Source organism: Sebastes fasciatus, chromosome 5, assembly GCF_043250625.1.
Source record: "Sebastes fasciatus isolate fSebFas1 chromosome 5, fSebFas1.pri, whole genome shotgun sequence".
Taxonomy (NCBI): domain Eukaryota; kingdom Metazoa; phylum Chordata; class Actinopteri; order Perciformes; family Sebastidae; genus Sebastes; species Sebastes fasciatus.
The window spans coordinates 31,879,654-31,944,982 of record NC_133799.1 but is presented as its reverse complement, the minus strand read 5'-3'; the positions used below and the strand labels follow the sequence as shown (position 1 = coordinate 31,944,982).

Sequence of the window (65,329 nt, the reverse complement as noted above, 5' to 3'; positions counted from 1 at the left end):
CACTTACGCAGTTTTCACCAAGATTCTGGCATTCATTTTTCTTAGTTAAGAACAGAATCTCTGCACTCTCAAGAGCACACTGAAGCACATTTGAGTGCTGACACGTCCATGCAAAATAACTGGTTATTGTGTGTTCTTCAGTTTTACAGTTGGATTCAAATTAAATCAATATCTTTATCATTTTCAATAATTATTTTCATTATTTTACAAAGCATTATGGTCTTTTAAAATAAATAAACACTAAACTAACACTTCAACACTGAACAAGTAATAGCATCTTTTTTTTGGTGTTATTTTATATCCACTACTGACACTATTAAATATGACCGCTCATTTGGTGTCACTTCCTGCAGAAGAACCTCCACTTCAGAACCATTGTAGTAGTAGTAGTAATTTATTTCGGTCCTTATTGACAATTTTCCAAAACTAATACACATAATAATAAATGAATAACAATAAGGCATAAATTAAAGGGGAAATAAAAACTGTCTGAAAGGTGTAGGCTGAAGCTCATTATATGTCCCAAACAGGCCTTAAACTTTTCACTATGAGGTTTACAGAAACAAAAACAAAGTTCCAAACATCTCATACAAAATAATAATTATACCTCAGTTTTATATTTGTTTATCACCTCATCTTTTTTTTTTTTTTTAAATATTTACAAAGTGAACTACAGATTTTTTTCCTTGATTTAAACATACATATTCCCCTAAATTCATACTGGCTGTCTCTTTTAAGATCGACTAGATCACAAACTTTTAAAGCATGTAAGTTAATAGTTGGTTGGTTCGTAATAACCCGATCGATTTACAATCCTTATACTGTAGCTCTCTTCTGTAGAATGAAAATGTGATTAGTGTTGGTTTTGTATGTGTTTTACCATACCTCCACACAGTAGGTAATGTATGGAACTATGAGAGAACAATACATTCATTTTCATACACTCTTTCTATTTCAACTTTGGTCTGGTGCTCCACCCTCTTTAGACTTTTGTTTGGCCGTTCTCGACTTAATTCTTAATTAGTTTACCTGCTAATTATGATCAACTGGCACACGCCACCAATTTACGAGGAAATGGGATTCATCATTATAAGAACACAGGTGCAAACAATTCTGCGGTTTAAGATGTCGTGAATCTGACATAGACTTTTCTTAGGACCTTTCTTAAGAACACATTTAAGAAAAAACTTAGGAGGAAGATATTGGTGACTGAGGCCCATTGTTTGGGATGTGGGATGAATTATAGTTTTCAGCTGCTTACCAGACAATAATTTTATCCAGGAAAGTTTTAGTTTTAAAACTAGAGTGAAGATACTGGCATCATGTGAAACTAGTAAACCTAAGGAATCCATTATTACCAACCATGTCATACTAGCTTGTCGTGAAGGAGGTTAAATAACGCTCCAAACTAAATTTTGGTGAGGGGTCCCTTGACCTCTGACCTCAAGATATGTGAATGAAAATGGGTTCTATGGGTACCCACGAGTCTCCCCTTTACAGGCATGCCCACTTTATGATAAAGTGCAGTTTGGGGCAAGTCATAGTCAAGTCAGCACACTGACACACTGACAGCTGTTGTTGCCTGTTGGGCTGCAGTTTGCCATGTTATGATTTGAGCATATTTATTATGCTAAATGCAGTACCTGTGAGGGTTTCTGGACAATATTTATCATTGTTTTGTGTTGTTAATTGATTTCCAATAATAAATATATATATACATTTACATAAAGCAAACATATTTGTCCACTCCCATGTTGATAAGAGGATTAAATACTTGACAAATCTCCCTTTAAGGTACAATTTGAACATTTAAAAAAATGTGTGATTCATTTGTGATTAACTATTTTAATAGATTGACAGCCCTAGTATTAACCTTTTTAATACAGTGTTATAATGTTATCAGTGATTCTGATTTGTGCATGTATCTCACCACTAGTGGGCAGACTATTATTTTAGCCTAGCATGCTTTCAGCCTATATGTTCTGCCTGACATACACACATGCTTTCTGAGGTACATACAGGCCGTACATCACCAAACCAGACCTGATTGGGACGATTGTGCCATTTGGCTCCCCGGCTCTGGTCTGGGAGGAATAAACACACGTCGTGATAACTCTGGATGTGCAAGCAGAGAGAGGACGCGTGACTTTAAGCCGGCCTGACACCATGGGGTTGTTAGAGGAGTCTGCCATCAGGTGGATGAAGAAAACACACCGCCTCCAGTCCAGCCTTCATTACTTCCTTGGAATCAGGCGATGGCCTTAGCACTCGTCACAAACACTTAGCGTGCACTCTCCCCCTTACAGGCCTGCACTGACGGCCATATTTGTACGAAGTGGTCATCATGGAACCGATGGCCGTCGGCCCGTACTGCAACCTGGGGGACAGAGCTAACATGATGTCAATTTAAAAGGTTGACTGGCTCCTCAATCTGTGGCGTCTCTTGTGTTACGGTTTGACACATCAGCCGGGGAGACAAGTTATTGCTTTAACGACCTGCTGTGCATTCTGGTTTGATGAGCGCCGCCTGGTTCGTCCTTGGCAGACAACATATTTCCAACAAATGCGGGTGTTTATCGAGGATAATAAGCAGCTCATAAGTGCCGATTTAACGGCGAGAGAGATTCATTTGAGTTTGAATCTGTTGTGGCCAATTTATTTTCTTCCTGGTATTTCTGGTAATGAGACATAAGCATTTATTTGGCGCGACCGCGGCTGTGCGGTGAATTTTTTGGATCCGTGGCCCGCTACTCCGCCGACGCCCCGAGGAGAGCGGCAGATCTTCAGCGACAGCACTTTGCGAGCACTTGCACAGCTGATGAGCTGTAATTATGTTTTAATTATTTCTGTAGGGCATCATTCTCTCCCGACATGAACCACCCCTCCCCTCTTTTGCAAATTAAGACGTCGAGTATTTTGAAAACATTTGGTGATGAAACTCTCTTCAGTCCACTAATTACTGCACAGCCTCGTGTCAGCGCCCGTAGACGGCATGTCTTTGATGTCTACTGGCCAGGATGATAATCAAGGGCACAGATCGCATGTGATAGGCTGTAATTGGGACAAGTTGTTTAAAAAAAAAAAGAAAAAAGGGCACCGCATGACTTTGACGGCTGCTTTGCAACAGCCACCGCTCCGAGACACTCCACCCCACCCTCCCCCATCCCGTGCCCACGGGTGAGGAAGCCTTGTCACTTATTAAGGAGGCTGTTGCCATGAAGTGACAGATGTCCTGATGTGATCTGTCTGCATCTTTGGCCTCCATCTGTCTTGTTAGTACAAATAGTTAAGGATGGTGTGAGGAGAGAGAGAGAGAGCTGTTGTTCTTTCGTATATGTTAAATGTATTGGAAGCTCTCGTTTCTGGGAAACTAGCTCCCCTGGCAATCCCTCCACAACAATCTCCCGGCTCTTCTTTTCCAACCTCTTGTTTTCCAGGGTTTTCCTCTGCCTCTCCTCCACCGCTTTCTGCAGGCCCTGATGTTTAGGGTTCAGTGCCACTGAACCATCCCCGAATCTCCATTTTTTTTTTTTTTTTGCTCTGCTTTGCTCCCTGCTTGGCAGAGAAAGATTAGGGGCTCGGGTCCTGGGGTGCAGCATCCCACCCTCTCTCCGGTCCTCACACCCTCCCTCTCTTCACCCATCCTCGGAGATTCAAATCCTTTTAGCTTCTTCCTCAGGTAAAATTGCCAAGGACCTTGTGAGCCCTGGGTTCCCCTGGAGGTAAAATCTATAATGGAGTTTTGATTTGAGCAAGAACAGCCTTGAAAATGGACTTCTTTAACCAGGTAGCTGCCTCGCAGAAGGTCAACAGTACTCCAGGTGGACACAACATGCCACAACTGTGTTAGGAAAAGGCAGAACAAAGGAACAGTTTTACTCCAAAGAAAGTGACCTGTGTCGACACGGTTGTAAATAAAAAATCAAAGTGATGCATTGCTTTTGTAAATTTTTTTACGAAAACTGAATTATTCAGCATCACTTACAATATCAGCATCAGGTTATACATAAATCTCTGATGGCAGAATAATCTCTTATCTGCTCTCATGTCCGGCATAGATTTATGGCTAGATGTCATATAAAAATGACTCTGAATGAATGAAATTACCAAGATCAGTTTGCATTTAATCAATAATGTTTTTTCTTGCAACCTTGACTCAAAGATAGAGGGCACCAACGCCTCAGTTTTGGAAAGACGGCTGTTCAAATCATCATCAGCACAGAGGATCTGAAGTGCTTTGTGTATTTAGTGTTTAGTGTATTTTGAAATTATATACTAACCATAACCCTGAGCCAGAGAGGGTTAGGGTTAAATAATATTATATTTTGGATGAAATACCTCTATGACAAAACAAAAAAGAAAAACAACAGGTAATAATAATAATAAAAAATAAATAAATAAAATACTACTAATAATACTAACACTACTACTACTACTAATAAATAATAATACAAATAAAATAATAATAATCTGTCATGAAATATTCTATTTTGGATGAAATATCTCTATGACAAAAAAACAGGTAATAATACAATAAAAATAAATAAAATACTAATACTAATACTACTACTACTACTAATAAATAAAAATAAAATAATAATAATCCTGAAATGTCATGTCATGAAATATTCTAATTTAGATGAAATAGCTCTATGACAAAAAACAGGTAATAATAATATATATAATAATAATAATAATAATAATAATAATAATAAATATAAATAAAATATAAATAATTTTCTGTCATGATTTGCTGTAGCAGCAGTTGCAGTAGTAGTATTAAAGGTGCTGTTATTATTCCGTTTATTTTTTTTTGTTTTGAATTATTATTTGAATTTTGTTTTGAAAAGGTGCCATTTAATAGGAATCAAATTAACATACAGTAAGCCTCATCACACCACCAGATGCTATAGATTGCTCGAAGAGTGACAGAGTTTGAGAATTAGAAATTTCACACAAATATGCTTCATTACCACTTTATTGATGTACCCTCTGCTGACGTTCAATTATTCATCAGCCACTCCAAAAAAGAAAAAAAAAAAAATGTTTGCTCTGCCTCAATTTATGCTCTGTATCAAAACAGAAATCGCATCCCTGCTGCAGCTATAATCTTAGTTAATCAGCATCATTTAATGCACTTAGCAGCGGTGTTTCGAATTCAAATGAAACACTCGTGCAGAAGCAATCGCCGCCTGCCCTAGTTCTCATCGATGGTGGGTTTGTCAAAATGATGCAATTGGTCATTACCTCACATCAGACGCCTCGGAGACATAATTCTGCCTGACAGTTGGATTCCAGCTTTGACAGCCTCAAACTTGTTGAGTTTTCTCTAAATACTTGCCATTGCAATGAGTTAAACATCCCCCGGAGGCACCGCAGAGTTTTCCTTTTGAACAAACACCCGAGGGACGCCAAGCTGGGACTGCACGAGGAACTGGAGGTCTTACGGAGAGGGCTGTTTGGGTTTATCTAATGGTACAATGGGTAATTTCTTCTGCCACTGCAGAGGGAGGGGAAGAAAAGAGGGATGAAAAGAGAGAAGGGAGTATGTTTAAGAGAGAATCTTTATCTGGGCTTAATATCCCATGCTCAAGCAGAGTGGAGGATTTTTTTGTTGTACAGATCTCTTTTGTCAGATCCTACCTACCCATGGAAGACCCAGGGGCACTCTAAGAACATACGCATCACCTAGATTTGCCTTCCAGCCCACTTCTCTCCAGCGATTGCACCCTCTCCCCGCTGGCTTCTTTGTGTAGAAGAGACGAGCGAGCATTTTGGAAATCAAATCTCAGTTTGTCGGAGTAAAACTGGAGCAGACTTCAATTTGAATAGATTTACTTCTACATAATTGTTCTGAACACATACATGTGAAGGAAAAAGCCTCTTCTTCTGTGCTTTGTGATGAAAAAATAAGGCTGAATGGGGAAAAATACTGTGTCTCCATTGAGAATCCCATCAGAATGTAATCGTCCACTAGACTAGAAAGTATATATATGATCAAAACAATAATAATCTGATTATTTCCTCCTATATGTTCGTGTCTCCAAACACCCTGTGGAGGCCCGAGACCTCGAACGGACGGAGCGTCGCTGGTCTCCGAAGGCCGAGCCACTTTGCAAGGGAGAATTCAGGTAGTCATCATTGTCAAAAAGGAGTGCACAACACTGCTGGGACAAAGGAAGGTGCTGGTGAAAACATGAGGTGAGTGGAACAGGCTGAGGTGGAGATAGGAGGGGGGGTGGGTAGGAGGGGGCAGGGGGTTGAAGAGAGTCCCAAAGCTCCCTGCCAGTGATGACCAGAGTGTCCATCAGCGAGGTCTCACGGGTGCCCGCTGAAACAGCAGCGCTGGCAGAACTAAAAAACACCCACCCTGGGAAAGTGCTTTTTCTCCCGCCAGACGCAGAGTGATGGATTGGGCCGGCCAGTGCACACAATGCATTTGTGAGGAGAGACAGAGGGGTGGTGGAGGGGGGGCGGTTGGTGGGGGCAAGGTCTGTCAGAAAAACACTTCCACTTTACTCCTAGAATGCACTAAAATATTTAAGAGTTCGATATTTATTTCATTATTCCACACATCAGATGTGAGAATGGACATGCACACAAATGGAAGCATACAACAAAATGATTGAAGTCACATATACTGTACGGCGCCGTACACTGAAGGGGTTGAAGTAAAGACAAAGAAATGCCCGGATGAATATTTAATACACTTTTTATGGCGAAAAATCGGAAATTAACTACGATTAAACACTTCGACAACCGAGGGCCTTGGAAAGTTGGGAGTGGATTTCCAGTTTGGCCGCGTCGAAGCTTTCTTCCTGAATGATGGAAATGCTTCTACTGAGAGGTGCGCGCCAACCACACCTGCCAACCTCGGGAGTCAACAGTATTGATTAAACCGCCGCATCCTCTCAAATCCATCCCCATTTCCTTTGAAGGCGAAGATCATCCTTGATATCTGCCAACAGCTTACTTAGGGATTTCTTCCTCTCCATCTAGGTTGTGTTAATTAATGCATGCTTTTCTTAAATTAGCCCTCTGAGGAGCTATAACTCAAATTCCTGTATTTATGAAAGTAATAGGTTGGAGAAAAAAAAAAAATGCTAAACTGAAATAATTATGCAGTCCGACGCTTTGCTTTGAGAATAAAACTGCGAGAAACCTGATGAAATATGAATGTGCATTGGGTGCAAAGATAGTTAAATATTTACAATCCTGTGTTAGTCCACAACCCCAGTAAAGATGCTCGTCAACTGCAATAATTGCTTCACTGCAAAACTTTGCACTTGATTCGAGGATTCACAGGGTGTTATAAGTTCAGAACGCTTTTCTTTTTTCAACTGTACACCTACACAAATATATATATATGTATACTGTATGCATACACACGTATACACACATATATACATATATACACACATATATACAGTACATATACGGTATATACATACATATATACACACATGTATATACACATATACACACATATACGCACATATGTACAGACATATATATATATATATATACATATATATATATATCAGGACTGTCAATTGATTAAAATATTGAATCGTGATAAATCGCATGATTGTTCATGGCCGTGGGTACCCATAGAACTAATTTTCATTCACATATCTTGAGGTCCGAGGTCAAGGGACTCCTTTGAAAATGGCCATGCCAGTTTTTCCCTGCCAAAATTTTGCGTAACTTCGTAGGCAAAATTTATAGTGTAACTTCGTGATGAACTTCGTGGCGTAACTTCGTGGCTTAACTTCGTGGCTTAACTTCGTGGCGTAACTTCGTGGCATAACTTTGTGGCATAACTTCGTAGCGTAACTTCTTAGCCTAACGTCGTAGCGTAACTTCTTAGCTTAACGTTGTAGCGTAACTTCGTAGCGTAACTTCGTGGCGTAACTTCGTGGCGTAACTTCGTGGCGTAACTTCGTGGCGTAACTTCGTGGCGTAACTTCGTGGCTTAACTTCGTGGCGTAACTTCGTGGCGTAACTTCGTAGCGTAACTTCATAGCGTAACTTCATAGCATAACTTCATAGCATTATTTAGCCCCCTTAGCAACAAGCTAGACATGGTTGTATGGTGGTTGTACCAATGTACCAAGGTTTTCTAGTTTCATATGATACCAGTAGCTTTACAACCAAGTCTGCTACAACCTAAAAATCGCAAATTGCGTTAATGTGTTAAAGAAATTAGTGACGTTTAAATTAATTTGTGTTAGAGCGTTATTATTGTGTTAACTTTGACAGCCCTGATATATATACATATATACACACACTATATATATACTGTATATACACACATGCACATACATACATACATACTACTGTGGTACACCTTATACAACCCTGTTCCATATTTCTACTTGAAGGCAGGTTAAGCAGCAGCCCATACTGCAGTTAAGAAAGGCCACACTGCAGTAAGATGTTGAGGGAGCCCCTGAGGGACTGATCTTATATCAGGAGACTGTATATTTCTACGCTAAAGAGGCTATTCAAACCCACCAACGCTTGAATTATTAAAGACACTGTATGTTTTTCAAAGCCTTGATTTAGCTTTTTTAAGGGGCGGGATGTGTGCGGTGTTGGTAGTGGTGTGGCCAGAGGTTTGGGATAGTAGGGAGGGAAGGGGAGTTGTGGGCTATCAGAGGTTGGATTGTTTCTGTTTTCACCCCCTCCCAACATCAGCCTCGTCTGCTAAAATGGCCTTTTACTCTCTAAGCATGCTTTTACTGCCTTTGAAGAGTTATTTTTGTTGATGAAAAGGATACGCGAACCCCGGCTATTCACAAGGTTGTTTAATACTTTCCCCTCCGTTTGGCTTATAAATTTATCATCAGTAAAGTATACCAGTGGTCTCATGCCGTAGTACAGGCTTTGAGCTAAGTGGCTGAGGTTGAGTGAGTGAAGCGAAGGACAGAGACGGAAAAACACAGAGGAAGAAAACGGTTTAACGGCGGTTGATCCCGTTCTGGAGTGGAGGAGTGTGTACTCAAGGTTTTAAGACGTTAAAAGTCTCAAATTGGCTTTATCGATGACTCTCTTGATTCCTAGATACAGTACAGAGGCCTCACTTGTTAACAACTTGTATGTTAATGACTTGTATTAGAAGTGATCAATCTACTTTGGATGCAAGCGTTTCCCATCGCTTTGAAGTGAACGCATTGATTGGTGGGAATATAACAGAATGAAACAATCGGTCCTCCTAAGTGCTGAGTGGAGCTGTTGGCCATAAGCCTGCTTTGCTTTCTATTAATAGATTTCAAAACAACACGGCTAGTAGAACACAGATTACAATGTTAACATTGTACCGTAATACACACTGTGTGGCAGGAGGTGTTTGGACAATTAAACATTATATGTGAGTCCAGAACCATGGGCATTCATTTGCTGCTATAACAGCTCAACTCTTTTTGGAGCCAGGCTGCAGGGATTTGCTACCTTTAAAATCAAGGTGAGGCAACTAAAACACTTGGTTATGGTTAAAGGTCCCATATTGTATATTTTCATGTCTTTTATATTATAAAGCAGGTTTAAGTTATATATAAATACTGTGAAAGTATCAAAACACTCAATCCATGGAGAAACACACACAGTCCGTATTCAGAAACTGTGCGTTTGAAACAAGCTGTTAGGATTTCTGTCCCTTTGTGACGTCACAAATCTACAATATTTAGACCATTTCACAGTTTTAAACGTAAACATACTAAATGTGTCCCAGTTTATTTCCTGTTTCAGTGTATGTGAATGACATCAACTGACAGGAAGTAAACATGGACCCAAGCTGTTTCCTAGCAACGCAATTCCATTGCCATTGCATTGAAATGCGCTAAAACGGAGCGTTTCAGACAGAGTATGAATACAGGGATATTCAGACAGACAGTATGAGAAAAATAATGTGTTTTTTGAACATTAAAGCATGTAAACATGTTCTAGTAGAAACATGAAATACAAACATGAACCTGAAAATGAGCATGATATGTCCCCTTTAAGGGAGGATTGTGGTTATGTAAAAAAAAAGAAGAGAGGAATATTAATTTTAGTCAAAAGCGCTACATGCTCAACCTTCCTTACTCCACTGGTACTGATGTGGTGGTGAAGGTGTGGAATCGTCCAATACAAATGTAGTTCCTATGGATTCTGGTTCCTCCACAGAGGTGGACGAAGTACTGCTCAAAACGTTACTTAAGTAAAAGTACAGAAGTATTATCAGCAAAATGTACTTAAAGTACCAAACGTAAAAGTAGCCCACTCATTATGCATAAAGGCTCCCTTCAAATGTGTTTTTATTATTATAGAATATTATATTATTCTGTTTTTATCAGTAACAAATACATGTAAGAGTATTTTAATGTTGTAGTTTGTGGACCAAATTTGATGTATTTGTATACTAGTGCATTATATCATGTGTTTATTTATAAGTGACAAATAAATATTTTCTTTTATGTCAAATGTTAATCTAATAAAAGCAACTAATGACTACAGCTGTCAGATAAATAGTGGAGTAAAAAGTACAATATTTACCTTTGAGATGTAGTGGAGTAGAAGTAGAAAGTAGCAGAAAATGTATATACTCAAGTAAAGTACAAGTACCTCAAAATTGTACTTGAGTACAGTAAATGTACTCAGTTACTTTCCACCACTGTTCCTACATACCAAACTATTTATGGACTTAGCTTAGAGCACACAGAGGGGCATTGTCAAGTTGAAACAGGAAATGACCTTCCCCAAACTTTACTGTTTTAGTTCACTCTCACTGTCATCAACCTTGTTTCCAGACACAGCAGGCAGATGTTTCCAGACAAAAAGAGCTCAGATAAACCCACTGTACACTACCCGCCCAGCACCAACCAGAAGACATACACAGTTAGCAACCAGCTGGTGACCATAGTGGAGCATTTAGCAACTAAAGAGACAGATATTTCACTCAGGAGTTGTGGAAACCAAAAAAAAGCTCAAAGGAGATATATTGGACTTAGATTTCTCAGGTTATTTGAAACCCAACTACATGCTACAATTGAAACATTTTGGTCGCCTAAAAATGTCTTATTCAGCGTTTGGTTGTACTTAGCTCCATCCTCTCGTGTCACTTCTGATTGCAAAAAAACAAGATGGTGACTGCAAAAAACCTAGATGGAGACGGCCAAAAACCAAGATGGTGAATGCCAAAAACCAAGAGGCCGACTGCCAATAAAAGCAAGATGGCGATGGCCAAAATGCCAAACTCAAGGCTTTAAAACGGCGGTACACAATCCAATGAGTGATGTCACTGTGACTACGTCCACCTCTTATATACAGTCTATGGGTGACAACATGTCAATGTTGTGTTTACAACTTGTTCCTGCTGCCCCCATGTGGTCAAACATCAGTTAATGTGGGTTTATGATTTCCATGAACTGGAACCAAGTGGCCAAGCCCAAACCATTACAAAAAGACCCATACTCAAAGTATAGAGGTGTCCACATATTATTGGCTACACAGTCTATTATAATACGTTCATGTCATACCTGACCTCACCTAACAAGACCTCCCATTGCTTTCATATACAGATGTTCAAGATCTTAGTTGTTATTTAGAACCTGGGATAAGTGGTGCTAAAACTACCACATCTTTTACATAGAACCTCCACAACCACCACCACCACCACCACCACCTCTGCTCTCTGATCGCTGTACTTTAGCACTGGGTGAAAAAGAAGGGATGCTGTTTATGGATGCCATTCCAGGTGGAGTATTGCTGATGCATTGCCCACCCAACAGATGTCTCTCCTGAATTAGTTACCTCAGGATCCTCCCTGCATACCAAATCAGGGGAAACATACAAGTTGTGCACAATTCTGATTTATTCATCCACTCTATGCCTCATGCTTCCACAATAGCATGCAAATCAGTGGTATTTATCACCATTTCATGGTATGTAGTATACAGTGGTGCATAGCAGTTTGATGCTTTATTGATTTGTCTCCCACAAGGATATCACAGATAAATAAATGATACAGCCTTGAATTAAAGGTAGAGCTGCTGTATCTGACACCATCACGCTGTTGAGATTGATACGGCCGCTCTCTCTGAACTCACAAACAAAACGCAGGTTGCAGTCGGATTGCAGTGGGATGGCGAGGTGGTCTAGACTCCGTTCAATCACGGTTACATCATTTCCTCTCTTAAAGTGGGAGGGCATGGAAACAAGTGGAACTCATGATATCATCACCCCCACTCTTCCTCCTCCTCCTCCTCCTCCTCCTCCTCCTCCTCCTCCTCCTCCTCCTGTAGCCGACCACAAGGCCCAGCCTTTCTTTATTGATAGTGGAACGCTTGACAAAGCAGGGTAATTAAAGCAATAGTGCCGGTTGGGTTTCATTGATAAAGATTGGAGCCGATGCACCTCTCTGTGGTGTGTCAGCAGCAGAGAGCTCCCGTCCCCTGGATCCCTCGTTCGCCTTTCATCTCCCCCACTCAGCCATGAAAAATTCATCCAAGACCTCCAGAAATATTTATTGTAAAATCTTAGGGAGAAGTGGTAGCACTGAAAAATTCATGGCCTTATTCGCCTCCAACAGCTGTGGACCCCTTAATTAATTTGATTGCTCACATTACACAATAAATTCATTTATACAATATTTATCTGTCCTTTTCCTCAACTTGGTCTAATCAAACAGACAACTACACAAAGCTAGTGTGTTTTTATTCTTTTTCTTCACATACAGCACAGTGTATATTTCTGTTTTAATTTGGTTATCCTGCCCAATATTTTTTTCTTTCACACAATACCACTGTGTGGAAGACTGGTAGGCCTAGCGTAGATTTGATATATACAGTATGTATGTTGAAGAGCTTCAGCTATTTCATCAAGATCATATTAAGATGTCACTAAAGAAATATCCCATCTTATCTTGGTAAACACTTAATTTATAATAGAGCCTTCTAAAATAAAGACAGTCTATTGTACTGGTATTAATACAACAACATATACAATTTGTGTCATTTAACAATTTGTATTGTTGCTATTTTGTGTTAGGTGATAAAAAGGAGTCTACTGCCATGCTAGGAGCTCTGTGAGGCTGTTCTAAGGCACAGATTTAGGAAACAAAACTACTTAGGTTTAGGAAAAGATCATTTTGGCAAAGAAAACTGCTTAGTTAGGTTTAGGAAAAGATTGTGGTATAGGTTAAAATAACTCCGGAATTGGTGTTACTTAATTATGGAAGTTACGTGACAAATAAATCAACGTTGACTTGTGGTTTTAAACGGGGTACGAACACCGGTCTCCTGAGCGAAAGTCCAGTGTTTCTTGACCCACCCATTCACCCCGACCTCCTCTCTACACGCCATTAGTCGCTCTTTATACTTCCTGGTTCCATGATTACGTGGATTACATACAAATTCATTTTGCGGGATATTACAGAGCATTACTTTTCGTAAGCCTGACAGGTATGTTTACCAAGTTCAACATCTTAGCTTAGCATGCTAACATTTGGTAATTAGCACTAAACACAAAGTTCAGCTGAGGCTGATGGGAATGTGTTTTCCGGGCATTTAGTCATGAACCAAAGTATTGGACAAATTTAAAGTTTGACCTGATGATGATGAAAAGTCGGTGGATTACTAAAATCATGAGGGTTTCATCCTCTGGGGACCATGAATGTCTGTTCAAAATGTCACGGCAATTCTTGCAATACTATGATGAGTTACAGTATTTCCGTGTGGACCAAAGTGAACCGCTAGTGTGTCTAAAAAAAGTCCTTTCATGAGGAAGGCTAACCGAAACATTACATACAACAATACCGAAACATTAGAACAACAGTTATTTATAATCTAAATATAATTTAACATTTTTTGACAGACCGTGAGATGAATTGTGATAATGGCCATCTGTGCTCTATGCTACTTTCTACTGGGATGTCCATTATTTTGCATTGTTTGATGTGTATTTTTCCTCTCTCACATGTAAAGCTTGACACACATCAGTGGGGCTGCTGTTTATAATGGTGACTGGTGACAGTCATGTTGCTCCGTTAGCGTTCAAATGTGTCATCACAACTAATTTAATGCTGATATATACTGCAGGACAATCCTCTCCTTGGGCATTTCAGACTCCTTGTCTCTCATCTCCAGCACCTCGCAGCAACAAAATAGCTTCACCCAAAAAAACTCCCAATTTGGAATAAAAATGATTCCCCATGTAGCTCCAAATAATTCTGAATCAATTTCCAGAGTCGGTAATTCTTTTGCCTCCTTAGGCTGTAACGTTTTGTTTCTGAAATTGGGATTTGGGCACACATAAAATCACTTCAAGATTAGGTTTGTCATTTTTTTTTTACCTACGCATTCATATGAGCAGCATCCAATCTGTAGGAAGCCTTGACAGCTAGTAACAGCTAGTAACAGCTCCATGTGACAGGTGTCTTCCTCCGCTATGTAATCACAGTGTGAGGAACCATGCTGTGCAAAACAGACAACAACAGTTTCTATAATGATGGAATATCCACAGTGTGCAGACTTAAAACGAGGACTCTTGAGGATGCGTTTTTGAATTGCATTTTTAAGTCAATGGCAGCGGTATGAGAAGCACAACCCCGGTAATAACACACTGTCTTCGAAAAGGTTGAATTTACTGTTTCGTGAGCTGGAGGAGATGAGAGATAATAGGGCCTATCAGACAATTCATTACCCGCGGACCCAGGTATTCAGTCTTGCTGCCCACTGAGATTTGGTACCGGTCCAGTCCTGCACCAGATGTAAGCCTGAGGGGAGTGCTGGGTCAGGGTTAATGGCTATAGCATAGTATCATGTTCTGCTCTGTTGAAGTCCACCCTCTCGCCCTGCCAAGAGGGCTCAGAGGTCAGCGGGGACATTAGTCTCAGCCCGATTCTTCATTAGCCTTGCTAATTACAGGGCTCCTCTACGGGGATGGCAGCTCATGCCTGGGACGAGCCTCGCGCTCTTCTGCCTCCTGTCTTTACTTTACGCTACCACGGGCCCTGCCATATGCTGAGCTTCGGTTAGCTCCTGTAAAAGAGGCGCTTATTCTTGACTCAGTGCCTCTCCAGCCAGTTTAGACACATGTCAAGTCAACACATGTCCACACCCAGGATCACTTGCTGGACTAAGCTCTCTGACATGAAGCCCCAGAATTTTTGCACGCTGACAGGCCCTATTTTCTGCTATGAGAAAGCTCTCTTACAGGTCCTTTGCAGTGTTATCGATGGAGGGGTGGCCTGTGACATTGCCTTTGGCCTCCATCGCCTGTTGTTGTTATGTGTAAGACAGCTCTTCTAGCGCTGGCGGTGCCCTGAGGAGCAGCGCTGCCTGCTGGGCGAGGTGTCAGAATGATGATTGCTTTCTGACCTTGGCCGGCTCTCCATTACATCCATAATGAAACCTGCGCTTCCTCTACAGCTGCCTCTAAATGGTAAAAGGTGCCTCGCTGTATGTCTTCCTCTTTGATTTCACTCGGTTGCTGGCATTTGGTCCTTAACGTGTTTCCTCTTTTTGCGACCATGCACCTCTGGGACCTGGCATCATGGCGCAGTAGCTGGGTGCCTTAACTCATTCATCTGTGGATCTGTCTGCAGTCTTTGATTAGTCTCTTTGAACAGGTAGGAGGAACCTTTAACACGACCTCATCTCTTAGGCCTTAGAACAAGCCTGTGACCCTAATGTGGAAAACTAACCTCACTACGGTAAGCTATACAGTGATTCAAAGAATATCTTCTCTTACTTTAAAAATGTCACTTAGTGCTGTTTCACGGAATTATTTTGAGAGAGTGTCTACAGTAGTTCTGACCAATATTGCAATTCATTTTTATAAATCATATTCCAGATCTGTACCAGTGGTAGCCTATGGAGGAGGAAACGTGCCAAAATCAAAAATAAATAAATGAATAAATGGCTCAATACAATTTAACAATTAATAAATAAATCTAAAAAATAAATATAAAATAAAAAATAAATGCAAAAATAAATAGATACATTTAAAAGTTAATAAAATAAATGAATAAATACATAAATAAAAGGGGAAATTAAATAGAAGATTAGATAGATAGGGGAAGTAATACAAAGATAAATAAATAATGAAGCAAATTAAAACAGAAATATCAATTTATGTCACATTTATTAATTCATTAATGCCTACATTTATTTTTAATATTATTTTTGGTCCATTAAATGGCATATTTATTTATTTGTCAAGTCATTTATTCATTTATTTTTATTTTGGCAGGTTCCGTCCTCCATATATATAGCATGAATCTAAATAAATTTGTAGCAGGCATAATGACAAAAATGTCTGCAACATACATACAGTTGCTTATTGTTGAGGTTCTCCAAGCTTCAGTCAGTTGGAGTGAACTAATATGGTAAACATCTAGTAAGATAATATTACTTATTAACTACTTTCATTAAGGGTTTTTACAGCTTGTTTGGACAGTGTTAAATGTAGAGTCGGTAATCTTGAGAAACTAGCAAGAGTACACTAGATTTAAAAAAATTATCCTACTGAAAATACCGAGCCCAGTGTTACCAACTCTTTTCCAATAAAAGCAGCTAGCAGCATCAGCTCCAAAGTTGCTAAATCCAGCGAGAATTCAGCAACACTGACAGTCCGTCTGTTCAGGCCTCCCTCCAAAGCCCAACTCCCAAAACTATCATTAACAACTTAAACAATGAACACGGCTATTGTTACTTACTGCAGCTAGCAGCTACTATTCGGCCCGAATGAAATGATTGGATGGGCTTATTACAGTCCTGCAACAGCCAGGATTTTTTTTCTTTTTTTTGTCAGAGCATTTGATTTATTGATTGCTGTCAGGATATAATGAGAATTTCAACAAATATAATAAAAAAATACATTTGAACAACAATACCAATCATACCTTTAATGTAGCCTAATAAAGTTCTCAGGGATGACATATTTTTGTAGTCCAACCACGAAGTTAGCATCGCCCTGGTTCCCTCGACAAAAAGCCAATGGGATTTTTCCTTTGGCTATAAAGGCGGACGAGTTGGCGTGATGATGTTTAGTAGTCTCATTTAGCCACTTGTTAGCAACCGCCTTTTTAAAGACACATAAAGGCTTCAAAATTCATGAGTGGGATATTTATTGATGTATTTTATATTGTAGAACAAAGCGTTAAAATCTCTTAAGCATGTGTTAACCACAGACCTTATTTCAGGCATCTAACTAAAAACACATTAAAAAAAACCCCAATGATTTCCAGACGAGGGAACAGGAAGTGCTAAAATGCAAACTCATTTCCAGGTTTTAGCACTCTATAATGTGATTAAAATGGCATCTGTTGCAATTTCGATATTCCATATTTCCATATTCTTCAACCTCCGCTACAGCAGTAATGTTTGGTTGTTAAATCTAATTAATTACTTCTTGAACAAAACACTGCCAATGTGAAGCAGGTCAGTTTCCAGTGCTGTACAGTATGTGTATGTTGTTGCCATCCTGTGCATTTGGAGACAAAAGAAAAAGAGATGAGCGGTTATTAACAAGTGAGAAAGTGGAAAGGGGAGCTTTCGAGCAGCGCAGAGGTACCATCCCATAACTTCTCTGCACATAGGCCTGTCTGAAAAGTCCCATTGATCAGCTCCGAGTCTCTTGTTCAGCACTAACCGCTATCCCTCATCCCAAACTGTCACAAAGCCATCAAGATCAAATCCCGCTTCTACATGGCAGGCCTGAGAGAGCGTTTCCCTCTGATACCATACAACCCCAATAGACAGGGGAGCAATAGAAAGAGCCCAGTAGAAAACTCGAACTGCTGCCACATCTTTGGCAACCATTACTGCCTTTTTTTGTGACACGGTTTTTGATATGTCACCTTCTGATCTGACGCGGGTTTCTGCTGGTCTCGCCTCAAGGGGTCGGGGGGTAGGCTGCGCTTGCAGAAAAGTCGGGGAGAAAACGAGCACTTTGCATTCAATTGCTCCCCGTTTGGTGCTTCTTTCCCCGCCGCATCTGAGGAAGAGAGCAGACAAACAGATATCCAGAGGAGCTCTCTCTCCTTTTTCATCCCCATTGTCAAGTTAATTTACAGCAGAATCTTCCTGGATGCAGGATGCCATGTGAGTTATTGATTATTTTCCTCCCGCTCTCAGAGCCATCATCCTGAGCCTTGATGGAACAATGAGGGAGGGTTGGGCCCCAGAGGAGTGGTATGTACAACTCTGTACACGCCACTTTACACTTGTAGTCACTGTCGGGAGCATACAGCAGAATTCAATTTACACCGCTTTTAGACAAATGTAAACATACCGCATGTAAGGCGCAAGTGCAAATCTCAGTAGTCTGGGGTCACCAGACGCACGCAGGCAGGAATGTGATTTGACTTCGACTAAAGGACGTGTAAATTAGAAAGGAAGAGATATGTTTTATGAAAAGTAGATTCTCGAAACGATAGCTGTGAAAACACTTGGAACATTTTTACTGTAAGAAAAAAAAAAAAAGACAATTTGATAACAGCAATGCGACTAAAATAAAAGTGGCATGCATTATTAGGCTATCAACACATTGATGTGAGGCTCGGAAGCAGCGCAGATCTTCCTTTGAATTGTTGTTAATTTGAAGATAAGTAAATGAATTTGCTCCCTAGAGAATGACAGGCTGCGAGAGAATCTAATAGCTGAAGAGGAGTTTCAGGAGGAAAGTGAGGAGGAGTGACCCGGTGGAACGCTGTCAGAATGTCAAAAAGCCTCCCTGACTCAACTAATCCCCTCGCCTATGAAGTAGTCCCTCCTGTGATTAACTGTCTAATGAACATGCACAAAGACAGCAAAGGAAATAGGTCAGAATAATGCTTCTTAGGCAATTTGATGAGACGTTTGTCCTCTGATGTTATACCGATTATAAATTCTTTGGCGATTCCTCCGGAGCCAAACATTTAACCAAAAGATTAAGGCAAATAAAACACTTGGCCTCCAATCCTTAATAATCGCTAATGTCCTTTTACCGGAAAACAACTGAAGATATTAAGATACTGATGAAAACATATTTTCAGCCAGTCCAGTTGCACAGCAGTTTGTGAAATAGTCATGAAATTGAATGTTTTGATTTGTGTACATAGACACGAATTTGACATTTTTTTCGTGATGGTCTGCACAAAACAAATTTGTATGTAATCCATGTAATTGTGAACCGGGAAGTATAGAGAGCGGCGAACGCCGCGTAGGGAGATGGTTGGGGTGGATGGTCCAAAAACACCAGACTTTCGCCCAGGAGACTGGTGTTCATGTCCGGTGTGAAACCAGAAGTCAAAGTTGATTCATTTGTCATGTAACTTCCGTACTTAAATTACGCCACTTCAGTTGTTATTTTAACCCAAACCGCGATCTTTTCCTAATCCTAACTAAGTAGTTTGTTGCCTAAGCCTAACCAAACCGATCTTTTCCTAAACCTAACTAAGTAACTTCTTGCCTAAGCCTAACCAAGCCAATCTTTTCCTCAGCCTAACTAAGTAGTTTGTTGCCTAAGCCTAACCAAATTGATCTTTTCATAAACCTAACTAAGTAGTTTGATGCCGAAGCAAGTCGATCTATTCCTAAACCTAACTAAGTAGTTTGTTGCTTAAGCCTAACCAAGCTGATCTTTTCCTAAACTTAACTAAGTAGTTTTATTTTGAAAAGACAGGAGCGGAAATTGACACGTGCATCACACGAAAAGCCGAAAAATATGTTGTTGAAAGTTCTGCTGAGCGTCACGAAAAAAAAGGAAATTTAAGTCTATATGTACGAATCAAATAGATTCAATTTTGTGACTATTTCACAAACTGCCACACAACTGTGTTGTTTCAGCATATATTCTGCATCAAATGTTGATTGTATCTGTTTGCACGCACTCATTTTCATTTCAATACAAACAACATGGTGAATCGTGTCCTGTGATTGCATAGCACGGTATAGCACTCCTCATTCTGTGATTTACATCAGCGTCTGCTAACAGTTGGCTCAATCGGTTTTATACTGTGTCATCAAAAGAAAATCAAACAGAGGGATTGTTGCTTTTGATGTGAACAGATTAAACCATCAAAGATTTTAATTGTTTCTAAAACGCTTTCAGATCTTTAGTATTCCCTTTGCTGAGACTGTCTTCCATCTGTCTCCCAAACGCTGTACCATGAAGGGGGATGCAACACACGCACAAACAAACTGAGGACTAGGCTCTGATAATTATGCACAACTCATTCATTAGAGGGTAAAAGTTCTGCTACTCCCATTAAATTCTGAACTCACATAATTGATTCACTATTAATGCGTATGGTATAGATCAAAGGATAAACATTTCATCTTTGATTAATTCCTGTCACATTAGCGCAGTGGCTGATGAAGCTCTAATGAAAATGACCACCCCCAAGTCAAACATTTCTCTCCAGTTTATGGAAATAAAAAAAAAAAATCAACTTGTGAATTAATTACTTAAAACCAAGCAAACAAAATATATATTCTGATTCACACAGAGAAGGTGAGCTTCTGAGCCAGGATGTGGTTAGCCTAGCTTAGCGTAAAGACTAGAGTTATAGGGAAATAGCTAGCTATATTTTTTAATTTATGTTCATGTATGGATAAAATAAACTAAATACATTGTATAAAAAAGACACCTTAGGTGCTGGTAGGCATATTTTAAACCTTCCCAGATCCAGGCTAGCTGTTTCCCCCTTCTAGTCTTTATGCTAAGCTAGGCTAAAAACATTCTAACTCCAGCTCATACTAAAAGGAAAACTGTGTTTTCATTTCAACCATTACAACTTGGGTTTTATTGTCATAGCTCCGACCATGAGACCTTGGTATGTGGCAACTTTGCTGAAACAGTTTTGCCCAGATTAGCTGCAGTATTCGTAGACCACATTATTTGAATGTAAAACCAAAAGAGAGCACCATAATGTCACTAATATTTCTTCACTGCACAGGAAAACCATACTGCAAGTAAGTCAAAGTGGAACCAAGGCCTATGGAAAGGAGGCTGGGATGACGGGTGGACATCGGTCTTGGAGTATGGGGTATAACATATGCGCATGCAGTTTAACTGAAGCTGCGTTCCTGCGTTGCAATTGGCTCAATTTGGGCGAGTGCAGGCCAGATTTTACTGCGCACGTGTTATACCCCCAAAGATATGACGGGTTGATGATGCGTGACCCAGCCTCCTTTCCATAGGCCTTGAGTGGAACCAGGAAGTCAGTATGTGAACTGTGATGAGCTGTGTCCCAATTCAATGTATCCTGATACAACGGTTGAGGAAAAGTTATTTCTCATTTTCCGTTAATTTTGTGAGGAATGTCCAGCAATACGTGTCAATTTCCACTAATTACTTGCATACAGTCTTTTCAAATTAAACTTCCATCTCCACAGGAAACAACTTGTTTAGGTTTAGACAACAAAACTACTTAGTTAGGTTTAGGAAAAGATTGACTTAGTTAGGTTTAGACAACAAAACTACTTAGTTAGGTTTGGGCAACAATACTATTTAGTTAGGATTAGGAAAAGATTGACTTGGTTAGGTTTAGGCAACAAAATTACTTAGTTAGATTTATGGAAAGATCATGGTTTGGGTTAAAATAACTACGGAAGTGGCGTAACTTTAGTGTGGAATAAATCAACGCTGATTTCTCGTTTCACACGGGGTGTGAACACCGGTCTCTGGGTCAAATGTTGGTGTTTTTTGCCTAACTGGCGTTTGCCGCTCTTTATACTTCCTGGTTCGACGTGGATGACATACAAATTGATTTTGTGGGATATATAGGAATTACAGTGCACTTTTACTTTTTGTAGGTGTATGAGAACAGCCTGTCCAATTCCATACTACATAATACAGCATGTATTACATTCCAATCTTTATAGTTCACTGTTTTTTGCCATTAGTATACAAGAAATCAGCATGCTATTTATATAATACATAGTATGAAACATAATCTCACTATGACTATTACCCTTTCCCCACCTCTAGAAATAACAGCCAAATTGGGGCAATTAGGAACGTAAAAGTTGCTGGAGTGGTAGAAGTGCCAAAACTTTGTGCTGGCAGTAATCTTTTCTCCACAGCGGGTCTTGGCCCCGGCTTCAACCTCTGTCTTTTATCTTCCCTTTGTTGGCGTGGCTGCGTTGAAACAGAGGTTCAACGCATCTCCTCCCTCCTCTGGTGTGGCTCCACAAAGATGATTGCCTTCTAGTAACAAGCCTCTGCCCCGCATCACCGCTACCACCACCACCACCCTCCACACCTCACCCCACCTCTCCCTCCTTTCTCCTTCTCCCTGCTCCCTTGTTCCCTAGCTCTGTGCTTAGCAAACATCAAAGGGACCTATCATACCCCGATGGTTTAAATCTTTTAACAGGGAATAACAGCCGGAGTACATCCAGACCCCTCACGTCCCACAGTCATGTCACCATGTGTTCCCGCAATGATCGCCAGGGGAGAGGCTCTGGCCGGGTGGAGAGCCTTTCTGGTGGTGCGTGTTCTCTCCGCAGGACCGTGAGGGGGGCCCCGGCACTGTGATCAGGGGCCAGGCCAAATTCTGTTTGAAATGTGAATGGGCTAATTTTCATCAGCCTCCCTCATGCTAGGGGAGGTCCCAGGTGCCACAGCATGCCAAGGGTCATCATTAGAAGACGGCTGCCTTCAAAAAAAAAAAAATCAAAAAAAAAAAAAAAAACTGCATCTTGTGGCAGTGTTTCTCTTTTATTCTTTTATTATTTCTCTGTTAAATTCATAAACATTAATGAACAAAATTTATACAACCCACACGCTCCTTCAGCGAGGCTCCCGCACTTTTTCTTTATCTGATTTCGTTCCTTTTATTTCACCCTCTTTTTTTCTTCCTCGGCTGATGTATAAACAAACAAAATAGTGACTGAAAATGTGGAGACGACCTAGCTCGAGATATAGGAGGGGTGGGTTGGGGGGGAGGTTCATATCTGATTTGAAATTCAGACGGATTCCATGATCAAAGGAGGCTCAATATCTCTCAGCTGTTCAAAGGGACTTGTATAAAACAAATGTGATGTGACCAAGTGTAGAGGAGCACTCATTAAGAGCTAAAGCAGATAATGACAGGTAAGATGAGGAGACGGCGCCGTGCTCTAATTCTCTCCCCCCACTGAACAGGCATTTGTTTGCTTTTGCGTGATGTTTTTGTGTGTCTTCCTCGCGCCTTGCGTTTTTGTTGCTTTTGATATTGATTAGGGAGGGAATAGGAGAAGAGGTACACGAGGGTTTCAGACACCGCCATCCTGCTCCCTTTTGTCAGAGACAGCCCTTGAGTTCTCGCTGTTGTTCTCTGCCATGCGCCAGCGCGGGGAGTTTGGGTTGCTTTGCACACAAAGTCACAAGGAGCTAAACGCCTCCCTTTAGGGTCTGCAGGGTATAAACCACCCCATTGTTTTCTCTTTTGTGTTGTTAGGAGAAGTGAGCGAATGTGAGTTTCACACCCACCTCGTCACGGCGTTCTATAATAAAGAGAAACTTTGTGCATTTACAACTAGAAGAGAAAATGCATCAATCTAATGAACCAACTGTGTCTGGAGAGAGTCTCAAGTGTTCCTAAATAATACACGTATACTAGAAGCATATCATCTACGCCAATAGGGAAACAATATTTAAAAAAAAAAAAAGTATTATTAGGCATTAGATGTATGTTTGATGTTTGGCCCTGCCTCTCTGTTTTCGGGTCCTGACCTTCAGCGAGCACACGGCTCCAAATGAGCCAGGCCAGTTTTGTAGTCTTTTTGTGCTTGGAGGAGCCATGAAATATTCAAGCTTAGTGCTTCCCTGAGACCAGGCTGGTGGCTGTGGCTTTGTTAGCACGCCTCGCCTTGCCTCGCCCTGCACTCCTTGTCCAGTGTCCACTCCCGCACCTTGAACCGTCATCTTGAGGTGGGGGGGGGGGAGAACTCTGGGAGTCCGCTCCCTCCGAACATAATGTCCCATTTTTCTGCTCGTCTTCACCGGAGTTTTTTTTTTTTTTTGTTACCTGCAACGAGAATTCTCTATATGCCGTCATGCAATTCCTCCCACCTCATTGCTTAGTACTGCTGTATGGCTATTTCCAGCAGGCAAGGGTGTGGGATATAGCTCTATGTGGACTTTGTCAATTCATGACCAATGGCGAGGTCCTGCATTATACACTAAGCTGAGCAGGAGAGCAGGTTTGTTTTATTCACAACCTTGTGGATTCAAACAGATTGCTCAGACTGGGGAATTGAAGCAGATACTATCATACAGGTCCAAGACATGGAGAGAGAACAGGTAGGAATAAACTATGTATAAAAGCACTGGTAAGCTTCAGCCCCAGGCAAAGCTACACGGGCTACAATGTTACCCTCCCCAAAGCCACAATCAATTCTTGGCTTCACAGTATCCAAATGTTTATTTTTGCTCAGCTGCAATATAATGACAAGTCGTTCTGAGATACAATTGTACCCTTGGCTCGCATTGGTATTACAGAGCGCCGTGGTCGGATTTACCTTGGTTTGGGACGAGTTCAGAGCAAAGCTAAACAAGTTCTAAATACTGACAGTTTGAGTCTTTTCGCTGTTCATTGTGAATCGAGAAGAAAATGTTCACATGGTTCCTCGTGCCTATTGTAGGACTGAGCACATGCATTGCATCCAACACCAACACCAACAATTCAAATCCCTCCAGATTCCAAATCCTGCATGTCAGAAACTAACAGCTGTAACATATTACTGCTCTATCCCTCCTCTATAAAATAATGCCCCATCACATCCAAAAAAATATATTACCATCTCATTCAGATTCATAACACTGATGGCTTTCAAGCATCATCTATATAATCCTGGAATAATTTCCCCCTCATGCGTATGTCCATATCTGGAGTCATAAATAACTGTTCCGTGACAAAATCCTTTGTAAAAGGGCAGGATGTATGTGCCGGCGTCGCCGCGGCGTGTCCGTCCTGCGTGATGTATAAACCCGGCTATCTGCTCCGTCTAGCCTGACATGCTCTTAATCCGCCCTGACGAAGGGATGCGCTCTGTCGGTTAGCGGGGGCTTCACCGAGGCGGCGGGCGGCACCGCAACCCCCAAATCCCACCTCCACCCCAATCTTTCCATTCAGCCTCAGACACACTACATCCATAAGTATTCCATTAACCCCGGTCCTACCTGTCTGAAGAGCTGAACATGGCTAAATCAATGACTTTGTGTATTGTGTCTGCACATATGAGCTTGTGTCTATGTTAATGCATCACACCTGTGCAAATTTGACTCCACCTGCCCGCCCGTCTTTGCACTGTTTGCATTATGGCCGCTGGCTTCTTATCAAGCATTGCTGTAAACAAGGTCCATGTTGCTTATTTAAGTGCCCATTGGCTGCGGATACACCCCTACGTCTTTGCTCCTTTACTGCAGGGCCCCGTTAGGCCCTTCTTGTGGGCTGCGGTCCCCTGCAAAGCAGCATGGGGTCCAAAGCAGACTAGGGGTTGGGGATTCACCTGCTTGGAGCTGGTATTACCTTAGGGGGGTTTGAGTATAAAGGAATACATCACATGCACTACTGTACACACAAATGTGTATCCATGTGTACAGGATAGTAAACAGAGCACCATGTTGGAAAGTGCATGGATTTCCATAACCCTAACCCTAACCCTAATGTGGCCATAACCCGAACCCTAACCCCTGGCTTAACCTAGATGAAGACACACTCCATTTTTTTTGCTGAGTTTAACTGCAGTGAAAGCAAATTTGGGAAACAAATTGCCCCCAATCAAACTAAATATATCCCCCACTCAACTGGTTTGAATCCAAAAATGCTCCCCATTTGTGGCATTGTTCAGAAACACACACACTACCAAACAACAATTTTTGGATAATCAAGCATTTTCCTAAACCAATGCATCCCATGCATCTAACAGACTCCCACAGGAACAGGCTGCCAGGAAGGCAGGCACTCATCTTCTCCACTGTAATACTCCACACTCACACTAGGGGGCAGTATGTGACTTAAAAACATGCACCGACGAAGCCGGTGCCTTGACAGGCCCATGTGAGCGCCGCCGCCGCTCCAAAAAATTAAATGAAAATTTGAAGTCAAATTGATGTTATCCTCTATAAAAGCAATCCTCACAGCACACATCAGCAGCAACACTCCTACGAGCCGTGTATTATTGCGCGTGAATCCAACGGCCTCTAAATAATCATATGTTCTGCATTGAGGCTCCGTGCATGATGGGAGTTCTTTCAAAAATGAAGCACAGCACATAGTAGTAGGATTAGTGCCTGGTCCCCTTGTTTTCACTGCATAGTTTTACAGATTCACTATTGTGTTCAATAGATCTATATCTGCAGAAAGGTTGCAGTCTTTGGGGGGAATGAAGCTGTGCTACAGATGGATTTTTAAGACCTGTATGCGGGGTTACAATAATGTATTTCGATGTAGACAAATGCACATTTTTTATTCTATTTTTTAATTAATTTAAAATGAATCTAGTGGCTGCAGATGTTTGGATCTTTCACCTCCTTAAATTGACACTGCACTGTTGCTTATAGGCCCTTCCAGTGTATCCAAGAAATCCATCATGTTAGGTGGTAAAATGCTTTCATTTTTCAGGAGCTCTATATTTTAACATGTGTACATTCAGATAATTTATCCCGTCGTGCACAATTTGACCTGCTCGAATTGCTACAGAAAACAAATAACGAACGGCACATGACATCCGTTTACGTTCCCCCCATTTAAAATGCAGGTGGGCATGACCACGGCGCCGACACGTGCACCGGTCTGTGAACAGAGTCAATTAGGAGAGGCTGCAGATTATTTCTTAATTAAATAGGGGGCTACCTTAACCACAAAGGTGCAGCAGCTCACACCTCACAGTGCAACACTAACAGCTGCCAGGCCTTGTTCTGCCGAGAGAAGAGGGGGGCTGTTCATTAAGCAGCGCTATCTCTCCTGGGCTTGTCCACCTGCCTTGATCACGTTTGCATTAATAATGCATCGCCGAGTGCAGTAATACAACCATTACAATCGCTGCTCTTCCCAGCCTCTCGCTGGCAGCTCTGCCACCACAACACGGGGGGAAAATTGTAATCTTTTTCTCCTTTATCCGGGGCTCCTCTCATATTGCCACCCCAAAGAACACATCTCTGCTACACACCAAAAATGGCTTTACCCTTTCTCTTTTGGGTTCACTACACTTTGAAAACAATGCAGTAGACACGGCTTCCGCCAGATGAAAGTTGACCATTTGGAGTCTGAAGAATGTTCATTCCTCCGCAATTCCTTATCTGGTATGATATATATCACAGAACAAGAGTGTTTGTTTCTCAGAGAGAGAAAGAGAGAGAGGGAGAGAATCGCCGACTGATAGGATTCACAGCCGCAGACGTGCCTTTCAAGGTGACCATGAATTTTAATGGTAGCAGGAATTGTTTGGGAAGATTCCCTTCAATCACCGGGCTCCCCTGATAGGAATAGATTGGGGGAGATTTGCATAGATTTCAAACACCTGTAATTAAATCTAAATGTGGCGTGGCCTCTCTCAAACAGCGGGCTTTACATGCAAGAGGTCCAAAAAGCCCCGGAAGAAAAAAAAAGACACCATTTCCAGGGATCACATTCTTGTTAAAATTCACAGAATAATTTGTCTTTGTATAGGAGAACAGTATATCCAAACAGTCAATAGGAGAAATGGAACCAGTTGCGTGGCAGGCGTGACTGCTTGCTGGTAGGGTAAATATTACTTATTATTTTCTAATGTAACACTCCTAAGCCGGAGCTCAGATTTCCATTTGGAAGCAAACATTAAGGAGATTCAGGAGCCATCCAAATGGCCAAGTAATTAATGTTACCACGCACGGCCAAGATATTAGAATGTTAACAGTGTTGGAGCCATGTGATTCCGAATACAGAGTGAGGGCTTTATTACTACGGCCCAGACAGGGGGTGACATCCCTCCTAATTGGGGACATCAGAGTTCCTGCTGCTGCGTCTTATCCTCAGTTCAGATCGCTCCCTTTTTTTTTTTAATTTATTCACTTTCCCTTCTCCCCCCTTCTCTCTCGCTCCTTATCACTGGGATCTGCTCTCATTAGCAGTCGGCTGCGGCCCCCCTCGTTTGCATTTCAAGTGGCGGCGCTGTGCAGGAGCGGCCCCGCGTTACCGTCAGGCAGGGAGGAGGAAAGAGAGAGAAAGAGATAGGGGGGTGGTGGGGGGGAGAGAGATGGGAGGCGAGAGCGGGAGCCGTCGCACGCAGTTGATGCTTCATCACGGCGCCGCATCCCGACATCTGGGGCCGTCTTTTTTTCCCATGAGCACCAGTGTGTCATTAACAGGATTAATCTGGGCCCTAATTTCCTAATGATCGCTGTTTTAATGTATGTGAACGAGTGCAGTCTCTTGACTCATTACCGCCAATTTGCCTGAGACACACATAATCAGACTCTCTAACAACTCACCAACATTTATTTTTGCTAATATGATTTTTTTTTTTTTTTCTCCCACTGTGGATAGAGCAAACACAGTTTAATTCTGGCTGAGTGGATTCCCAATCAGTGCTTACTATACAGAACACGCTTTACCAACAGTGAATGAGAAACATCTCATTTATCTCTGGATGTGTGGCCTAGTCGTACTGTATTAAGGTTGCTTAATGTCTTCCCTTACGTTAGAAGGTAGAACGTAACAGTGCGGTTCAACTGCGGCAGAAAAACAGCACGTGACCCTCCGCTATAAAGTTTTAGTGTCAACAAAACATCGCCAACAGTATGAGTTTGAACACACACCATACAATGTGGTGGAGAACCGGTAAGCTCACTTAAACATTAACATCAAGTGCACCGTTGACTGGGGAAATGGTCGGGGTTTTGTGGCCAGTGGTACCACACCATCCCATAAACACACGGATGTATTCAAGCCCCGGGGCAGCTGCAGGGCAGACCTGTGAAACCTGGCCATGGTGTCTTGGTTTAAGGGAAACGTCTCAAGGATCTTCACCCAGGAGGATCCTCTGTGGCTTCTGTGACAGTTGACCTTTAACCTCCCCCAAGCCTCGCGGCGGTCGAAAAAAAAAAGCGGTTCAAGTCGCATCTTTGCAGGTCGACGGCCCCCGTGTGATTTCATAAAGCTGAGCCTCGACAGAAAGTGAAGATGACACAATGTTTAATATTAATGTTTGACGTATACAACCCTGATAATAAACATTAAGTATTTAACAACAACTGCAATTCTATGATTCACTAGTCCATTGGGCTCAGCAGCTTCCTGAAGAGAGAAGCTATAGTCTATTTCGCGCTTTATCGCCCATTATATATGATGATTTTCATTTTAGTAAATTGTCCTCAATTTTTGAGTTTTTCTGGATATAATGTGTTTTGGGACGGGAACCTTTTTGTGGCAGATTCTTTTTTTTTTTCTTTGTCAAGTTTGGGACAGAAGACGAAGTTCTTTGTTTGCCATGTAATATAATATGTATAAAGTTTGCGTTCTTGTCTGGCAAATATTTCACCACTGCAACTGTATTGTACTGCACAGTGGTGGAAGAAGTTTCAAATCTTTTACTGATGTGAAAATAGAAATACCACAATAACAAGTAAGAAGGTCCTGCATTCAGAATATCACTAAAGTAAAAGAGGAGAAGTATTATCAGCAACATGCACTTAAATGGTCCTTTCCAAAATATCCTAATGTTATATTATATTATTATATTGTAATTACTGATGTAATAGTAATTTGCTGCTTCCCGTTGGTGTTGCAGTTGGTCAAAGTGGAGATCATTTTATATTGTTGGGTTATTTAATCCAATTGTAAGTTTTGTATGTAAAATCTTAAACTGCAAAATTGTATTTATATATTTATATGTATAACTATAGCTACGTATTTGAGAAAAAAGTCCAATATTTGCTTCTGAAATGTACTACGGTACAAGTATAAAGTAGCATAAACAGAAAAACGGACTAAAAAGATTTCATAAACTATAAAACCAAAGCTAATTTTCCAACATTAAACCATCATGCTGCTCCTACGCATTAACTGTCATGCCAATCGGTAATATGTCAACAACAATCAATAGTCATTTGGGTCAATCAATATGCATTGTATGTGGATGAACTCATGACAACAGCTGCCACGTGTAAAGCATCTGACAATAAATACTGCCATATCCTAAAAGATATCATGTATTATTATTTAAAAGGGACATCGAGTTACAAATCATCATAAACAGCAGATGAGAAATACATGAATTAAAAGAAACTGTGCTGGGCCAGAACATTGATATAGAAGACACGCCCTAAAATATATTGCATATTCATGTTCACATAATAAAATACAGCATGTGTAACAACTACGTTACTGCGCTCGCAGCACTTGTGCAAATGTGAGGTGTCAACAGAGGAAGCTAAACCTCACAGCTGCCAATAATGCAACACTCGGGACCCCAATATTTGAAAACTCGTGTGAAAGGCATTTAAACATAACTGATATCTGATTTCATCTGTGACGAAATATTAATTAAAGTCCCTTTAAATGCCAGCCTGCTAATTGGTTTGCACCTGCATACGAGGAGCAGATTTCATGATTAATATTACCCCCAGCTCACCCCTCTATCCCCGGTAAAAACTCCCGGTACAAGTAGAGGAGTGCAGGGTAAATATTGAATCTGGGACTAAACTCCTGCCGCACGCGGCAGAGCAGGGGATGGAGATGTGTGAGAGTTGAGAAGCTGTCCTAATTAAGAAGCTGTAATCAGGCTTGGAGCTAGGGGGTAACTCCCTGGGTGTCATTTGTGATATTAAACCATGCTGTCCTCCTCCTTCTGTTTGTTGTGCTTCACTGGCTGGAGCTAATCCCTTTTAATATAGCCGCAAATATGCAAATGGCCGTTTCAATATACCAAACCTCCGATAGCTATCCTCTTTTAATTCAACAAAAGTTAAGAGCAGGACCTTGTCAGTCAAACTCCCTTTCCCCTCATAATAATACTAATGTTTTCCCATTACGCACAGTCCAACTAATTAAGGGGAAGTTTGTGTGGAGAGGGATTTGTGGCTCCCAGGAGAATGCAGGACACGGCTTCTTTCGCTTCTCGGGGCTGGCCTCAGGCGGATCGGAAAGTTGTTTGCTTACACCCTTCGAATCTTCATAAAATAATGCAAAACTGGAAAATGCACATAACGAACGTCTCGAGTCCGGTCTAGACCGGCTCCCCTGGCAGAGGCAATACTCTACACGAGCAGTCGCCGAATGAAAAGCTCAGCACCGCCGTCTGTGAATAGATGCCGCAGTTTGTGAGCGGGGGGTTCGAAAGGCCAAGTACCCCACAATGAGATAGCAGCATTTATATCCTTGCGACACAATTCATAAATAATGGATGAATCTGTAGATCTCTAGCACCCTGTGCATCTACATGTCACAAGTGACTCAATGATGATACCATAAAGCAGAGCTAAAGTGGTTTAAGGTCTATTCCGTGGAAGTCTCAGGATAAAGAGGGCTAAGAGAACCAAGGGACATACTTCCTCTAGTATTCCCCTGCCGCCTGTGGGGAATACTAGAGGAAGAAAAACTCTGCTCTCAGCTGCTTAACCTCCCGACTAAAAGCAACCCAAGAACACTGTTACTGCCAGCTGATGGTGGGAGTTTCACAGGCCGGGTTGCTGCTGAATTCTTGCCTCAATTCAGTAATGAAGTCGCAATGATATAGGTGGATGAAACTCATATTAACTTCCTAAAGCATTTCAAAGCAGATCAGTCGGTCCTGAGCTGCAGGTATAGCGCATAATGTAGGAAGAAGCTTGGTTGTCTGATTTGTACGATAGCCCAGAGAGCTCAACACACTGCTGTCTAAGAAAGCACAGCCTTAGTGATCACGATCAAGGGTGTTGCAAGCTAGCGATGTAAGTTTTTGAAGTGTCTGGAGAGTGGAGAATTCTGCATTACTAAATTAAAAGTGGCTGCACCCCACAAACTAGTTCTTACAAAGAGATTAGTTGCCATTAAATATTTACACCCATTAACTGCCAGATGTAGGCTTACTGTTGTGTAGCTAACCGAACCAACTGACAAAGCTAACGTTGGTGCCTGGGTTAGCTCAGTTGGTAGAGCGGGCGTCCATGTATTAAGGCTTGGTCCTGACCGCGGCGGCCCGGGTTCGAATCCGGCCTGTGGCCCTTTCCGCATCCACTCTCTCTCTCCCCCCTTTCAAGACTCTATCCACTGTCCTGTCATAAAAATGGAAAATGCCCCCAAAAAAATAACTTTAAAAAAAAAAAGAAAAAAAAAGCTAACGTTAGCTTGCTCATGCAGTATATGATCTGTTTAGACTGAAGAGTAAAGGCCTTTATACACCGGTTGCATGAGGAATAAACGACACGAAAATGTTAAAACTCGCCTGTGAATATTATATGTCTTGGGCTTTTATTGTGAAAGATAATAATAAGGTGTAAAAATAATAGAGTTTGCTGTCCTGGTTCAGATTACGGAGCCACCGTGTTGTTGTTTCATAAATATAAGCGCGACTCAACTGGTTCTGAACAATATGATTGTTTGATGCCTTTATTTGTGGTGCAAAAGCTCAGAAAATCAACCTTTTTGATTTACGTAGCTTTTTTTACCGTGTAATATTCGTGTCCTGTGTGAAAGTATTCATGACAAAATATACTGACGTGCCCCGGTGTGTAAAGGCCTTCAGTGGTCATGGAGTACGATCGACATATCTGACCTGAAACATGATAAATACTGTTTAATAACTTGAAGTTGGTGGGGCGAGGATTAACAAACATTAAAAAGCAGCAGGACAATGCAGTAAAAGTGGGCTTGCTTAAGCAGCGTTCACTAGTCTCTATTATTTACTAGACTCACTACATTACATTTAGCCTCCTTTAGAGTAACTAAAGAGATGCATTTAGGAAAATAAGTCAGATTTAGATTATATAAAATAAAGCAAATGCTAAGCTAATCAACTCTTCTGTAACAGGCCATTGAACAGGACTGAGCAATAATATTGGCTCTTTTCATTGTGAACATTTTAAAATGTGTCAGTTCTTTTCTTACTCAAAACAATCACATGAACCGAAACCAGAACTTCAAGACTCACTAGATTAAAGGCTGAGCAAAAACAGCTATATTACCCAAATTGACAGCGCATACAAAAGGGGAATTCAGCAGTATACAGTAACATTAGGTTGAGAACTGGTATGTCCCCAGTCAGATTATCACCTGTGTTAAACTGTGTGGAAAATGTGGTTCAAATTGCAAAATTGTTTTTTGCATCCATCCAAATTAGTTGTTGCCCCACCATTTTTTCCACTTAAAAACATCACTGAACATAACTGAAATTACGAAAGATTATGCAAATAACACTTGATTATAAGTAAATAAGTAAGGGATAATGCCTGACGAGGTGTCCATTATCAGAGATTGTAATGGTCGATGGGGGGGCCAGAATGGTTGCTTACGCAAAGTTCATTAATTAATTATAAGTGGGATAATGCCCTTCTATACCATATTCACTTGCCAAAGAAAAAACAATTAAGACCATTAGCCTAATGGATAATTTCATGCGTTTTGAAACCCAAATATAATGTTTTCACCAGCCACAACTCTGTTTCCCTTGCAACACCTGAGGGTTTGCTAATACCTGTGGGCCTAACAATCATTACCATCCCATAAGGTTCCTATGCAATGGAAACGTTGTTCACTACTCCAGTAAATAGGACGGACCTTAACTACGACTAGTCCGCTCAGCTCATAGAACCCTTTGGCTCAGCCACGAGCCAGAAAGCTAACATTATTCTGGCAAGATTCCAAGTCAAAAATATTGCATACGCTTGAAAAACAGTAAATATAATTTGACATCATGTTTGACAACAAGACATTAAGCTATCCAGCCATGTCATTGTCCCAAAATCAATATCAAGAGTTTCACAAACAATGGATATGTGTATACTGTCGGCCACAGCCTGAAGAAGCCAGTTGAAGGAATTAATGGCCACCCTGCAGCCAATCAGAATAGAGTATTCACCCAGACCATGGTATAACATCAGTTAGGTTAGCATAGTTGGATATTTCCCTCTCATTCTGTGTATTTTTTCTGTATTTGTATTTCTAAATTAGGTTGTGTTTTGTTTTGTTTTTATTTGGTTGTATTATTTATATTTGTATTTCTGTATTTGGTTGTGTTTTCATTTTGCACTGTGATTCATATGTATTGTCAAATTGGTGAAGTTGTGTTCTGCATTTTCCTTTTTGCATGTTTTTTTTTTTTTTTTTTAATTTGATTTGCAGAGTGTTGAGCTCTCAAGTGCCGCCTTAGAGAGCACACTGTGCATTCAGCACTTACCTTGACATAACCTAAACATAGCCGCAACCTCTGTGGAATATTTAATCTGATAATGGGGTGATTAATTACTGTTTGAATACCTGTCTTTGTTTAGTGACTTGTAAAAAGAATTACATAGCTATAAAAGCCTGACTGAATTCACGGTTAGCTTCAATCACTGCGAGATGTTAATAGGCCTCATGTCTGACTTGACAGTTGCTTGGAGGTGTTACCTCTAACAGTGTGCAACGCTGGGCTATGACCTGTTGTTAATAGTAGTCAGATGCATCCCATATAGGCGCGAATGAGGTGAAAATGAGGATCGGATAGAAACGGCTGAGACCGTGTATTCACTCTGTGTTTGTGTGTCATGTGCTGCTCTAAACAGATTTAGTAATTTAGGCTCAATACAGATGCCCAAAAAAATCTCACAGCGTACAGAATAAAGCATTGGGTACACTTACTTCAGCATCCCCCCTCAGCAGCAGCAGCTGTATTCAGTCTGGCAGAGCTTTTCCGACGTGTATTTTAACTTGCTGGGTAAACTCAGCCACCCTTGTGCCCCTTCAAATAGCTGTGGAAAAAAAAGCTCCTTCAGTGGCTGTTCAATTATTGATTGACAGTAAAAAGCTTGTGGGTTCATTAAGATCATAGATGTGCTGGGGGGTAATGCTTCAAAACTGGGGTAACTGCACAGCACTTAGTCACAGATGGCCCGGTAACAGTGCTCAATAGCTGGGAGGAAGGAGCGCAGACAGGAGCCTCGGTATCACACTGAACCTGGTATTGGTGTACCATTAAACACTGAGCCAGACTGTTCCTGCTAAGGATCTGTGTATCTGCTTGAGGGGAGCTCAAAGCAACAGCCACAGACAGCCTCCTCAAGGATGCCACATAAACGTCACCTCTTACAGCACTCTTGTGAGAGAGGAACCCTCTATGTCGCGATGCTGCATGCGAATTAAGTCTGTCGTCTGCTAAAGCGCATGAATATCCATATGGGTGATCCAATCAAAGCCGATTCCTTTTTCTGAGAACGCAGAATGTGAATGTGCCATAGCCAACACGCTTCTACTACCACATTCATACTGAGCGGCAACGGCACCGAATGACATTACCTGACAATCTTGTCTGATAGGCGCAGACACCGTACCTCCAGAGTCAATTTATTGGGGAGTTTACATTGCAAGGGAGTTGAGGGTGAAGGCTGGCTGTGACACAGTGAAGCCAGGTAATGGGTCTCTCAACGGAAGCACGCGGAATATGAAACAAGAGACTACTTCATTAAAAAACCTGCTATCTAGGTCACATGAACTAACTGCATAAAGATCACTGAATTATTAACTATAATTGGGGCACCTAGTTGAAAACGATCGAATCAAATGAAGGAACCTTTGATAGCGTGTTTATAAAAAGGATTCTGTTTACAACACTATAGCACCGGAAAAACAATATAATAAGGCGGTTAATTTTCTTTGATTAAACTGCGACATTATGCGTGCTTATAAATAGCATAACTCATTGTTGTTTCCTTACTGCCGAGCAATAATCAAAATGTTAATATGAAAAGATTTTTCTTGACTTGCGGTGCCGTATGTTCATAATTAAGTCAGAGAGAGGACTTCTCCATTCCCCTCGAGGTAGGCCAGGTTAAATTGAGTTGAAAATGAGATTTTAGCATCCCCTGCAATAATAGCGGGGAGCTGAACTTGGGTATGATCTCTGTTAATAGAGTGAGAGCACAGGAGAATTTGGTGTTACGCTGTGAATAGAGACAGAACAGGTGGAAACCAGGATCCTTTTCATGAACAGGCATGAAGTCAATTAGACAGGAGAATGGGAGTGTGAAGAGTGGTGGGAGGAACATGTGCTTAGATAGGCAGGAGGAATCTGTTTTGGTAGACGTCACGTGACAAGGATAAAGCAAAGAAACCTCATTCCACTCCAACAAATGCAAGCTGAATTGTTCCTTATTCATTAGAGACACATAAATGCCTTTTTTTTCTTGTTATCTTCCCAATTAGGCTTTTAGTCAACATTTCATTGAAAACAGGCGGCTTTTGCCAGTAATACTGGGTTGTTGTGGGCTGATGCATCTACATTATGCATCTTAATTTAGGCTTTTCTCAGCATAGCATAGGCTTTTGTTTTCTTCTATACACAGTGCTATAAGAGTAATGCAGCCCCTTTCCGTTAGCTAGCAGAATTAGCTAGCTAACGGAAAAGCGCTAACGGAACAGAATTAGCTTTTCAAGTATTGCTAACCAGCTAGCAAGCTAACTTAGCTATGTTCCACACACAAATGTAAAATTATCTAACCTGATGTGTTTTATCCAGCGACTCCTGGTCTATTTATCAACCGGGAAGCGAAAGACGAGTCGGACCCGTTGCTGGTGTGAGTACATCCCAGTACGGTATAGTTTCAGCGAGAGAGACATCATTTACGCGACTTTTGGGTGAGTAGTCTTTCTTAATATGTATAAATTATGTTTTAAATTGACAAACATCATACAGTATGAGTGATTCATGGCGCAATTCAAAATGGGATCAAAAAAATATTTGTGCCTCGCCTTTGACTACCGTACGGATTTTTTCCGAAATAAGGCCCCATTGTGGTCCACCGGATTTTGCCAATCTATATATACTCTAATTGAAAAAGAAATGCTCAGTCATTTACTAAAACAGCTTGGCACTGTAGTTTTTGGTAAATATTTCTCAAACAGGAGTAAATAAAGTATTTGTTTGTGAATATTTAGCCACAATGTTTGTTCGTTAGCAAGATTTTACCGCACAAGGAAGGTGTATTTGGGATCGACTAAAAAATAGAGGCTAAAGAATATGAGGCTTTGGCTACACAGGTAATATTCGTTAATGGGATCAATTCATTGTTGGTATTGGTAGTAGTATGGAATTTAGGGCTTACTTATTCTCATTGCCCATTACTCTGCTGATTATTTTCTCACTTAATCATATGGCCTACAAATGAATATATTGAAAAATGCCTATCACAAATTTCCAGCACAGGGTGACATCTTTAGATGTCTTATTTTGTCCGAAAGTCAATGTACTATCACAGAGGACTAAGAAAATCAGCAAATATTTATATTTGAGAAGCTGGAACCTGCAAATTTTGCCATTTTTTTTCTTTAAAAATAGCTAAATTCTCTGTCAATCGACTAATTGATTAATTGACTAATCGTATCAGCTCTATTGGGATTTCTTGACCACAAGAAAAAACATTGAAAATATCCACACTTATCCAAAATCTACCTTTCTCAATATTAATCAGTACTTTGCAGAAACATACTGTTTTAGTAGTTATATGTCCATAGTGTTATGGTCACTCATACTATGTGTGCATACACTGTAAATGGACATTCATATAAAATAGTAGAATATTTGATTTTGTTATTTTATAGTCAAACATCTTGCTGTAAATAAAGTTTGCGACAAAAAGATTGTCATTAATGCAATAAGTGTCATTTTGTGTCCATACATGAGCATTGACTACAAGTGATCACAGTTCCACTTATACATCTTCATCCCTCAGTGTGAAACACTCATCCTCTTTGATGCATCGCCACGTGTGCGGATGAGATTGTTTACAACGTCGCCGCCGTGGGGGTTAGAGAGCGTCTTTCAATTAAACCCTGTTGTCTTTAACATTCCAAATATGCAATTAAGCTAATTGGTAAGATGACTCTTTGTGATCCATTGTGGAGGACGATGAGGGGCAGGCCTCGTCGGTCCCCTCTCAGCCCAATTCGTTGGCCTTTCATTGTAATCTGCTTCACTAGGCGCACTCTTGCCCTCCCCATTAGGACTATCCCCAGTGGAGAGCCTTTTCCTGCATTACACTGTAACAGGCTTGTTAATAATACATTAATGAAGAGCTGCTCCTCCAGATTAGGTGGTGGCCCCTTGATAATGGGGAGCTGGAGGAGGGCCAGGCAATCACCTCACTGTTGTAATCTAACCTTGGGTTAAATAAGCTTTTGTTAGTGAGAGAGAGAGCATGAGAGAGAAGGGGGGAGGTGGGTGGGGGGTGACAGAGAGCACTCGCCCAAGGAAATGTAAATGACTCTTTTGTCTCAGACATGGGTGAAAATATGAAACGGTGAGGAAGCAGAACTAAAGCTCGCTGCTGTTTGCGGGCTACCGTACATAATTGCACGGTGGAAACACAATTACCAGGTGCTTTAGGAGATGACAGGTGATTGTTGCTCTCTGCCTGTGAGGTGCAGGGTGAAAATGCAGCTATGTCAGCAAGTGCGTGGCAGGGATCGTTCCTCGTGTGTCAAATTCCCCCTGTTCTCCGTGAGTGACGGTCCACGCTCGAGATGTACCGCTCCGGGTTTTGGAATCCCTGCTTGCAAATGTATTCTGATGCTAGCAATCAACAAACAACAAATACGGGGGGGAAAAAATGCCAAAGAGTTTGGCTTAAATATTTTAAATACCCTTCCGCTCTTTTTGAATGATACCCCACTCTCAGGATGTATATACTTGTCTTGTCTGCGTGCTGTTTTGGCAGCATCTTTCCCCCTGTCTGTCTCCTAATAGAAATCTTGATAGAAATATCAGAAGGAGATTTTAATCACAGGGGTGTTGTGCATGCTTACTTATCTGAACCACAAAGGAAAGAAAGAACTTCCAGCCGACGCTGTCACCCCTCTCATACAGGCAGCCTCTGTCAGGGAGGAATGCGCCTTAAGACACGTCTCCCATTCGGGCTATGTAACACTTGCCAAACTGCAGCAAACTTAACGGCGGCCGAGAACAAACGGAATGAGGAAGCGATAGGAAAATAAGATTGAATGAAATGTTTCCTAGAGTCAAATACAGTATGTTAAAGGAGAGCCTTGAGAGAAAACAGTCAGGGGGAGAAGGTAAACACAACCATTAAGTTTCTAACTGAGACAGAGTGCACAGGGAATTTGGAGTGCGCTTTCGTCTCCTGATCCCCCCCTCATCCTCCTCCTCCTCCCAACCCAGTCTTTGTTTTGTTCTGTTCCTTAAGGTGTTTTGATGGGGACAAATGTTAAAATCCACTACTAAAGTATTTAATTTGAACTTCTAAGGATGAAACCAGCCGATTAGACTGTTGTCAGGCTATTAAATAGGCGTTATCAGTCGCTATAAGCCCCATAGATGTGGGTCAATAGGGGCCTACTACACCCACTAGTGGGTTTTATCATCTATTCACATGGTAGATCCCCGAAAGATGGTATAAAAGAAGATGACAGCGACCTCTAGCGATCGCAGTAATTGTAGTTTTATTGCCTAAACCTAAAGAAGTTGTAGTTTTGTTGCCTAAACATAAAGAAGTGAAATTGTAGTTTTTTTGCCTAAACCCAAAGAAGTTGTAGTTTTATTGTCTAAACCTAAATACGTTGTAGTTTTGTGGCCTAAACCTAAAGAAGTTGTAGTTTTATTGCCTAGACCTAAAGATGCCCTTTTTGTTTGTGTTCAAAACGTGACGTTTCATTCAGTTTTACAATATGTTAGAACGTGTTGCTTTTAAGTTTCACTTTCACAACGTAGTAGGCATAGTAGGCCCATAATGACCCTCATCTATGGTGCTTATAGCGACTGATAATGCCCATTTAATGGCCTGATAACAGTCAAATCCGGTGCAGCAACACAGCCACTAGTTTGACGGAGTGAAACCAATGTCAACACACGTCTCTGCTCTTTTACCTCAACGCACAAATCGTCGCTGCGTTGTAAGCGAAACCGACTTGAAACCATAATGTCCCCCTCTGTAAAGTTACTGCCAAGAAACTCCACTAAATCCGAGACACGTCTTCTACTTTTGTCTGTAATAAATAAGTAAAAGCACAAATAAAACTTTGGGGGGGGAGTGGATTAAAAATAAAGAGCGTCTGCCGGAGTAAAGTCAGTCATTTTCAATTAAGCCCTCACAACCAATGTTCTTTCTAAAGTTGGGGTAATTTGAAGCTCCCTGATGTTTTCATACAGGCCTTTTCTACTTATCTCCACATAAAAGGGGGCAGTTCAGAAATTGTTGTCCCAAAGTAAGTTCTAAAAGACCTTCAAATCATTAAGTGTGAGTTTTCAAAGAGCTGCCGATTGAAAGCCAATGGGAAAGTCCTCACACTTTTATCTTGGATGTTAAAGAAAAAGATGAGGATCTTGAGCCTGCGTCTTTCAGATAAATGAATATATTTAATTTTTGAAAGAATCACAGAGTTGGTGTCTTTGGTCCTCATGCCTACTGGGACCAAGGCGTGAAGAAGTCAAAGTTTTTTTTTTTTACCCCCACCCCCCCACCCCTCTCCATCTCTCACCCTGCTGTACTCATAAAGAGGAATAGGGCCTGAAACCTCACTGGGCCTCTAAGTTGATTTATTTATCAGGTCTACTCTGCTCCCGAGTGATGGCTGTGTGTGATGGATACCCAGGGGTGGGTCTTCGCAGAGCATCCCCCCCCACTCGTCCTCCTCCCCCACCCTCCTCCTCCTCGCTCCCTTGCCGTGGCATCAGAGCTCACGCCTGACACCGGGCTTTCATCGCGGGGGCACGGCTCAGGCCTCTGCTCCTAATGAATGCTGCTGCTGCTGCTGCTAGCATTTGCAAGAATGTGACTGACCAGGCCATTAAACACAGACAGGTTAGGCTTCGCATTCCCACAAGTCCCTCATCCGCTCTGCTGTGTGGCGCCGCGCCGCTGTACGTCCTACCCATATGCCACAGCTGTTTGTTTAGCCCTGAGAGAGCTCTCTGTCGCCCTGCCAAAACCTGCTCTCCAAGAGACTCCTGGAAACCACACATGCGATACAACAAAACAGAAACTCCCTCATCAACCCGATACGGAAAGAACGACAGATAGACACAACGGAAAAAAAAACTAAGTGTATGAAAAACACTGGCACTCTTTCTCTGGAAAAACAACTTTTAGGCCTCCCGCTGTCAAGAGTCCCGAAAAGTCCTTTTGTTATTTGTTCCAAAATGGCTGCTGTTGGTAACAGAAAACACTTGTTTGTTGTTGTTTGGTTTTCGTTGCCGTGTTCCAACATGTTAGCGGCGCGGGGACCCGCCGATAGAAGGAACATCTGGCTTTTGTGCATAGCTGAAAGAGCACACATATATTATACATGATGTTCTGTACATCTGCCAAAGAGCCAGCCTGAATGTTCCTCAATCAGTGCAAACACACACTCTTTCTCTGCTATCTGCAACCAGCCGAGCATCACATTTCACTTTTCCAAATTATATATCATCTCAATTAGTTTGCATGGGAACTGAATTCTTAGCTTGGTGTTTTTTTGTTGCTCTTAGGGGCAGACAGAGTTAAATATTGAGTTTTCCAATTAGGGAGATTCTCAGAGAAAACAGATGGATTGCCAATGGTGTTACAGGCAACACCTGAATTCTGTCAATAATTATACCGTGCTCGGGTTGGGAGGTAAATTAACTCTCTTGACATAATAAGCACCTCTCTTATCAGCAGAAACCTTTGTGTTACACTGTATTGAATGCATGTTTAATTAAACTAAAGACACCAGTCCTTCCATCTATCATGAAAGCCTGTGGCAATGCAAAACTGCCTTGCCTCAATTAATGGCCACTTAGGGACTATGTATAGATGAATGACCATGCAAAAAAGAAAAATTAATGTTATACAATGCATGAAAATGCTTCAACTTGCCATATTTGAACACTAAATTGTCCAGTATAACATGCATGCCAGCCATCTGAACACTCAACAGGAATTCCTCTGGGGTCCTAGTTAGTGAGGTTCCACTCACCATCTGTTTCATGACTGTTATGATAGCAGGGACGATCCCATCTTTTCAAAACTAGCAGAGGAAAATAAATTAAACCAAAGCAGATGCTATTTTCTTCTAAGAAGTGAGATTAATACTGAAATGTACCGATTAAAGCAGGGGCACAGGAGTAGGAACAGGCTGGTATTTGTGTGTAATAGTTACATGGGGACTGGAATCAGACAACTAACCCTGTTATAGTCTTTGTTTTTTATCAATATAACTATATTTTTGTAAACTGTAATGCATTTCATTTCGTCTTGCATGCATCTTCTCCTGGCAACTAAAGCATAATTAACATTCTCCTGGCCATGTTTAAAGGAAAACAACAGTTCATTGTAACTGGGGTTTTATTATCATAGCTGCCAGTGGTTCAACCAAAATACCACCAAAGTACTTGCTGAGCTCCGGGAACATGGCTACATTGCGATTAGGCAAGAGGCAAGCATGGTCAGACGATCATACAGGTTGAAAAAAATACAAATACCGCCTTGCGGTTAAATGACCTTTGACCACCAAAATCTAGTCAGTTCATCCTTCTGTCCAAGTGGTAAAATTACAACCTAAATTGTCATTTGTAAACATCCATCACTCTTTACAGGCCAACATTCTGGGTGCTAGTTGTTTTAAGTAACACGGTTTGTGACGTTCACCCGCTACTAGCAAACCGACTCATGAACGACTCTTTCGGTTCTTTTGGTTCACCTAGCTCCAGAGCTCCTTTTTTAGTCTAATAATTAAACAACTCTGTTACATGCCACAATTAATCATATAAACACAAACAAAATAGCCATCACAATTGTATTTTTTGCGATTTCAGTCCGAATCGGCTATTGCTTAAGCATCCGCGTAAATATACTTCGCTCAGAGCTAGTGACGTAGAATAAAAAGTGAGAAAGACTGCTTATGATGGGCGGCAGGGGAGGTGGATGGGTCCAACAAACATGGGACTTTCGAACCAGGAGACCGGTGTTCCAGACTGGTGTGCGTGTCCCTAAGTGTTGCTGACTTATTTTGACTTGATGTTTGTGACATCGTTTCTGTACGTATTTTAAGCCCAACCGTGACATTTTTCCTAAACCTACCTAGGTGGTTTTGTGGCGTACAAATAACATGCAAAAAGACTAAAATGTGTTCTCATAACACGCAGAATATCATGGTAATGTTGTGCTAGATCGGGTTGCTTATGCACAACTGTGCATACACCACACAGAAGCAGGATTTTGGATTCACTCCTACTTGCGAATCGAGTTAACTCGTTCCTCCTTAAGAGTCGTTCAAAAAGAACGATTCATTCACAAATCTAACATCACTATTGTGTGCACTTACTTTGATTTGATCACCAAATAAAGTGGCTTAGATTAACTCTTGGTTTGCTTACAATGTTTCCAATCTGTCTGATTGTCTGACCGCTCGTGTTTGTTGTCCCGGTGGACATATTTTTAGTGACGTTGTTGCATTCCGAGATCTCAGCAATTAGCTAATATGAGGTTTAGCTTTGGCTGAGCTAGCTAAGCCCATGTTAGCTAAATCAAGTGGGTATCTTTAACACAGTCTCACAGCAGTTTGTGAAATGGTCCCGAAATTGAATCTATTTGATTCGTGCACATACAAACAAGTTTACCTTTTTTTGTGACGCTCAGCACAACTTTCAACAATGTATTTTTTGTGCTTTTTTCTACGAATGTCCAGCAACATGTGACGCATATGCCAATTTCTGCTACAGTCTTTAAAAAACATCAACTACTAAGTTCCTGCTTGTAAGACTTGGTTAGGGTTAGGCAAGAAAACTACTTAGTTAGGTTTGGGTTTAAATAAAACTGTGAGTGCCGTAACTTAAGTACGGAAGCTATGTGACAAAAACTACTTAGATAGCTTCAGGAAAAGATGGTGGTTTGGGTTAAAATAACTCTGGAAGTGCGGGACACACAGGACACAAACACCAGTCTCGTGACAGAAAAAGTGGTGTACTAGCTGCATTGGGTTTGTGAAGGGATCGCTTCACGGCCAGTATGGAAGAGAACAATTACAGCGACCGATAACTATTTTAGCGAACACATGGCATGTGAGAATTGCATAAAGCATGAAAGACAGCCATTACGTTTCTTCCAAAAACACAATGGGCAAAGCAAATTACTTGTATATAAGGGTATTTTGAAGGAGACAGGGTTGCAGACAGCAACTCTATACTGCAGCCTATACACTCATGCACACACACACACACACACACACACACACACACACAATACAAACTCTAAATAGATCCGGTAAATTCAGTACACCGAGTAATGCATCTCACTGTTGACTTACAGTCCAAAATATGTCATATTGTCCCCTGACATAACGCAGCACACCTCGTGCCTCATGTGTCACATCTATTTGCTGTCAACTGGTGCAAGTGTGTACTCAACATGTAGCACGAATCCGCGCTGCCTGTTCTCACAGCAAAGTTTCACTGTTCTAGCCGTAAGAGTGATAATTGGGTAATGAGTAAATAAACAGCTGGAGTCTCTGTGTTTTGTCTCTTTGAGGTAAAAATGGTTAAATGTACGACTAGAACTTGAACACACACACCCTGCTACACACACACAGTCCTCTCCGACGCTCCTTCCAACACGACGGAGCTAAACTTGTCATAGAGGGGAGCAGCTATTTGGGGGCCATCTTGTTGTTGTGTGTCTCCCTGGTTGAACTGCGGGGAACAATGACAGGAAGGAAGCAGGCTGGAGGTGAGTGAGGTGTGAGAGCCCTAAGAGTGTGTACCCAAGCCCTAATTAACTCTCTGCTGCTTCCTCTCTCTCTCTCTCTCTCTCTCCCTGGCATCCCTGACTTCCTGGGGCACATGCCAGTTACACGGATGGTGTGTGTGTGTGTTTATGCATGTGTGTACTTGCGTGTGTGTGTATTTGCAAGCGGCGTAATATCACTGTCACCATCACCATCGTTTGTTCCTGTGCTCCCCACCCACCGCCGCCATCCCACCTATCCCTCCCTCCCGTTCGCCTGGCACGCCTGCCCTCCTGTGTCAGGTTTTGTGAAGCATCCCGAAGCCACCGGATGGAGCATAATTACCCTCTGCTCGCCGTGAACCCTTGTCCCCCCAAACAAGAGCTTTCTTAGACTGTATCCATAAACAAACCAGCACCCTCCCACCCCCTCCTCCTGGTGTGCCACCCACTCATTATGGGTGTTCGTCTCACTGTAGACCTGGTCAGAGACTGGCCCCCGAATCTGACAGCAGCTTTTTAATGACATCTCAACATGGTAAATGTTCCCTAACAATACTGTCTTGTATAGTAGGTTCTGACCCTCTTCTTAAACCGGGAAAGTCAGCTATAAGTACGACCTACGACAGGGTGCTGCCGCTGCTTGCTGGAAATGTATAAGACTAAAACAAAAAATAAGCGATTTATTTATCCCGAGGTGCACCAGCCCGCCCGGCCCCTCATTTTGCTAAGCCCATCGCTTTAAGTAGCCTTGTCAGAACTTGATGCGAGCCATTAAAGGCAGTGATGATGCACTACGGCGCCCCACACTCTGACAGCCGCACTGTCGCCGCCAAGCTGCAAAGCTTTAATACATGACTAGGAAGGCGTCCAAAGACCAGAATAAATAAAGGAGGGAAAAGATGAAATACACGCGACAGTGAGGCAGACAGCTGAACAAACGCAATGACTTAGAAAATTTGCCTAACAGCTCACTCTTCCCCCACTCTTTACACAATCAACCATGTAAATTATTGAGATATCATGAAAAATAAATAGTTCAATAAAAAAAAAGGCTCTGCTAAGGCCCAATTATGCAGTTTAGCTGCATACATCAGTGTTTTTCTCCTCGGTAATGAATGAAAAAGACCATTGTTTATGTGGAAAAACAGTTCTAACAGATCCTGGAGTGTCTCGGAGCGTGGAGTAGATCCAAAGCAAAGAGGGCTGCGACCACCGCATAACGCAGCTAACTGCCAGCCTTCATCTCTCTCCGTCCAACATGGTTATCTAAGAAATCAAATCAGGTGAACTTGACATGGCTCACTTCCAATCCGAGTCAGGGTATATAGCTCCGTAGCCGCGGCGGCACCATCTTTGAAGCATTAGCTGAATGAGTCCTGCAGAAGTGAGAGTGCAAAGGCTGTGTTAAATGTCCATTGTTTTAACGGTTTGAGGCTTTATCCCTGTGTTCTCCAGTGGCGCCTCCTCAAAGAGTAATGCCCTGGGAGTCCAGGCGCTTTGAGCTGGGACTAGCCCTCTTCCTCTGGTCCTTACATGTGATCTCCTTGATTTTAATGAGGCCACATGGACCCCCTGTGATGTGCTTTGGAGGATGGGGAGATCCCGCGCTCGCTCTGAGGCCGCGATGGTGGTTGAACACCGGTGACCCCTTCTACCCCCACCCCTCGTTTCAGCCCGGGCCTCTCAGGCACTTCTAATGTTTTATTAACCAGGTTCACTGGTTCACACTCTTCTGAGGAAATACAGCAGCCTGTCAATCATCTGTCTGTATAAAGTGCACAGTAGCTTCACAATGGAGCCTGCATGTATCACATGCAGCGGATCGATAGGAAATCTTTCTGACTGCTTCACAGAGGATGTTGACAATGTTGCTGCACCTGAATATTAAACAGGCCTTGGGAGTCCTCTGGATACATTCACAACACAATGGCAGTAATTAAACAAACCCACTAATTAGTCCCGTCCATAGACTGTATATATAGATGGACGACACGTCTCATCTTGACGTCATTTGGAGCCAGAGTCTGCGCAGTAGTGATCGTGGGGGCTGCAGCCGCGGTATTGAGGCCCCGCCCACACACCCACCCGAGCCAATCACGAGCCGAGCACTGCCGCAGCTTGTTAGCGTGAGCCACCTAGCTGCTACGTTAGCACCACGGTAGCTGTTTGGCTATGGAAAGTTAAAGTTACATCTCCTCTCGAGCCTCCGTCTGTGCGATTACTCCACTCAGAGAAGCTGTCAATCATGACGTCTCATCCCCTTTTTATAGCATCAAATAACTAATTAAAACCAAACTTATCCAAAAAATTTACACTTGAACATCAGCGTGAAAAGAACTACCTAAAATGACAGAAACCTTCTTTTGGAAAAATATATTTGACGTGTACTTTGACTTTTTAGTTTGGCCCATGTCCCATACGCTAACATGGAGGAGGCGGGATTTATGACCTATACTGCAACCAGCCACCAGGGGGTGATCCAGATGTTTTAGCTTCACTTTTGGGGAGATGTCATGTCGTCCGCCTTTAAATACAGTCTATGATCCTGTCATGTAAGCATGATGGAAATGTCAAATTAGCTGCACTGCTGGCTGCATTATGTACCTAAATTAAAAGCGGTATGGATATTCATGGGTTTCAAGGAATAACTCTTAATTAATTCAGTGACTCTTTGCATCTACTGTAGCACAACTAAAGTTTAAACTGTAACTATTGAAGCTACTCCTCAGTAAGAGTAGTTAAGCTACAGCAACACTATACTTTTGTTGAAAGTAGCAAAAAAACACTACTCAGAACATGTAGCTTAACACATTAAAGCTATTTTATATAAAGAAACATTTACTATTAGCTAGTAGCGTTCCTACATATAGCATTGCTACTCCACAGCACTGCTCACTGCTACCATCAGTGTTGTTTCCACCCACAATAGGCACATAATTGTAGCAAACCCACTGTACACCGCCTGCTCAGCACCCAACAGCAGACAGAAAAAGTTAGCAAATAGCTGGGGAACGAAGTGGAGCAATTAGCAGCTATAGAGCCAGAGACCAAAATAAAGCAAAGAAAGTGCCATATATTGACCAGATAGATAGAAATGTGACCCCAAATGAAAGCTAATGTTGGTCAATATCTACTAGATGTGTAAACAGTAGGGCTGTCAATCGATTAAAATATGTAATCGCGATTAATCGCATGATTGTCCATAGTTAATCACGATTAATCGAAAATTATTCGCACATTGTTATCTGTTCAAAATGCACCTTAAAAGGGAGATTTGTCAAATATGTAATTCTCTTAGCAACATGGGAGTAGGCAAATATGCTTGCTGTGTATATTTATTATTGGAAATCAATTAACAACACAAAACAATGACAAATATTGTCCAGAAACCCTCACAGGTACTGCATTTACAATAAAAAATATGCTCAAATCATAACATGGCAAACTGCAGCCCAACAGGCAATAAACAGCTGTCAGTGTGTCAGTGTGCTGACTTGACTATAACTTGCCCCAAACTGCATGTGATTATCATAAAGTGGGCATGTCTGTAAAGGGGAGAGTCGTGGGTACCCATAGAACCCATTTACATTCACATATCTAGAGGTCAGAGGTCAAGGGACCCCTTTGAAAATGTCCATGACAGTTTTTCCTTGCAAAAATGTAGCGCATGTTTGGGGCATTATTTAACCTCCTTCGTGACAAGCTAGTATAACATGGTTGGCACCAATGGATTCCTTACGTTTTTCTAGTCTCATATGATGCTTCTAGCTTTAAAACTAAGCTTGAACCTAAAAATTGCGTTAAGAAAATGAGTGTTGTAAAAATGAATTTGCATTAACACGTTATTATCGCGTTGATTTAATATCCCTAGTAAATAGTCAAGTGTTTGCAAACAAATTCTCACTTCTAAATGACAATGATCAAAATCTAAATGGTAGATTTTCATTATTTTTGTTAAACATATTCATAATCTGTAGAGGATAAATCCTTGTAGTTTTAATGAACAAAAGTCGGGAAGAAATTACATTATTACTACTTCTAAGGCTCCAGGAATAAAGTAATGATTACTTTATTGTTATTTCCATTAAACAACTTCTGACTATGTGGGGAAACGACTATTACAGCTTCTAGGGGGTGCTAGCATCTTTACACCCTGAAAACGTCTCTCTGTGTGTGCATGTGTGTGTGTGTGTGTGTGTGTATGACTTGTAAGACAGAGAAAGAAGGCGTGTCAGTGTCACAGTATTGTGTATTATAAGTGTGTCTTTTTATTGTGTGCGTTCACACATGCATTGGGAAATGGCACTGAGTCAGAGGCGACACCATTGAAGGGGAGACAGGAAGACGGGTAAGACACGAGAAAGAGGGAGCAGGCCTAGACAGGATCTGAGACGGGCCTGTCATGTCAGCATGGGGCTCTGCACCTTCTCCGACACAGCTATACACAGCTACAGTGTGTGGCATGCTTAATTGTTCCAATGTTTACATTTTCACCTTCCTTTATAGAAATGCATAATTTCACCTCGGCGGTTTGTGTGGGTATTAATTATGAAAAAGTTCATTTTGGATAGGAAATTCATTCGTCTTTCACAAAAAGAGAGGATTTATGTTTTTAGCTGCACCCTGGTTAAAACACAGCAGATTATATTACTCCATTTAGTTTGGTGCCTCAGAATATTTGCCAAGATTGGAGTAAATAAGAATGAATGACAACTACAGATGGAGAAAAAGTTGCACGATAATAGCAAGTTAAGGCCTTTTCATATCGGTGGCGTGACGAATAAACAACACGAAAATGCGGAATACTCGCCTGTGAATATAATATGTATAGGGCTTTTATTCTGAAAATTAAGAACGGAAGGAGTGGATCTGGTGTGCGTTTTCTTTTTCATGGTTGAAAGCAATAATAATGTTTGCCATCCTGGTTTGGACTACGGAGCCTCCTTGTTGTTGTTTTCTAATTCTTATAAATAGGTGCAACCTGGGGTGGATTAACGCACAGGCTGGCCTAGGCTGCAGCCTAGGGGCCCCATGTTTGCAAGGGCCCTGGATTGGCCAGATTATTTAAAATAATTTAAATGCACTTCAGAGAAAAAAGAACAACCTTGACCTCTTTTGGCTCATAAGAAACATCTTAAAAAATTATTTGTCACTTCTACTGGACAGAATAGCGGCAAAATGTCAACAAGTAAATATGATCGCGGAGCACAAAAACGAAAAGCACATGGCTGAAAGAACACCGTGACCAAGATCTACGAAAGATAATAACGGCTGTCTCAATGAGTGTGTGTATGCTCTCCGAGTGTGTACCTGTTGGCCGTGTAATAGCACACTTTTACACATGGCATGATGAGAAGGTGGCCCCATACAAAGAGTAGCCTAGTGGCCCCTGACCACCTTAATCCACCACTGTGCACAAATTTCTCCATTCTGCACAACTTCATTGGTTGATGCCTCTATTGGCTGTGTAAAAGCTCCGAAAAATCAACCTTATTGCAAAAAAAAGTGTGGCTTTTTTGCCTCGTAATATTTACATTCTGTGAGAAAGTATTAATGCAAAAAACAGATATTGATGTGCAAATTAATCGCACGGAAAAAAAACGCACCCGGTGTGTAAAGACCTTATAGAGTGTTTTTCTGTTTTTTTTTTGTGTGTGTGTCGGTCATTTGTTCTCTTGTTTTTGTCACTGAGGGCTTTTCTTTTGTTCACATTGGCACTATTTTTGTTTTTGTATTGTAAACATTGCCACCTTATTTTATGTTTGTTGCGTTCATGTGCAATAATTGCTTTTATTTAATTTATTTCACATTTTTAGTTTTATTTTAGGGGTTCTCCCCACTGTAAGTTTGCTTTTACTGTTACTTGTCTAGTAGGTAACACACAAGAAGTCAACGTTGAGTTGTTTTACGTAACTGCCGTACTTTACTAACGGCAGTTACGTAACAAGCGTAGGCTACTTATTTTACGTAACAAAGGTACTTTGTTCAGGATCAATAAAAAAAGTATCTATTTATCTATCTATCTACTTATTTTAACCCAAACCATGATCTTTTCCTAAACCTAACCAAGGCATTTTGTTGCATAAAACCTAACCATGTACTTTTGTTGTGTAAGTAAACCTAAAAACGAAACACATACGTTGGAAGTTTATTTTGAAAAGAGACTGTATGCATGTAATGAGCGGAAACTGACATGCCGTCCCTGACACGCCCAAAACTGACGCTAGATGGCTACCTATAGTTTGAAGCATATAGGGCCACTGACAAAGCGGTGGTCTTTGACAAGTTGGGAGTGAGAATGCGTTGGTATAGTTGATGCGTCTTTTGTGTGAGTAAAATCTCCTAATTTATTGTCTCTCTTTATGTAATCATCAAACATCTCTGGTCTATTCTGCTAAGAAACAGACTGTATGAGTTGAAGCTATAGACTGGAGGCTGTCACTTGCACTCCTTGTTATTCTGGAGGACCACATAGAAAACACACAGAAAGAGGGATATAGGCTACAGGGTTTAGAAAAAGTACGCTAGTCTTGTTTCTTAATCACTGAGGAGTTCCGCAATGTATGCCACTTGTGAATGTGATTTCAATTCACAGGCATGTACAACAAAGCCCTAAAGTATTCTAGCAGTTAATGGAAGCTGAGACATTAGCATCCTCTCATGTATCCAGAGTGGGGAGTCACTTCACACAGACACACACATGCACCTTCACTGACACTGTTTTTGCTATATATGGGAGGACATTGTATTACATTATAGTACATCCATGGCCTAGGGGCTTACCCAAACTATACCCTTAACCAGTAACCACTGTAACCCTGAAACTCACCTTAACCAACAGCCCCAAAATCAATCCAAAAAGTCTTCACAAAAACATTGGTGTGTCAAAATCGGTCCCCACGAGTATAGATTTACCAAACACACACACCCGCCCACAGAAATCTGAGGAGAAGCCTATATGAAACATCTGTTCCGGTCACGCCATCTCTTTCTCAATTATACCAACATTTGAATCCACACAAGTCATTACCGCTCACCTAAAACAGCATTACCAAGCAGAGGAAGGGGCACACACCTCAACACTTGTTGTAAATCTAATTTCATCTCGAAACTCACCCGCACCTGCTGGATTGGGTCAGCAGCTCCACCGCCGCCGGTCCGCAACAGTCTGTTTTCAATTGCTATTCTAAGTGGATAAACATGAACTTAAAGAAGCGTTGAGAGTTATTGAGTTCAGCTCATCTCTGTCCTTTTCTCCACAATCTCAACACGCCTAGACTCCAGATAGCTATGGCATTGCTTATGTATTTCCAGTTTGCCTCAGCTCCCACTGCTGATGCGTGCTATTAAGTCTGAAAATTTATGAAACAGCCCACTGACAGATATCTTTGTCAGTCCAGGGCCATATACACATCAGTACAAACAGAGCGGGTTCCATTTTATTAAAAGAAAAAGACCTCTTGACTCCACTCAGGCTGTAATATTTTCATATATATGTATTATTCTGCCTAAAAGTATTTTTAAATTCAAAGAGTTGAAGGTTGTTCTCTTCCTGCGATAACTACAGCTGAGACTATTTTGGCGCTCTGTTTGTTATTTTTAGAATGTGGTATTGATATTTGATGAGCAGAAACAGTCATAACATAAAGTAAAAGTAAGGGGAACTTGATACCTCCTTTTCCATTTTGTTCTGCCATTTGGGCCTTGAATAACTAATACTACTACTACTACTACATAATATACCCAACTAGTGTGCCTTTACTAATGATTAACCTCAACAGGCTGTTCTCATACACCGTTCGTAGCTACCTACGAAAAGTAATGCACTGTATGCACTATATATATCACATGAAAGGATTTTGTGTGTAATTCACATAATCGTGAACCAGGAAATATAGAGAGTGAAGAACGCCGCGTAGGGAGGAGGTCGTGTGGATGGGTAAGTAAAAAAATACCAGACTTTTTACCCAGGAGACCAGCATTCGTGTCCCATGGGAAACCAAAAGTCAGCATTGATTTATTTGTCATGTAACTTACGTACTTAAGTAACACCACTTTGGGGGTTATTTTAAGCCAAACCACGATATTTTCCTAAACCTAACTAAGTAGTTTTGTTGCCTAATTCTAACCAAGTTGATCATTTCCTAAGCCTAAGTAAGTTGTTTTATTGTCTAAACCTAACCAAGTCGATAATTTCCTAAGCCTAAGTAAGTTGTTTTATTGTCTAAACCTAACCAAGTCGATCATTTCCTAAGCCTAAGTAAGTTGTTTTATTGTCTATACCTAATGAAGTCAAACTTGTCCTAAGCTTAAGTAAGTTGTTTTATTGCCTAAACCTAAGGACGTTGTTTCCTGTGAAGCCAGAAGTTTATTTTGAAATGACTGTATGCATGTAATGAGCGGAAATTGACACGTACATTCGTAGGAAAACGAACAAAAAAGGAGGAATAACTTTTTCTTAATATATCATACGAACCGTTGTATGAGAATGTGCTGACCTGAACTAATCAGAAAATGACAAAATACCAAAAATAAAATTTGCAAAATGAAAACACAGCCAAACATTTAAGAATTAGGGTTACAGGAAATACAATGTAAAAATGTATCCCAAAGAGGCCATAATGTGTCTGATTTGTCCTGTTTTTCTTTCAATAAATATTACATAGAGAGTAAACAGATGAAGATGACAGTAATGGGCAGAGCGGTGAGTTTCATTCTGCTACTCTTCAAATGGACCCTCAGTGGGAGCTGAGAAGAGGCCTTTCTCTGTGACGTGTCCCACAACAGTGTGGTGAAGGGCAGGCTCAGGAGAGGAAAGTGACATTTAGGAAGAGCTAAAACAATGGAACAGTAGTGCTTTAATGTCTCATAAGACGTCCTCTAAACATGGCTTTTCCATCTGAAAGCATCTCCATGCTGAGTCAAGTGCACTAACTGTGCATGAAAGAGCTCGTTCCCTCAGGACAAGGCTGCCTGATACCCGCAAGAATAAACTGGCCTTTAACTGCCAAGCTCCACACAGCACAAGATACACAGACTAAAGCTCCCTGTGCTAAAGGGACTAAACAACACCAAAATCAAGGCTACACATCTACAAAGACCCCACACTACAGTGTAATAGCATCTGAGTAAGACCTGATAACTAATATCAGGAGTACATTTTCATTTCTCTTTCTTTTATTTGTTTTCTATTTATGAAATGTAATGAGATAAATACAAATATGTTTCAGATGAACTTTGGCTTGTGATGATGGCAACATTTGGTCAGAGAGAGAGAGATAGTTTTAATTTCAATGTGCTGAGTTATAACAGCTGACAGTATTTACTCCTACATGGATTGTGGTAAAATATTTTAAAAGGAAAGTGTTAAATACAAAATACAATCTCAGATAGAGAGTGTCAAAACGGTGTAAAATCTCTGTTCTTCTACCAAACAATTAATTGTGGGAACAATTGCATGGAAGCCCATTTTGACCAGATAAAGGGAAACATTGATAATAACGTAGGAATGACAGAAAATGAAGATACTGAAGATTCAAAACTATGAGACAATAAGTCAAAATTCTCATTTTCTGTGTCAAAATTATGAGTTACAAAGTAAAACATATGAGATAATGAGCCAAACTTTTGACAATTTCAGTCAAAATAATTGACGTTACTAAGTAAAAACTTGGACAAAATTAGAATAATTATGGCACGATAAATCAAACCTTTATCTTTGTATTTTTGTTAAAGAAATATTATATTTTATTCATAATTATAAGTTACCATATACAAATTAGAACTTGCAGTATCTTAATTATTCAATTATGAGATGTTAACTCGAAATTGATACAAAGTCATGATTATGAGACACGTCAACATTTTGATTTGCAAAGTAAAAACAGACTTACTTTGAAAAAATTGTAAAAAAAAAATAAAACAATTATGTAACTATCTTAAATACTGTACTATCTCGCTTGTATGAACTTAGTATCTCACTTATGATTGTGTTTTTCGACTAAATAATACAACCGGGTTACAATTTATGGAAGCCAATCTTGCCAGGAAAAAAACATGAAGAGGTCACGGTTAGATATTTTAGGAAGCAACTGTTATATAAAACAAAAACTTGTGAAACAGGTAAATGATGCAAAATATCTGTGTTTTTACTAAACAAAGCAACAAGGTACTGTAGCCCATTTTCACTAAGAAAAGAAAAAAAGAGATTAAAAGTTAGGAATGACAAAAAATAAAACTACTCATGGTAAGTCTTGCTGTAAGTAATTTTAATACACTGACTTTGAGTCAAATCTTTAAGAGTAATAATTCTGTAATAATATTAACAATTAGCAATAGTCATGAGATTATTTAGATTTTTTTAAGTCGGGTAAAACTTTTAACCAAATTGGTCAAAATTATGAGAAACAAAGTCAAAATGTAACTTGATATCTCACAACTGGACTTATCTCATAATTACTTTTAAGTATATTCAAATGTTGACTTACCATGACTTGGTATGAACTTTTCATCTGTTTTTTTGTTTTGTTTTTTCTTAAATTGGCTGCCATTAAATTGTAACTGCATTGCATAATTAAGCTATACAACAAAACACAGTTAAAATTTTACGGAAGCCTATCTGTGCCAGGAACAAAAAAAAGATGAAAAGTTAGGAATGGCAAAAAATCTAAATATGGTAAGTTAAAATAAGTATTTGTTTTTTACTCTTTAAATCGAAATAATAAAATATGAAGTAAAATGTTGACTTTCAGAATGAGATACTATGTCAAACTTAGCAGCTCATAATTTTTACTTAGTATAAGTATCCTATAATTTTTATTTACCGTGAGTGTTTAACATTTTATCTGCTTTTTCTTCTTTTCTGAGTTCCATACATTTTACTGTTAGTGTTTCATGTGGAAAATGTCACTCAGTTTGACGGTGAATGACGAGAATAAAAGAGGTCTAGACCCAAGAATTGTGATGACTTGACCTCTGAGTTATAACCACTCGCAAAGATTTGTTGCAATTTCTTTCAGACGTACTCTATATTTGAACTAATGCTTTCCAAGAATGACCTTTTCTCAAGGTGAGATTAAAATTAATGGAAAGGAGCGTCACGCCCCGATGGGTAGCTCACAACAGTTTGGAACGGGCTGCTCAGGAAAACAAATATTTTTTGCCAAGTGGCTGTGGTTGTGAAGTACATACGTCCCGCAGCTCTGATTTTACATCCTGTCACATTAATGATTCAAAGCACTCAATATAAATATTAAAAGTAATAGCTTCACTATTCAGCTATTACTCCATCATTCCCTGAAATCATCATAAAACATTCAGAGCCTTTTAGAAAATTTACACACTTGAATTTGATGGCGGGGAAAGCAGGCTGTCAGAGTGCGAGGTCCTGGAAGCTTAAATAATAGTGGAAAGCTGTTTATGGAACATGCTTTATTTATTCATCGTCTCAGAGTAAGGTCTTCAGTTTAGATGGAGAAGGAGAAACGGAGAGACAGAGGGAGGGTGAGACAGAGAGAGAGACACACAGCGGTGGTGAGGGAGAAAATCAAAGTAAGACCTATCTGGGGAAAAAGCTGAAACATAACTCTTCCCACAGTGCAATAAAAGAGGGAAAAATGCAGAGTCCATGAGATTCTCGGCACAAGGTCAATCAATGGAAGGACTCTGGGTCCAGGAGCAGCTAATGGATTGTGAAGACGCGTAGCAGGGTTATGAATTTTTAACCAGTTCCTCCTTCAGCCCAGACCTCCATAAATCAATGACGACTTATTGGAGAAGATCAATTATGCAAACTTAAAAACATTTAATGACAGATAATGAAGAGGTCCCTGGAGGCGGGCTGGAACCTGACTCGTATCCCGGGAATCACTCATTTCAAGGCCACAACTTAAACACCTCGCCTGACGACTTACGGCTGGTCTACACTTAAAGATTTTTCAAATCTTAAAAGATTTCTGAGAGACCCTACACATAACGATGTGTTGTAATCAATTGAACAGATTTATTCCTATAGTGTGTGGAGAGCAACGATTTGGCCAAAACAGCACAGCACACACTAACAGATTCCATTCAGGAACAACAAGAGTCCCGACTAAAAAAAAAAATGGAAATCTTGCAAAATCTCTTTTGATCAAACGTGACTTTAGTGTAAACAAACATGGCGGACGACGGGCAGGAAGAATTAGGGATGTTAGTTTTTGCCCAACTGAAAATTCACAAATAAAAAATAAAAATAATGGATGAAGACACGTTAAATAAACAGTTGTGTTGTTGCCACAAATCGACAAGTTGGTCCTCCACTACTTGGTCCATCTAACTACTACTTTATGATTCACATTTTGCATTAAGTCATGCATTAGCGGCGTCCGCCATGACGGAAGTGGTTGTCCTAATAGTTACGATTTCAAATCGATGCGCACAGGATGGACTCCCGAGCTGATCGGAGGATTAACTAGGGCTGTCAACATTAACGCGATAACGCAAAATCGTTTTAACGCCACTGCTTTAACACATTAATGTAATCAATCTTTTGGAGGTTGTAGCAGGTTCAGTTTGAAAGCTAGAGTGAAGATACATCATATGAAACTAGAAAACCTAAAGAATCCATTGATACCAATGGGTCATACTAGCTTGTCGTGAAGGGTAAATAATGCTCCAAACTTGCATTATATTTTGGCAAGAAAAACATTTCAAAGGGGTCCCTTTAACTTCTGACCTCAAGATATGTGAATGGAAATGGGTTTCGTCACATACATTTGTATTTTACAAATGTATTTTATACATACGTTTGCATAAAGCAGCATATTTGCCCACTCCCATGTTAAAAAAAGAGTATAACATATTTGACAAATCTACCTTTAAGGTACATTTTGAACAGATAGAAAATGTGCGAATAATTTGAGTTGGGCCCAAAATCGGCTTGATTCTCATCTAGTGTGTACCCGGCATTAGCAGCAGAGCAGCTCCTCTGTGGGAACAACCACTGGTGGAGATAACTGATGTGGCCATTAAACCGGAATCTGTCAGAAATGCTATGCAGCTTTAAACATCACCATATCAATAAGCAGAAACTCAGCGATTATTATTATTTTTTATCGGTTTAAGTCTGATGTAAGAGATTCTCCCCCTGCAGAAGAAGAAAGACATGGCCACCTTAAAGAGCTCGGCGTATTATTGGCAACGTTTTCCCGAAGCTCATCATAAAAATGCCCCCGGGCCGCCCCCTGTGGTAGTAATCTCAAATCACTGAGCTCTAAACAATGTTAAGCACAAGCGCGCACATTAAAAGACTCTCTGCAAATCTGTCCCCTCCACTCACGTCGCGCACAATGCCTGTGACCCTGTCACCGCATGCTTTTATGTAGTCTGTGTCCTTCCAACAATTCATGTTTAATGTATCACTTCTCTCTTTACTTGTCTAGCCATCCGCGCAGGCTGTTCAAAAGACTGTACCACAGCTTTAGTGCTTGTTATATCTCTATCGGAAAGTAATAATGCGCCATCTGCTTTTTAAATTCTCATATTAAGACACCTTTAAACAGGTGTTTAAGATCAGCCGGGCTCGAGTCATTTGGGCGTGATGGTTTTTCCTAACACCGAGGCTGAATCCGTACTATCCGTTGCAATTATCGACTTTGCTCAAACTGTGTGCTCTAAGAAACACATGAGACGGAGAGTGAGGAAGACACAGATACGGGGGGGGATCAAAGCGGATCTAAGCAAATGCATCGTGGCTCAGGTCATTTGTGTTTACATCGAGGCAGGGAAATTCATTTTTTATTACTCTAGGTACTGTATCAATCCCATAGACAATTCTTCCCAGATGTTTCCGCGCATCCCAGGGGTGTCTGAGCGGCATCCACAAGGCTGATGGAGAGACTTACAACCAAGCTCACATCTGTCCCTCTCGCCATTTTTTATTTTCTCCGTGAGAGCAACCTTTTCATCACTCTGACAGCAGAAGAGAAAGTGCTCTCCGTCTGTACTGAACTCCTCTGTAAGTACAGTACATTCTGAAAAAAAAAAGTGTGTGTCTTTCATGAGTGACGTGTGTTTGGTTAGATTCTCCCCGTACCATAATGCCAGAAGGTCACTTTTTCCCCCTCGTCTCTAGTGGTTGGAGGAGGTAAAGAGGCACTTAGCCGCTGATGGGCCTCGCTGGTGATTTCTTTGCCCCATTTCCTCTCGTTTTTCTTTTCCAAATGCACCTCCGAGACGTGTAGTCACATAATTACACATCATTTGGAATGACATTTCATTTACTCATTTGCTGTGTTACGGCGCCACATTTCCTCGTCATTTATTAAACCTGTGTTCCAGATACACTGTATTTTGTAAGTCAATACTTATGTCGCTGTGGCTGCTTCTGTTTCAGAATCACAGTTCATGTTGGTACTGCCGGGGGAATTATGTGATCATAATAATGTAGATTTTAGTTTTTGTTGATGTTAAAACAACCCGTTCTCACTCCCAACTCGTCAAATACCAACGTTTGGTAAGTGCCTCTCGGCATCGGAAACCGACACACGGAGGTACCCTTTAGCAACAGTATGTGACGAACCAGGCTTTCAGCTATCTCAAATGTAAACCCACCCGCGGCGTTATACGACAGTTGGAGCAAGTGATGTAGTATTAATAGTTCGACAGTCCGTTCAGGGCGGGCGGACGAATTTAAAAAACACGTCAGACATTAGTCACGTGAGTCGTTGGTATCGTAAGCCCAGTGAGTCACGTGAGTCGCTAGTCACGCGAGTTGTTTAGTATCGTCAACCCCATGAGTCATGTGAGTTGCTAGTCAGTGAAGTTAACGTCAACCACGACCGGTTCCTAACCCTAACTAAGTGGTTGTGTTGCCTAAACCTAACTTCCTGTGAAAACAGAAGTTTATTTTGAAAGGCCACTATGCATGTAATGAGCATATATTGACACGCTGTTCATGGTCCGTCCAAAAGTAACGCAAGAGGGGTACCTCGTGCGTCGGTCTCCGATGCCGAGCGGCACTGACCAAGCGGCGGTATTTGACGAGTGGGGAGTGAGAATGTGTTGCACAAACCAGGCTAACCAACTAACTCTAATGTGAAACCACCCACGGTGTTATTCGACGGGCGGAGCAAGTGACATGTGAAGTATTAATAGCATGACAGTCCGTTAAGGGCAGACGGACTCTCAACCAGGAGACCGGTGTTCATGTCCCGTGTGAAAATGAAAGTAACGTTGGCTTATTTTGTCACGTCAGTCGTTAGTCACGTGACTCGTTATCTTCAAGTGAGTCACTAGTCACATAAGTTGAGTCAGTGAAGTTAACGTCGACCACGACCTTTTCCTAACCCTAACCAAAGAGTATATAAGCAAAGAGACAAAACTCCGGGGTTTTTTGACAAAAGCCGTTTTGGACTGAAAACGCTTATTATGTTTATAATATTGTTATTAGGGCTGTCAAAGTTAACACAATAATAATGCGTTAACGAAAATGCCACTAATTTCTTTAACGCATTAACACAACTTACATATTTAGGTTGTAGCAGGCTCCGTCTTAAAGCTAATGTAGAGATCCTACTTATCACATACAACTATAAAAAATCCATTGGTATCAACCATGTCATACTAGCTTGTTGCAACAGAGGCTAAATAACGCTCCAAACGTACGCTTAATTTTGATGAGGAAAAACTGGCATGTTCATTTTTAAAGGGGTCCCTTGACCTTTGACCTCTAGATATGTGAATGAAAATGGGTTCTATGGGTACCCACGAGTCTCCCCTTTACAGACATGCCCACTTTATGATAATCACATGCAGTTTGGGGCAAGTCATAGTCAAGTCAGCACACTGACACACTGACAGCTGTTGTCTGTTGGGCTGCAGTTAACCATGTTATGATTTGAGCATATTTTTTATGCTAAATGCAGCACCCCCTAATTTTTATTGTTCAACAAAGGCCATTTTGACATTAAATATAGAATAGAAATAATTTTATTTTACTTTTGTACGGCACTTTGCAGGTGGACGTTTTACTGGTGTTCGGTAGTCGCTTTCAGTCCAAAATGGTGGAAGCGTAGCTCTAATGCTGGGCACTGATGTTGCAATTGAACGATCTATTGACTTTCACTTCTTTGCAATATATGTTCTTTGCCCTAACTAAGTGGTTGTGTTAGGCCTAATCTTAACTTCCTGTGAAAACAGAAGTTTATTTAGAAAGGACCTTATGCATGTAACACGCCGTCCCCAATCCGTCCAAAAGTAACGCAAGAGGGGTACCCTGTGTGTCAGTCTCTGATGCCGAGAGGCATTGACCAAGCGGCGGTATTTGACAAGTTGGGAGTGAGAATGTGTTGGTTTAAAAAAAAGGAATGAAACATCAAATGTAAAAGAGAGGAGGTGAGAAAACACTTCAGAATCCAGGAAACATCCACAGTATGTATCATCGTAACAATTAAGAGGGAAGCGGTAGGGCTAAAAGGAAAGTCTGAAGTGACTAAGTCTGTCTTGGGGTTTGTGCAGGTACATCTTCACGCTCTGCTGGGTCTCATCCAGACAGGAGAGATGACCCAGAGTCAGGCCAAAATGTTTACTGGCAGATGTGTTTTAAAGGAGCTCTCCTTAGCTGGTCATGGCAGCGGAAAATACCCTGCTGTTCGGTGCATCTGCAATTCGCTGCTCTTCCCAATTCCACCTACAAAATCCTGACCTTTTAAAGAAATGACGGATGAGCTGGCCACGCTACTGTTTCTTCCCCTTTCTCATCTTTTTCTTTCTGTTTTTTTTCCATTCCATTGAAGATTGAAGCTCTGTCTATGTTAGGCTCCGAGGCAAAAAATCCGCCCCTCCTTTTTGCACACTGTTTCAAATCACTTTAAAGTCTGATGCAGGCTTCGGCCAGAGCCCTTTGGCACTTGGCTTCTGTGCAGCGGTTCGCGTCAGGAGCTACGATTTGTGATTTGCAGATGACATGAGCAATGCCTCGCTTGTGGCTGTTGAGGTGGTTTTTATAAAGCGAAGTCGGTAATGTGCGATATGATGTGACCGGGGCTTCACATCACCACTACTGATAAATTGATTCAGTTAGTAAAGACACTGTTTTCTATTAAAAACAGTCAACACAAGTTTATGATGCTGTGTGTGCTTTCTGTACATTAAGGTCACATTAAAGTGCATTTTTATATTATGAATATTTATACTGTTCATATTCATAATAAGATATTTCCCTGATGTCTGTTTCTGTCTTATCTTTTTCCCTGTGCAGCATCACTTGAGCACAGCATTACAGATAAGTCCTTAGCGTGCTGGACGCTCACTATTTCAGACCAAGTCATAAATATTTTTAAAACTAAAAATGGTACTTCATTTTTTCCATCAATACTATTTCCAAAATTAATAAGCACCATCAGACGTTAGGTCGGCCGAGACTGGCTATGAAATGATAATCTGTGTTTTTAAGCTCTTTCCCAGATTAAAAGGTAATCATTCTGCGTGCTAACTCTGCTTCTGACTGCCTGAAGAAACTTCACACACCGATGAACATCCTCATCTCAGTGTGATGAAGCTCTCTGACTCTGCAGGTCTTTTCCACCAGCCCTCTCATCAGCTGCAGTTTGCAGCAAAAAGCTGCAGCAATATAACATATCAGCAGTAAGTTACTTTCTGTTGGTATAATTGTACAAACAATTGGCACAAACTGAGCTATAGCAAATATGTACTTGAACAGATGTAAAGGCCAAATGCTTAATTTCAGACACTGCTGAGTTTTTCAAAGAACAGTTTGACATTTGGGAAAAATGCTTATTCACTTTCTTGCAGAGGGTTAGATGAGGAAATCGATACCACTCTCATGTCGGTACGATAAGCGTGAAGCTACAGCCAGCAGCCTGTTAGCGTAGCTTAGCACAAAGAGTAGAAACAGGGGGAAACAGCTAGCCTGGGTCTGCCCAAAGGTAACAAAATCTATCTGCCTACCAACAATTCTAAAGCTCAGCAATTAACACAGTATATCTTGTTTCTTTAAGATGTACAAAACGCTAAGTGTAAAAAACAAGAACCTCCCTGTAACTACAACTTACTGTATATTGTGGACTATTTCTTGACCAGGTGCACAAACTAAGTGGGGCAAGCACACACATGCTGTGTATAAACTGGTGTTTATAAAAGAAAAGTGTGTGGTAAGAATGTGTGCACCTGGTGTATATCAGACCAGACCATGGTTTTCTGGAGCCAGGTGTGGGTGATATGATAAGGCAACTCGGCCTCACGGGAAGAAGTATAAATAGCACGGCATTACACGGACATTCTGCGTGTCATGAAGATGCATTTTAGCCTTTTCGCACGTCATTTGTACGCCACGCAACAAAACAAACTGCTGGTAATGGCAACAAAATGGGAACAAAACCACTCACTGAGGTTTAGGAAACAAAATAGGTTTAGGCAACAAAACCACTCACTGAGGTTTAGGTGACAAAACCAATTAGTTAAGTTTAGGCAACAAAACCACTTAGTTAGGTTTAGGCAACAAAACCCCTCATTGAGGTTTAGGCAACAAAACCAATTAGTTAGGTTTAGGCAACAAAACCACTTAGTTAGGTTTAGGCGACAAAACCACTCATTGAGGTTTAGGCAACAAAACCATTTAGTTAGGTTTAGGCAACAAAACCACTCATTGAGGTTTAGGCAACAAAACCAATTAGTTAAAATAAACAACGTAACATAAGTACGGAAAACACGTGACAAATGTCACCAACGTAAATTACAAAACACCAGTTTCGAACACTGGTCCCCATGGTTGAACGTTACAGTCTTTTTCGCCTTTATATGTCACTAGCTCTGAGCGTGGCATATTTATGCGTTAGACTACATGATGTACAAATAACATGCCAAAAGCAAGAAATGCCTTGTGCATTATCATTATCAGCATTCATACGCCTTTTTGTGTGAACAATAAAGCATTGTTGCAAATTCACTGATTCAGTTATTCTTTTTTGCAGTCTACAAAAGAAGCAAAGGCACATTTATAGACTTCATTTTAATTACTTATGAGCGATGCATTATTGTCATTCTTTTTATTTACATTTGAGCCATCATCATCATGAATTGTGAAGTGTTTGTAAAGTCTGTTTAATTATGAGGTCTATAAATTAATCATTGAGCATCTTTCTGATATTTAATTATGATGATTGAGATATCACCGCTGATGTTGGTTTACAGGTTCATGTGATGAATTAATGGTATATGAGACACCATTAATAGCCACAGCTGTGCCGAAAGGTCGTACCATGATCTGAACACAAAACAGCAGGTGCTGTTTTTATAATTAGCGCGAGATTACAGGTAACTTGTTTTCATTAGTTTAAACTGTACTATTAACTATTAGGTAGGGTACAGTTCATGGTTTGTGTTAAGCATTAGAAAACGTTAGAATTCTGGTGGTTGACTAGCAACAAAAAAAAAAAGACGCAGCAAATGGCAAAAGAACGTTCTGTCTTAACGCCCATCTTCAACAACAAAACATGCAGTGCGGTGCGCCCCTCTTTGTCAACCTGCAAAACGCACCTTTTTCTGAGCAAGGCCTAAGGGTGTTTCTATGTCCACTCTTGAAATCAGTGACAATGATAGAGATTTATAAAACAGAACCATGCGAAAGTATAGCTTGATAAATCTGATGAAAATAATGCACACTTTTGTTTTTGTGCATTCACACAGTTTAAGTTGTGAATCTACACAGAGGTTTATGCGTCTAGGCCCTGGGGTCTCCGCTGGTTGTCTGGCGACCTCATGGTCATGACATGAGGAGCTGTGAGAACTAACAAAAGCCATGTTCATTCTTTACGTTCATAATGATAATTTTGGGGAGTGGCTTTGGAGGGAGGCCTGAAGTGACGGACTGTCAGTATTGCATACTTGGCAACTTTCTCTTTAGATTCATGGACTTCTGGAGCTAGTGCTGCTAGCTACTTTCATTGGAAAAGAGTTGGCAACACTGTACTGGGTTTTTCGGTTGGATCGTTTTTAAAATCTAGTGTACTCTTGCTAGTTTCTCAAGATTACCAACCCTAGCTTTAAACAAACGACATAAGAAGAGGTGCTGGTGGACGGATTTTGTTAACTTTGGACAGAGCTAGGCTAGCTGTTTCCTGCTGTTCCCTTCTTTGTGCTAAGCTAAGCTAACCAACTGGGTGTAGCTTGGTATTTAGAGTACAGAGAAGAGTTTGGCATCAATCTTCTCACCTCACTCTCAGAAAGAAAGCTATTGAGCGCATTTACCAAAATGTCAAACGATTTCTTTAGCATAATTCCTGATAGTATAGTATAATAGATTTACATTTATTTTGACTCTTCAGGTAGTAAAACCAACACTGTTAGTGTACATGGACCTCTAACTGTACTGCACAATGTTCAGCATTCTGGGAATTGAAGCATATCTTACTATGGCCAACAGTTCTCCTGAGGATACAATATGCCCAAGGCATTGTTTAGTTTGAAAAATCCTCAACAAGAGCTTTTGCTGGATTCTATTGGTCCCCCTCTCAAAGATGGAATT

General features: G+C 40.9%; 1 long non-coding RNA gene across 1 annotated transcript; it reads right to left on the bottom strand.

Moving 5' to 3' along the window:
• Positions 1-4,754: 4,754 nt before the first annotated feature.
• LOC141768627 (uncharacterized) lies at positions 4,755-34,865 on the bottom strand. Its single transcript, XR_012594125.1, has 3 exons — positions 34,751-34,865; positions 32,632-32,687; positions 4,755-5,500 (listed from the first exon to the last, which is right to left on the bottom strand). It is a non-coding gene; the product is annotated as an uncharacterized LOC141768627 (long non-coding RNA).
• Between the last annotated feature and the right edge of the window lie 30,464 nt (positions 34,866-65,329).